This window comes from Bos taurus, chromosome Y, assembly GCF_002263795.3.
Source record: "Bos taurus isolate L1 Dominette 01449 registration number 42190680 breed Hereford chromosome Y, ARS-UCD2.0, whole genome shotgun sequence".
Lineage (NCBI taxonomy): Eukaryota > Metazoa > Chordata > Mammalia > Artiodactyla > Bovidae > Bos > Bos taurus.
Window position 1 is genome coordinate 45,540,270 of NC_082638.1, and position 72,089 is coordinate 45,612,358.

At 44.1% G+C, this 72,089-nt stretch overlaps 1 protein-coding gene across 1 annotated transcript; it reads left to right on the forward strand.

Annotated features, from left to right (window-relative positions):
- The first annotated feature begins 19,515 nt into the window (after positions 1-19,515).
- On the forward strand, positions 19,516-30,449 carry LOC132344700 (zinc finger protein 280B-like). Its single transcript, XM_059884342.1, has 2 exons — positions 19,516-19,641; positions 28,642-30,449. Exon 2 carries the CDS (start codon positions 28,713-28,715, stop codon positions 30,342-30,344), a length of 1,632 nt encoding a protein of 543 aa, XP_059740325.1. The 5' UTR covers positions 19,516-19,641; positions 28,642-28,712; the 3' UTR covers positions 30,345-30,449.
- The last annotated feature ends 41,640 nt before the right edge of the window (positions 30,450-72,089 follow it).

The following is a 72,089-nucleotide window of genomic DNA, read 5'->3' on the forward strand; positions in this document are numbered from 1 at the left end:
CAAAAAATAAAGTCTGACACTGTTTCCACTGTTTCACCATCTATTTCCCATGAAGTGATGGAACCAGATGCCATGATCTTCGTTTTCTTAATGTTGAGCTTTAAGCCAACTTTTTCACTCTCCTCTTTCACTTTCTTCTAGAGGCTTTTTAGTTCCTCTTCTCTCCCATAAGGGTGGTGTCATCTGTATATCTGAGGTTATTGATATTTCTCCCAGCAATCTTGATTCCAGCTTGCACTTCTTCCAGCCCACTGTTTCACATGATGCACTCTGCATGTAATTTAAATAAGCAGGGTGACAATATATAGGCTTGCGATCCTCCTTTTCCTAATTGGAACCAGTCTGTTGTTCCATGTCCAGTTCTACCTGTTTTTTCCTAACCTGCATATAGGTTGCATGTGTACAAATCTAGAAAAAGTTTCATATGTGAACAGTCGAGATTTCATATTTCATATGAGAACATTTCTCCCCAGATTGTTAAATGTGAAATACACAGAATTCCAAGTCTCATATCAGAAGACCTTCATTCAAGCTTTCTTGATGGAAATATACAGAATTTCAGAGCTCAAGCATGAAAATCTGTGGGAAAATTCTACATTTCTTGTAGGAGAATGAATGCACTTTTTTCAAATGTGAAATAGACAGTCTTCAATATTTCATGAAGTAAAGACAGCACAAAGATTTTCAAATGAGAAATATCAAAAAATTCCATATCTCATGTGAGAAATCCTGTGACCATATTTTGATATGTGAAATAGACATTTTCATATTTCCTTTCAAAGAATCTGCATCCTGATTTTCATACCTCTAATGTGAAAAATTCCACATTTTATGCAGAAAATATTGTATGTATACTTTCATGTGAGATGTACAGAGAATTCCACATTTCAAGTTGGAAAAATTGTCCCCAGATTTGTATATGTGACTAATAGAGAATTTTATATTTCACATTCTGGAATATACATCTAGATTTTCAAATGTGAAACTGAGAATTTCATCTTTTATGAAGGACTATGTCATTTCAGATGTCTGTACTTGAAACAGATAATACCTTCATCAAGAGGCGCCTTAATTCCTATTATTCTTCTGTCATTTGGGTGTTGTCATCTGGATAACTAAGTTATCATATCGCCCACATAAATTTTGTGTCTAGCTTGAGATTCATCTAGGATTTTATTTTTTCATGAGGTCCTCTGCACAGAAGCCAAATAACCAGGGCAACACTAGATAGCTTTCACTTATTCCTTTCCCGATTTTGAATTACTTCATTGTCCCGTGTCCAGGTCTAACTGTTGCAAATTTAATAGCGTACACATTTCCCAGGAGACAGGTAAGGAATTCTGATGTTCTTTTCTCTAAGGATTTTCCAAAATTACTTTTCTTTTTCAATGGTTTGTGTGTGATTCACAGTGTCCAAGTCATTAGCAGAAACAATTAAGTAGATATAGATGATTGTATAGTCTATACATCAATTTATGTGTACCTGTTATGACTGAATCACTAACTACACATTTCTGTGTTTTTTTTGTTTGTTTATTTTTTGGTCATTGTTGTTATTGTTGTTTTCTCTCTTTATCAAGTAGTCAAGTACCAAGTAGTCAAGTCAAGTATGAACTTGCCAACTTATTCTACAGGAATTAAATTATGCCCATGGCAGTCTCTGACCCTTGAGACTCACTGAATGGAATTAAGCTTTGAGATTTGAAATCAGACATCGGTACTCTGGGAAAATGTCAGGAACATTCAAAATATAGCTAGATATATTCAAGTGCTGACTTTTTGAGCCCAGTTATGCTATTATATTTTATGTGGAAAGTTCTGCATTTCTTCATGCTGATGACAATTCATCATTAAGAGAAATTTTCTAGGGGGAAAACAACAACAATAACAAATGTGCTTGATAGCATGTTGGAAGTCAAAGTAATACCAGTTACGTGTGTACGTAAGCAACGTCCCATCAAACAGAGTAATTCATGTCCACTAATGTTTCATGTTTTGCTGTCAAGGAAAAAGAGTAATAGAGCTTTCCAGGAAACACTGAGAAGTTCAAAGAAGGCAGAAATGTAGAAGGATATGAAATGCACCTCTCTCAATGTATAGATCAGAAGTAACACTTCTACATGGTCAATAGTTTTCCCAGAGCATCAGATAAATACTAGCAGAAGACCCTAGTCCCCAGAGTGTTCCATGTGGGTTTCAGATATACCTGGGTGGGAAGGAATTAAGATGGGAAAAGAAGTATAAGAGGAAGCAAAACAAAACCTGAGCCTTGTGGTGGGAGACAGAGAAGCAGGGAAGAGATTTCCAGAATGAGGCAAGCCCCTTCAGTAAAGGGTAAATTGCTTTGGACTGAAAGGAAGCAAGGTAAGACAGCTGATGAAATATCATTTATATAGAGCAAAAGTTACACAGATAATGTGTGTCGTGGCTCTATATGGCCCAAACTGCAATGCAGCTCAACCAGTGTGCATGGGGTCTGGAAGCTGGACACGGGATTTAGAGTGCCATCCTGGGAGAGGACTGTTGTTGGTTATGTGGAGATGGCCTGAAGGAGAAAGGGTGACAGAGAATGAGATGGCTGGATTGCATCACCAATGCAATGGACACGAACTTGGGCAAACTTCAGGAAATGGTGAGGGACAGGGAGGTCTGGCACACTGTGGTCCATGGGGTTGCAGATACAACTGGGCAAATGAACAACAACAATTTCTTGAGATAAAGCTGTTCCAGGGAGAGTAGAAGAGGAAAACGTTTGTGAGATCAATGGAAGCGCCAAGTTCTCCCCTAGAGACGGAGGAAGTGGGAAGAGTCTGGCCACCTGGATTAGTGCTCTCCTGAAAGGTGTGCCTTCTGGCCACCTTGTAGAGTCCACTTCTCACACAGCCCTGATCTGTAGTCAGCAGGCACCCGCATGTGTCCTGAGGGCCTGACCTCCTACTGGGTACCAGGTTCTCGGTTGGTGTGAGATGCCCAGCCCTGTTGGTGGACACTCAGGCTGACCCCATGTCACTCCACAGCCACAAGCCCAAGGGAGCTTCCTCCTTGACCACAGCAATGGACCTGAACTGGACTCAGCTGTGGGGTTGTCTATGGAAGGAAAGGTGGGAAAGGTCATGTCTGTCTTTTGTTTGTTTGTTTTTTGTTTGTTTTCTATTGTTGGCCAGCCAGTGCAGCTTGCAGGATCTTAGTTCCCCAACTATGTATAGAATCCCTGCCCTCAGCAGTGAAAGTGCAGAGTCCTAACCACTCCAGGACTACCAGAGAGTTCCTAGTAGGTCATTTCTTGAGCCTGGCAGATGGCCCAGAAGTCTGACGTTGGCTGCTGAGAGGCAGCCTTCTATGGGTCAGGCTTGGGTGAAGTCACAAAACATCCCTCTCTCCCTGATCTCTGGGAGCCCTATGACCATGGCCCATATCATAGAAACTTCTGGAGGTAGAGAGAACTGAAGGACGATATACCCCCTCCCCACTCATATTCCTTTCCTGGCTACAGACCCAAAGGCCTTCCAATAAATTCATCTGCTCTCAACCCATCTACAGAAAGCATGCTGTCCTCCTTCCTGGAAACCTTCCCTGAAGAAAAGGTTGAAATCATGTCCTCTGCTTCTTCCTAACATAACATGTGAAGGCTTTTCTGTACATCCAGTGTTAAGCTTATGCTAGACAGCTATGGGTTTTCTTCCTTTTTTTTTTAATTTTTTGTTAAAACACATACTCCCCTTCACAACCAGGATGGTTTGAGCACAGGCCTTGCTCTGTTTTCAAGGCTCTGTCCCTCACAGTCTAGGAGAGAAGTAAAGAAAGTTGGGGCCAGAACGAGAGTTGGGTGGGGACTTTTAGCAGCAGTGGTCTGCAAGAAGGGGTCCACAGGAGCAGGCTGTGTCCTGGAAAATCTGGGGGGTGGGGTGGGCATTTGTTGATGTTTAGAAGTCACCTGGGAGCTGAGTCATCACCTGCATACTCCCCACCTGTCCTTGAGGTGAGCCCTCTTCAGGGACTCCTGATCTAAAGAACGCATTAATGTACTAAGGTGGCCACAAGATATACAAGAGACCTAAACGACAGGAAATTGTTTTCTCCCAGTTCTGGAGGCTAGAAGTCCAGGATCAAGGTGTTGACAGTGTGGTTTCTCGGGAGATCTCTTTCCCTGATGCACAAACAGCTGCATTCTCGTGTCCTCCTGTCCCTTTATGTCCATGCATCCTTGATGTCTTGTGTGTCCTAATTTCCTCTTTTTTTTTTTTTTTTATGGCCATGCTGCTTCACTTCTGGGTCTTAGTTTCCAGTCCAGGGATTGAAATGGGGCCCTTGGCCGTGAAAATTCTGAGCCCTAACCACTGGCCTTGCAGGGAATTCTGCTCTCTCTTTTTATGTAGAGAACCATCAGATTGGACTAGGGCTTACCCTAGTGCCTTCGTTGAGTTTAACTACCTTGTTAAGAATATAATCTACAAATATAGTCACATTCCAAAGTGTAGGGGGATAGGACTTCTACAGATAATTTTTTTAAATGAATTAATTTATTTGATGGCACCGATTGTTAGTTGTGGCATGTGGGGTCTTTGGACTTCCTGGCAGCACGTGGGATCTAGTTCCCTGACCAGGGACCGAAATCCAGCCCCCTGCACTGGGAGTGGAGAGCTTTAGCCACTGGATCATTGGGAAAGTCCCCTCAACATATGGATTTTGTAGGACACAATGAAGCCCAAAACAGGGTTGATGGTAGGGTGATGTGCCTGGCTACACATTGTGGTGTAGCTTCACGTTGCACCCTACCTGCTCCTTTGAAATATCTGAGACGCTTAGTAACATTGACTCCCTGGTCCCATTCCTGGAGATACTTATTCTGTGGGTATGGAGTAAGATCGGCAAAATCAACCAGAACTTTTCAAAATCAATCAGTACTTTTCAAAACTCTCTAGTAGTCACTGTTTAATATGGACACCTTAAGCAGCCTGGGCAACACCTGGAGTTTGTGAGAAACTCAAGACTCTCAGGCCCCACTCACAACTGTTGGACGAGAATATGTTTTTACACAAGACACGTAGGGAAATCCTTAGATTCACTGAGGGTTACAAAGCACAGCCCAGGAGATTTGCAAGTGTGGCCCAAACTGAGAAGTTTGGATCCAGATCTCTGAGCTTTGCTTATACACTAACTTCCTTTAGTATGAAGGACATCCAGAAGCCCCAGGACAGAGTGTGGAGGTCCTAGAATCTCTGAAGAGTGGTGGGGAGGATGAAGCTCCCTGCTCAAGCTACAACATCTGATTGGTTTATTGAATTACCAATAACACGCTTCTCCCAAGGCAGGTGCTCAGTGTGTCACATGAAGAAAAAATTAATTCCTGACCCTCAACCCTCAGGGTCTCCTGAAGGAGTAGATTCTTGGATATTTTAAGCATGTTTTTACTGTTGTTTGGGTTCCCCTTGTGCCTCAGCTGGTAAAGAATCTGCCTGCAATGTGGGAGACCTGGGTTTGATCCCTGGGTTGGGAAAATCCCCTGGAGACAGGAAAGGCTACCCAGTCCAGTATTCTAGCCTGGACGATTCCATGGACTGTATATAGTCCATGGGGTCAGGAAGGGTCAGACACGACTGAGGGACTTTCACTTTCACTGTTGTGGTTTACTTGCTAAGTTGTGTCTGAGTCTTTTGTGACCCCATAGACTGTAGCCTGCCAGGCCCCTCTGTCCATGGTATTTCCCAGGCAAGAATACTGGACTGGGTTGCCATTTCTTCCTCCAGGAGATCTTTCCAACCCTTTCATTGAAACCAGGTCTCCTGCATTAACAGGTGGATTCTTAACTGCTGAACCACCAGAGATCAATCTTTCCCAAAGTATTGGATGATTTTACACCCTGGGACTCACGTCACATCAGAATCAAGTGAGGCAAACATTGAACTTTCAGATGCCCAGGCCCCCTCCTCAGGCAATTTTAGTTTCTTAGGTATGATATGCAGCCCTGGAATCTCTATGTTTAATAATGTCCCAGGTGACTCTGAGATTTGAACAATCTTTAGAAGCATATGAAAATGAAAGTGTTAGTCATCCAGTTGTGTTTGACTCTTTGCAAACCCATGGATAGTAGTTCCCCAGGCTCCTCTATCCATGGAATTCTCGAGGCAAGCATACTGAAGTGGATAGCCATTCCCTTCTCCAGGAGATCTTCCTGAACCAGGGATCAAACTCCGGTCTCCTCTACTGCAGGCAGACTTTTTACTGTCTGAGCCATTAGGGAAGCCTAGAAGCATAAATATGTAGTCAACATGTTCCTTCCTTTCCCCTAAGTTTTTGCAAACATTTTAAAATTGACATCCAAAATGTTTTTATTGTAAGTGTAAACACAGCAAAGGATGTACCTTTGGGCATACAATAAAAATAAACCCTTTAAGTAAATCAAACTAGGAATTCCCTGGCAAACCAGCGTTTACTGCTCAATGCTATCACTCTGGTGATCTGGGTTCAGTCCCCGGTCAGGAAACTAAGATCCTGCAGGAAGTCTCATGGTGTATCCATAAATAAACAAAACTGTTAATATCATGCTTACAAATACATCCAGAAGAATGTAAAGAGCATAGAGTTCAAAAATATGTATATTTTTATTCATTTATTTGGCTGCCTCGAGTCTTAGTCATGGCATGCAGGATCCTTTGTCCTTTCTACTGCCCTCTGGTATATGGGATCTTAACCACCATGTATTAAACGCACATTCCCTACATTGGAAGGCAGATTCTCAACCCATGGACCACGAGGGAAGTCCCTAGCCTTGGGTTTTGATACTCACCAACATTGCAGAAGGCCATGGCAAGGCAATCCAGCATTTTTGCCTGGAGAAGTCCATGGATAGAGGAGCCTGGCTGGCTACAGTCTATGGGGTCACAAGAAGTCAGACACAACTGAGCAACTAGGCACAGCACTCACCATCAACCGTCTTAAAAGAGTCTAAAACGAGCTCTTTCTAATGGTCAGTTCTGTATTTTTTTTTTCCCTGCTTCATTGAGATGTAATGGAAACATATTGTGTAAATTTAAGGTGAACACATGTTGATTTGATAAGAACAGTGTTTTTGATGTTATATCTGGTTACAACACTTGAGATCACGTTCATCAGTGAACTTCATTTTTGTTCTAATTCAGTGACTCTGTTACCTTATAAGGAATGGAAATACACATATTTCTACTCTTAAACCCTCCCTCCCTCTATGTATCTGTGTGCACAGGGTTGTAAAGGCAGTGGGAAGGAAAGCTTGAGATATAATCTTGGTGGTGCAAAGGGGAAGGAGAGAGAAGACAGGGAGTGAGTGAGGAAGGCAGAAGGATGGGGACCAGGGTGTGACCTGACACCCCTGACCTGGTTTAAGAAAGCATGAGCCCCTGCCTAGAAAAAGCTCCTGGGGTTCAGCATGAAGATCCACAGTGAGGACCCCTGAAATCCAGCGGGTGCTGAGTCTTCAAGTGCAGATCATTTGGGAGTAAGCTTGCTTTCTGCTCTCCTCACCATGCCCACCCGCCCCCAACCCACCACCCTTGCTCCCAGAAGAGGACAGGGGTTTGCTGTTTGCAGCTGGAGAATTTTCTGGTATTGGAGGAGAACCCCTGATTTTTCCATTCCTGATACCAGCCCGAGCTCTGCTGGAATAGCTATGTGGACCACCTTCCCCTGCCCTTAAGCTATTGAATCCCAAATAACTAAAGATGCAGATAAACTGGAGATAAGATGGTGGGCCTCTGGATGCCAGAGAGGGAAGTGGGGATTCTCACCACCCTGAGACCTGGAAAACAGCCCCTGGGTGGGGCCCTGCAGCTGCACCCACATTCTTTCCTCTCTTTAACAATTTGGTAGAAAGGTTTCTAGTTGAAAGATCCCATGGGGAAAAACTGGCTCAGAAACCTGATTGGAGCACCATTTGGATACTATGGATTGGATTAGAATGGGCTTTCAAAGGCTTGGAATCTCCTGATCCAGCCTCACTGAGAAAAGGCTTTTGGAGAGCCAGGTAGGAGTTTCATGGACACTGGACACAGGAAGCAGTGCTGATATTTCCAGAGAAATCTTTCTGGGGCGTGGAGACAGAGATACTCCAGCTTCATCCTCCAGTGGGACTCAGAATAGGAAGTGTTTAGCTGCACTGAGTCAACTGGACTTCAGGAGCTGGTGAGCCATGGGGTTTGGAATGCTTCATTTTGTTCTCTACAGCCATGAGTGTGCAAAATTGCTCTGTAAAGGCCTAGAGAGTAAACGGGCATTAAGCGCCAATGCAGTCTCTGCCATTAGCAGAGTGAAATAGCCTCGGGTACCCACTCCAGTGTTCTTGCCTGGAGAATCCCAGGGACAGGGGAACCTGGTGGGCTGCTGTCTATGGGGCCACACAGAGTCGGACACGACTGAAGTGACTTAGCAGCAGCAGCAGCAGCAAATGATCACGGCTGTGTTCCAATAAAACTTTATTTGTGACACTGAAATTTAGATATCCTATAATTTTCACATATCACAAAATATTCCTTTGTTTGCCCCCAAATTAAAAAAATGTAAAAATATTAAATAGATTTTTAAAAGTTAAAAAAAAAAAAAAAAAAAACTAAAACCTAAAAATCATTCTTAGCTTGATGGTTGGGAGAAAAAGCAAACAGGAAGGAAGCCAATTTGTAAATTCCTGTTTAAACCATTTGCCTATATAATGCAGCTAGCATCCCATTAGTGACTTGTGACATGAATTTAGTAGGCTGGATTCTGCTTATGAAAAACAGAAATTTCCATTAAATCTAAGATGACATCAGCTGTAAAATACAGCATTATTCCTTTTCTTTTTTTTTTTCCTGCCACACCCAGTGGCATGTGGAATCATAGGTCTCTGACAGGGATTGAAGCCATGACCCTGGCCTGGAAGTGAGGAGTCTTAAATACTGGATCACCAGGGAAGTCCCACAGAATTATTTTTCATACCACTATAAAATATACACATATATACATATGTATGTGTGTGTGTTCAGTTGCTTCAGTAATGTTTGACTCCTTGCAACACTATGGACTTGGAGAAGGCAATGGCACCCCACTCCAGTACTCTTGCCTGGAAAATCTCATGGACGGAGGACCCTGGTGGGCTGCAGTCCATGGGGTCGCTGGGAGTCGGGCACGACTGAGCGACTTCACTTTGACTTTTCACTTTCATGCATTGGAGAAGGAAATGGCAACCCACTCGTGTTCTTGCCTGGAGAATCCCAGGGACAGTGGAGCCTGGTGGGCTGCTGTCTCTGGGGTCACACAGAGTCGGACACGACTGAAGCCACTTAGTAGCAGCAGCAGCAGCAGCAACGCTATGGACTGTAGCCCACCCGGCTCCTCTGTCCATAGGATTCTTCAGGCAGGAATACTGCAGTGGGTTGCCATGCCCTCCTCCAGGGGGTCGTCCTGACCCAGAGATGGAACCTGCATCTCTTACATCTTTTGCATTGTCAGGAGAGACCTTTACCGCTAGGGCTATCATTTATACACAACCAAACAAACTATAATATGCTGCTGATGAAATGTGATCTGGTATCAGAAATGGTCAAATGTAAACTGTAGAATGTCCCTTAATGTCAATGAAACGTGTTAACAGCATGGAAGCTATCAACAAATGTATTATATGGAGAGAAATTGTGTTACAAACCTTTTATTTCAATGACCACTACTGCCCCTGTCAGCATCCAACTACATACTGGCTGACTTTCTCCCTTGCATGATACTTTTAATTCATTAAGATTTGGAATTCATTAAATGCTTGGAGAAATTGCTTGTCAGCTTCTTTGCTAAGATCAAGTGTAAGAACCTGGGGAGCCAGGAATTAGTGGGTCAAGCCTGTGGTACAGATAAAAGATTGTATTCATAACAGCTACTGTTTATTTATGCAGCAGACATGTAGCACTGACAGACACCAGAACTTGTTCTAGAAACAACAATACAGCAACCCAATAGCTCTGGAGTTGAATATGGCATGTGAGTTGGGGGAGGCTGTGATTTCTGACATCAGGGTCAGGGAAGCCTGGCAGAGAAACTGTGGACTGAAGCAGGTCAGGAGTTGGGTGACAGTACTTGAGACAGTGTCCAAGGCAGGGGGAGTAGCAGAAGTCCTGAGAAGGCCCTGTCCTCTCTCCTTGGTACCCTTGGGAGATTGGGTCTGGGAACCCTGCACCCACAGATACCAAAATCCATGGATGCTCAAGTTCCTTATATAAAATGGTATAGTCTTTGCACGTAACTTAAGGGGATGCTCCCACATGCTTTAAATCATCTCCACATTCCTTGTAATACCTAATACAATGCCAATGCTGTGTAAATAGTTTCATTTACAATGTACATGCTATATATATACACATATATATGCATATACATATATGTGTATATATGCACATGTATGTATTTTTGTATGTATGTGTGTGTGTATGTATATGTATATATAGTTGCCAGCATGAGGCAGGTTCAAGTTTTGCTATGAGAACTTTCTGGAATTTTTTTTTTTTTTTTTTTTAATTTTTGATCCATGTATAGAGTCTGGTGCCTTCTGGACTCAGAGAATGGAGGGAGTGAGGGGCACCCCCAAGGGACAGCTGGGGGCTCTTTTGGACATTTTATGTTGGTCAGCATTTCTGAGTGAGATTGGAGATCTATAAGCAAAGTGGTGCCTACCCGCTCTCCTGTAGAGTTTAACAGGAGCACTGGGGCCACTATGGGGAAACAAGGCAAAAGTAGGGTCTGGAGAAGGAAGTTTAAAATGATCATGTCACTTAACTGAGTTTGAGATGTTTCCTTATGTCTAAGGGTGTTAATAGTTATCTCAATGTTTCAGCTGATGATTAAACCAGGTACTAATTTTGTCTTTTGGAAGAAATATAATCATCACCACTTATCTGCAGAGAATAAGTTCCAAGACCCCCAGTGGACATCTGTAACCACACATAGTATCAAACCCTATATACACAATGGTTTTTCTATACAAACATACCTGTGATGCAGTTTATTTTATAAAAGAACAGTAAGAGATTGGCAACTTCCTAATAATAACAGGAAAGTGAAAGTGAAGTTGCTCAGTCGTGTCCAACTCTTTGCAACCTGATGGACTGCAGCTTACTATGCTCCTCTGTGATGGGATTTCCCAGGCAAGAATTCTGGATTGGGTTGCCATTTCCTTCTCCAGGGATGGAACCCAGGTCTCCTGAATAGTAGCAGACACTTTACCATCTGAGCCACCAGGGAAGGTGTAATAATAACATAGAACAATTATAACAACATATTTTTATAACAGTTTTGTGAATGTAGTCTCTATGTAAAATATATTACTGAACTAATTTCGTGATTTTTTTTTTTTCACCCTAACTATGCACTATGCTCTGTGGCCATACCTTTTGCAGTTTGCAGTTTGACAGCAAAACTAACCCAGATTTCTTTTCTCTGCTTCACATTCACCACAGATATTAGCAACCTCAGCATACTTTTTTTTCTTTTTATATCAAATTGAGAACTTTGATCTTTTCACTTAAAGGTAGCACTTAAAGGATTCTCTCTGGCATGTCTAAATAACCAACATCACTCCACTTATGGTTTGGGGCCATTATTGAGTAAAATAAGGGTGACTTGGTCACAAGCTCTGTGACATCTCAACAGTCATTGTGGTAACCGAGTGACAAATGGGTGAGATGTGCAGGACTAAGTTCGATTCACATTTCTGGGCAGGAGGAAGCAGGATGGTGTGAGATTCCAATCCTACTCCTCAGAATGACATGCAATTTAAAACTTATGAGTTATGTATTTCTGGAGTTTTCCATTTAATATTTTCAGTGAACAACTGAGGGTTAACTGAAACCACAGAAAGTGACACCTGAGATCAGACGGGATGACCTTGTTCTGTGGTTGCCTTTAGGTGGAAGGGACCACTTGAAGCCAAAAGTGATTGTAAAATGACCCATCTCTTCCTGTGTGAGGAAGCACAAGCACGACCACAACCCGAGACAAAGACCGCAGGGTCCAAACCCAGAGATGAGGATAATGATGATGCTGAGGTCATCTTTGTTGGAGTGCAGCATGTCAATGAGGATGCTGAAACTCTCTTTGTCAGAGTGATTTCAAGTTCAAAGCCAGTCATTTCTAACATTTTGAACAGAGTGACCAGGGATGCATCTTCAAGAAGAAAGAAGGGCCACGTGAGTCCAGATCCCTCCTGCACATTGCAACCTGCACATCTCAGGACCCCAGCATCAGAACCAGTGGCTGTATCATTAGCTTCTCAGTCTGAATGGGGAGGAAAAAACAGTCCTGTTATTTTCAAGCCTTCATCTAAACCTGATTATAAAACGAGCTCTCTGGAAGCTGTGCTTCACAATTCAGAATTGCTCTCTCTGCGGCCTCATTGTCTATCTGGAGCTAGTCTCTCAATAGCAGGCAAGGATGAAAGTCCTCTTAATTCAAAGCAATGTCCCACTTCAGATGTAAAATGTAACAGTGGGAATCCCAAAAGACCCAAACTCAGCAATGGAATCCCAGGGGGACCTGCCTCCACCATGGCCCCTGTAGGTATTTCTCCTACAAAGGACACGATTATGACCTTGGAAGGTCTCCTGACCTCACTGAGCCATGTTCACCGCGGGGCATCATTTTCACAGACTCACGCAAATGACCAGGCATGCTTCAGTCTTATGGATCCAGACAGAACATGTAGTTGAAGGGGCTGGAGAAAACGGACTTTTTGACTCTTGCAAGTCAGAGCAAGACTGTTGATCCCATGAAAGGAAATCTGATCATGTTACTTGATGACTTTTACTATGGACAGCATACAAGAGATGGGCAGTCAGAACAGAAGACTCACACAGTCTTTAAATGCCTCAGTTGCTTGAGAGTTCTAAAAAATGTCAAGTTTATGACCCATGTGAGGAACCATCTGGACCTGGAGAGGCAGAAGGATGACAGCTGGGAAATCCACACTACCTGCCAGCACTGCCACCACCAGTTTCCCACCCTGTTCCAGTTGCAGTGTCACATTGAAAGTATCCATGCTTCCCGGGAGCCCTCCATGGTCTGTTATATCTGTGAATTGTCCTTCAAAACAGATCAGGTTCTCTTATAGCACATGGAGGACAGTCACAAACCTGGCAAAATGCCCTATGTGTGCCGTGTTTGCAATTACAGACTGTCAGCCTTGGCCAATGTAGAGGTACGTTTTAGAATATGGCATGGAAACATGAACAATTTGCTTTGTCTGTTTTGCTTCGAAATTTTCAAACTGGTGACATCCTTCATAAATCACACTTGGAGGCACTGAAATAAGAGGGTCTTTCCATATTCCAAGTGCTGGCTACAGTGTTTGAAAATGAAGGAAAAGACAGAGCACCAAACAAAGAATCATCAGTCTTTCAAAAAGCCAGAGCAATTGTGAGGGTTGCCTCCTGAAACAGAGGTCATGATCCAAACTTCAGTTCAGCTGGGACTGAGAGAGACAGCATCCATCATTGTGAGGAACACTGACTCCCAAGTGTCACCCAGAAAAACTACAAAGAAGATTGACTACAAACACAAAATATTCCAGATGTGTTGCAGCAAGGGATCTGGCTAAAAATTAAGTTCTACCCACCTCCAGAAATTCAAAAAAGCCCTATTGAGGTTCAGCCAGCTGTACATAGAGACCCTGCCTGGCTTTTGTTGTTCAGTTTCTCAGTCGTGTCTGACTTCCTGTGACCCTATGAACTTCAGTATGCCAGGCTTCCCTGTCCATCACCATTTCCCGAAGCTTGCTCAAATTCGTTCCGTTGGGTTGCTGATGCCATCCAACCATCGTGTCCTCTGTCACACCTTCTGCTCCTGCCTTCAATAGTTCCCAGTATTAGGTTTGTTTGTTTTTTCCCCCAATGAGTTGACTCTTCCCATCAGGAGGCCAAAGTATTGGACATTCAGCATCAGTTCTTCCACTGAATATTCAGGGTTGATTTCCCTTAGGATTGACTGGTTGGATCTCCTTGCAGTCCAAGGGACTCTCAAGAGTCTTGTCCAACATCACAGTTCAAAAGTGTCCAGTCTTTGGTGCTCAGGCTTCTTTATGGTCCAACTCTCACATCCATACATGACTAGTGGAAGAACCATAGCCTTGACTCCACTGACCTTTGTTGGCAAAGTAATGTCTCTGCTTTTTAATATGCCATCTAGGTTTGTCACAGCTTTTATTCCAAGGAGCAAGCATCTTTTAAATTCGTGGCTGCAGTCACCATCTGCAGTGATTTTGGAGCTCAAGAAAATAAAGTCTGTCACTGATTCTTTGTTTCCTCGTCTATTTGCCATGAAGTGATGAGACCTTTGACTGTGTGGACCACAACAAACTCTGGAAAATTCTTAAAGAGATGGGAATACCAGACCATCTGACATGCCTTTTGAGAAATCTGTATGCAGGTCAAGAAGCAACAGTTAGAACTGGACATGGAACAAGAGACTGGTTCTGAATAGGGAAAGGAGTATGTCAAGATTGTGTACTGTTGCCCTACTTATTTAACTTATATGCAGAGTACATCATTAAAAATGCTGGGCTGGATGAAGCACAATCTGGAATCAAGATTTCTGGGAGAAATAGCGACAACCTCAGACATGCAGATGCTGCCACACTAATAACAGAAAATGAAGATCCTCTTGATGACAGGAAAGAGGAGAGTGAAAAGGCAGGCTTAAAACTCAATATTCAAAAAATGAACATTGTGACATCTGGTCCCATCACTTCATGGCAAACAAATGGAGAAAAAGTGAAAATAACAGCAGATCTTATTTTCTTGAACTCCAAAATCACTGTGGATGGTGAATGTAACCACAAAATTAAAAGTAGCTAGCTCCTTGGAAGAAAAGCTATGACAAACATAGATAGCATTAAAAAAAAATGCAAAGGCATCACTCTGCTGACCAAAGTTGTTATAGTCAAAGCCACAGTGGCTCAGACAGTAAGGAATTCACTTGTAATATGGGAGACCTGGGTTTGACCATGGGAAGGACATCTCTGTAGTCCAGTAGTAAGACTCAGTGCTCCCCAATTAGGGAGTCCAAATTCATTCCCTGGTCAGGGCGTTAGATCCCACATACTGCTGCTAAAAATACTGCATGTGAGAGTTAAAAATCCTGCCTCCCACATGCTACAGTGAAGACTGAAGAGTCCTTGTGCTGGAACTAAAACCAAGCACAGCCAAGTAAATGAATAAATATTTGAAAGAAAGAAAGAAAAAGATATGAGAATTCCCTGGTGGTTCAGTGGTTAGGACTTGATGCTTTCACTGCCAATGGCCAGGGTTCAACACCCTGGTTATGGAACTAAGATCCCACAGGTTCCGTGGCATGGCCAAACAAAAACCTAGAAAGATAAATACGGAGGAAATAACTCCCAAAGTTTGAAAATGAAGCAATATAACTTCACCCAGGCTGAGGATAGATTAAAGATTGCCAGGAACCCAAAGTGTGAAAGTGGCACCTCTGTAATTCACTACTGCTTCTAAGTCACTTCAGTCGTGTTTGACTCTGTGCAACCCCATAGGTCGCACAGCCCACCAGGTTCCCCCATCCCTGGGAACACTGGAGTGGGTTGCCATTTCCTTCTCCAATGCATGAAAGAGAAAAGTGAAAGTGAAGTCGCTCAGTCATGTCAGATTCTTAGGGATCCCATGGAGTGCAGCCTACCAGGCTCCTCTGTCCATGGGGTTTTCCAGGCAAGAGTACTGGAGTGGGGTGCCATTACCTTCTCCATCTGTAACTCACAAGCTTCTTTAATATTGTGGTTTAGGCTCCTCCTACTCCTGCTTCTGAACCTGAATAACTTACTGGTCCTGAGAGAAATTGTTATGGGAAAAATAAAATATTTAAGCTGAATGATATTGAAAACAGAAAATTTTTGAGATGGAGATAAAGCAGTTTCATGTGTTAATGTGCATTACATTTGAAAAGAAGAAAGGTTGGCAAAACAATGATCTAAGTCAGTGCTATTCCCAGAAGTTTCTGCAGCAATAGAAAACTTTTAAATAATTGTTACATGTATGCCCTAATAAGGACAACAAGCTTTTCACATACATAAATGCGTATGTTTCTCTTCTCTGAGGTTACCTGTTTATATCCTTTATCTGAATTTTCAGATGGAGTGTTCATCTGGTAGGATTTTTTTTTTTTTGGCTTTGCTGTGAGGATTAAGGGATTTAGATCTTCAACCAGGGATGGAATCTCTGCCCCCTGCAGTGGAAGCACAAAGCCCTAACAACCAGATCACTAGGGAATTCTCAATGAATATGTTTTCTATGTCCTTGTCTAATATGCCACTTTGGAGATGTTAAAATGTAGCTAGTGTGACTGAGGTATTAAATCTTTGTGTGTGTTCAGCAGCTTCAGTCCTGTCTGACTCTTTGTGACCTCATCAGTGTAGCCTGCCAGGCTCCTCTCTCCATGGGATTACCCAGGCAATAATACGGGCAGGGGTCGCCATTTCCCTTTCCAGGGGATCTTCCTGAACCTGGGTGTCTTTTACATCTCCTGCATTGGCAGGCAAGTTCTTTACCACTAGCACCACCTGGGAAACCTCTTAAATCTTTACTTTACTTTAATTAAATTAATTTAAAATGAAAAGATACGGCTAGAAGAACCAGATCTTCCTTATAAATGAGTTTCAATTAATTTGTATACTCAGGAACTTGTGTTTCTCTTAGATATTTTCCTCAAGATGAGAGTCCATGCCCCTCCCCAAGTGTAGGCTGGGTTTAGTGACTTGTTTCTAAAGAACAGAATATGTCAGAGGGAAGGAGATAACTTTATAGCAGAGGAACTAGTGGTAAGTCATATTGATAGTATGAATCCTTGATGGGAAGTGATAAGAAAGATATTTTGCCTTGGAGGTATAGTTCTAAAAATATATAAACCCCAGTGCAACCAGGAGAAACATATCAAACCCATATTGAGAGTCATTGTGCAAAATGCCTGTCCCTGAAGGACTCCTGAGAATTGTCAAAAGTCATGTAAAGCAAGGAAAGTTTAGGAAACTGCTATAGACCAGAGTAAACTAAGGGAGGTATCTGTAGCTTTTGGCTATATATCCTCATGCAGTTCAGTATCCTGTATGGGAATATGAAACTGGAAAAGAACATTTTTGGAAAAGCTGGTAAAATTTGCATAAAACCTGGAACTTAGTTAAAGGTACCCTACTGAAAGATGCTGGAATAATTGTGAGGCTTAATGGAGGTCATTTCACAGATATATATTTTAGACATTGCAAGTATTTTGTCTACATCACACCCTCTTCATTTTGACTTCACTGGAATGGAAATCTAAAGTATGGTACACTTAACTGAATTGAAATCTTCAAATACAAAGGATCAATAATATTTATATTGTGTGATCTGACCATATGCAATCATGAGAAATTGACAAAGAAACATCTTTTAAAATGCCATTCATTTGGGAAATATCACTAACTACATTAATCCATAATATATATCTCCATGGAATTTTCAGGCAAGACTACTGGAGCAGATTGCCATTATTTTCTCCAGGGGAATCTTCCTGACCCAGGATCGAACCCAGGCCTCTTGTGTCTCCTGCATTGGCTGGAAAGTTCTTTCCCAGTTGAGGTACCAGGGAAGCCCATACAATATATAATCTTTGTCTTAAGAAGAGAATATTAGGATATACTTGAAGTGAATGATAATGAACAAACTATGCAGCAAAAATTGTGAGACACAGTTAAAGTTGTATGGAGAAACGATGGAAACAGTGACAGACTTTATTTTCCTGGGGTCCAAAATGATTGTGGGTGGTGACTGCAGCCACAGAATTAAAAGATATTTGCTCCTTGGAAGAAAAGCTATGACAAACCTGGAGAGCATATTAAAACACAGAGACATTACTTTGCTGACAAAGTCCATCTGGTCACAGCTATGGTTTTTCCAGCAGTCATGTATGGATGTGACAGTTGGATCATAAAGAAGGCTGAGTGCCAAAGAATTGATGCTCTTGATCTGTGGTGTTGGCGAAGACTCTTGAGAGTCCCTTGGACAGCAAGATTCAGCAGTCAATCGTAAAGGAAATCAACTCTGAATATTCACTGGAAGGACTGATGCTGAAGCTGAAGATCCAATAGTTTGGCCACCTGATGTGAAAAGCCAACTCATTGGAAAAGACCTTGATGCTGGGAAAGACTGAGGGCAGGAAGAAGTGGGCAGCAAAGGATGAGATGGTTGGATAGTATCACCAACTAAATGGACATGAGTCTGAGCAAACTCCAGGAGATAGTGAAGGACAGCGAAGCCTGGTGTGCTGCGTGCAGTGCATGGGGTTGCAAAGAGTCCTACATGATTGACAGACTGAACAACAACAACAACAAATTAAAGTAAACTTATAGCATTACATATAAGAGAAATGAGAGTTACAAATAACTATCTCAAAAAGTTGTAAAGATGCGCAACAGAACAAACTTATAGCGATAAGAAGGAATGCAATTAATAAAGAATGAAAAATGAATATAATAGAGAAGAAAATATTGTAACAAAACCAAGACTTTATTCCCCCATATGACTACTAGGAGACTTCCAGCAGAACAGAGCATTTTAAAAAGACTCTGTAAAGGGCCCAAAAAGAACTATTTTAGGCTTTGCGAATATGATCTTTGACGATTGATCAAGTTTTCAGTCATAGACAATAACCAAAGGAACTGGCAAGTCCCTGTTTCAACTTTAAGGACACCAAAAATTGAACTTCACACAATTTTCACGTCAGAAAATAATATGCTTTCGGTTTTCCTCAGCCATTAAAAAGTGTAGGCTCTAAAATTAAAAAAAAAAGAAAAAGAAAAAGAAGTAAAGCTCATTCTCAGCTCACTAGGCTGCTGCTAAGTCGCTTCAGTCCCGTCTGACTCTGTGCGACCCCATAGACAGCAGCCCACTAGGCTCCTCTGTCCCTGGCATTCTCCAGGCAGGAATACTGGAGTGGGTTGCCCTTCCCTTCTCCAATGCATGAAAGTGAAAAGTGAAAGTGAAATCGCTCAGTCGTGCCCGACTCTTAGCGACCGCATGCGCTGCAGCCTACCAGGCTCCTCCGTCCATGGGATTTTCCAGGCAAGAGTACTGGAGTGGGTTGCCGTTGTCTTCTCGGCTCAGCTCACTCTAGCTGTGCAAAATCGGGGGCAGGCTGCCCTGCATTGAGCAAAATGGAATTCCAAGAGAAGGGGCTTCAAGATCCAGGTGTACGGTCAAGGTCAAGTTTCTTAAGCAAGGGGCAGGTCACCCCTGAGGGCTGTGAGTGCTAGACACCATCATTGAAGTCCCCTGGTAGACTCGGAGGTCGTTCTCAGCCCTGTGCCCTGGCGACTGTGCAATCTATTTTCTTTTTTCCCCTTTGGTGAGCTGCGCAATCTTGACAGACCCAAGACACTTCAGATTCAGGTTCAGCCTGACTACGCCCCCAGCAGTTGCCTCCAGAGGGGGCCACCGCGCGCGCATGCGCGGAACTCGGCCTAGCGGCCAATCCGATTGCAGGCGTCAACACCTGGCAACCAATCGTCCTTGGCAGCGGACACGCCGGCAGTTGAAGCGGCGTCCCAGGCCTGAGGAGGCATTGTTCCCTCGGGCCTGCCTCCTCAGACTTAACCCAGGGACTGTTTAGGTGCAGGTGAGCTGCCGGCAGTTCTGGCATCGCCGCCCACGGGGACCGGTAAGGACTGGGGCCTGGTGCGGCCAAAGCAGTGCCGGAGTGCCCAGCGAAGGGTTTCTCAGATCCCCAATCTGGCGGGGCCTTGCTCGGCGGGACGGCCTCTGAGGGCCAAGGGAGCTTGAGGCCGGGCCTACAGGCCTCAGGCCCCTTTCGCCCTCTCCCCTCTCTAGTCTGGGTGGGAGCAGCTCTCCAGCAGCCTTCCTGTCCTAGGGGTGGGACAAGCCAGCTCGCGGAAAGGGCCTGTCATGCCCCCAGCCCCCGCCCCTCCCAGGTCTCCTGTGGAACTTAATATATTTAAACACACACACATATACAAATCTTCACGCGGGTTTATGACTCGGGCCCAACCCGGTTCTGCAACCAGACACAGTCAGGCGGGCACAGCAAAAAAAAAAAAAAAATAATAATCAATCTAGTGGCCTCTCCACTGCCGCGGCGCTTTGGTCGTTTTCCTGTTTGCTCTGCCTCTCCTCGGACTCCAGGGCTGCCCCTGTCCCTGGGGGCCCCGAGATTCAGGCCTTTGGTTCGGAAAGGTGGCAGATGAGGTATTTGTTTGTTTGTTTGTTTGTTTGTTACTGAGAGAAGGGAGGTGGGAGGAAGAAGCTCAGGGAAGAGGAGTTCAATCACTTGCTCTGGTTGAGTGTGAGACACCTGGTCAGCATCTGTAGGGTAGGACCAGGTAGGGCCTGGGGGATAGAATGTTTCAGGAAGAGGTGACTCACCCTGACTTTCCCTCTGCCCGACCCCAGGATGTGACCTTCTCCTGCCTGGGAAGGGCACTCAGGTTTTCAATGTGCCCCTGAGGTAAGGTGACAGACATTTTTACAATAAGGAACAAAGTTGTGTCTTTCTTGCCTTCCGTTTTTCTCCTTTCATTCATGGGCTGACATGTTGCTGTGGAGAGAGAGTTCTCCTGGGGATTAGCTGACCCTGATTGCGGGTGGTGACTTCAGGGCAATCATGGTTTCAGGTCACTCTGAAGCTCTCTGAGTTGAAACATTAAAAGCAGGCAGGGAGGCTACTGGCTTGCTTTCTCCTGCATTCTTGAAAGAAAAAAAAAGTAAGAGCACCATGGGTTTTAAGCTGTGTAGAGCTGACTCCTACCACTTGGTGAGGCTAAAATGGGGCAATGCACATATCCTAAGGTTTTAGCTACAAAAGCAAAGTAATGAAGGTATGGGAGTTCCCTTGTGGCCTGGAGATTAGGATTCTTGGCTTTCACTGCAGTGGTCTGGATTTAACTTCTGGTCAGGGAACTGGGACCCCACAAGCCAAGCAGCACGGCCAAATGAATAAAGTGGTTCATTCAAAGAAAATGTGTTGTGATTTAACATGTTTACATGGGATTACTTGCTCATTTTTGCACCTGTAAGAGCTTTATTTCATTAAGTAATTGAACTCCACTGGATGGGGGTGGGGGAGCATCTGAGTTCATTTCATGCCAGTAAACAAGATGATAGGTAGCTTTATGCCCAGAAACTTGTGCCTACAGCTCTGTTGCATAGTTATCTATTGCTGGTACAGCTTTGAACTTGACAGCATGTTTGGTTTTGGTCACAACATGTGGCTTCATAGGATATTAGTTCCCCAACCAGGGATCGAACACAGGATCCTGGCAGTGAGAGGGCTGAGTCCTAATCAAACCACTGGACTGCCAGGCAACTCCTGTTTTTAGGTGTTTTGGTTTGTTTTGTGTTTTTTAAGTTTTACCATATTTATAGGAGAACTCTTCTGTGTGTAAGTATGATGTGAATGATATTATACCTCGAACTGTTTGTGTTGTACATATTATCTCAAAATTGAATAGTTTGAAAAAACTTACACTTGATATCTATTGGTCTAGAATCCAGTTGGGTAGTTTAGCCTCAGGGTCCCTCCTGAGGTGGTAGTCAAGCTTTTATCTGGTTTGGCAACCTCTGAAAACTTGGCTTATTGAATGTAAGTTCTCTTACTTGGCTGTACTCATGAGGCCTCAGTTCCTCCTTCTGTGGGCCTCTCCAAGGGGCTGCTCGTGTGGAGGCTGCTGTCTTTTCCCAGAATGAGTGATTCAGGAAAGAACTTGCATCCATGATAAAGTGCAGTCTTTTTCAGACGTTACACATCTTCACTTCTGTATTTGCTTAGTCTCACAGGTCAACCCTGTGATAGTTTGAGAGAGAACTACATAGGGGTGGGAATATCAGGACATGTGATTCACAGGGTCATCTTGAAGGCTGGTGACCATACCCATTAATCCACCATGACAGCCTTTCTCCATATGATCTCAGTCTTGTTACTGTGAGCAAATTATTTGGCTTGTGTTCACTTCTTGTGTGCTGCTGCTTCTGCTGCTAAGTCACTTCAGTCATGTCTGACTCTGTGCAATCCCATAGACAGCAGCCCACCAGGCTCCTCCGTCCATGGGATTTTCCAGGCAAGAGTACTGGTGTGGGTTGCCATTTTCTACTCAATTCTTGTTTATTCAGTGATATCCTAGCAAGTCTCTTCTTTGTCCTGGATTAAGTTTTCTGTTTCTCTGGACGGTTCCCATCAGCAAACAGACTGACTATAATGTCACCTCTCATTAAAAATTTGTCTTTTGTGACACATCCTGCTTCTGCTTTTTTTTATTTTATGTTTTCTTATTATGGACTTCTGCAGAGTTGTTTGTAGAATTTTTTATCTCCATTTCTCTCATTTTCCTTTAAATCCACTCTTGTCAAGGTCACCAGTGAATTCCAAATGTTTAACTCAGTGATCAATTTTTATTTTTTTTTATTTTTAAAAATTTTTATTATTATTATTATTATTTTAAATTTACAATATTGTATTGGTTTTGCCATATCAACATGAACCCATCATGGGTGTACACGTATTCCCCATCCTGAACCCTCCTCCCACCTCCCACCCCATACCATTCCTCTGGGTCATCCCAGTGCAGCAGCCCCAAGCCTCCTGTATCCTGCATTCAACCTGGACTGGTGATTCATTTCGAATATGATATTATACATGTTTTAATGCCATTCTCCCAAATCATTCTCCCCTCCCTCTCCCACACAGTCCAAAACACTATACATCTGTGTCTCTTTTGCTGTCTTGCATACAGTGTTGTTGTTACATCATTCTAAATTCCATATATATGTGTTAGTATACTGTATTGGTGTTTTTCTTTCTGGCTTACTTCAGTCTTTATAATAGGCTCCAGTTTAATTCACCTCATTAGAACTGATTCAAATGTATTCTTTTAAATGGCTGAGTAATACTCCATTGTTTATACGTACCATGGCTTTCTGATTCATTCATCTGCTGATGGTCATCTAGGCTGCTTCCATGTCCTGGCTATTAGAAACAGTGCTGCGATGAACATTGGGGTACACATGTCTCTTTCAATTCTGGTTTCCTCAGTGTGTGTGCCCAGCAGTGGGATAACTGGGTTGTATGGCAGTTCTATTTCCAGGTGTTTTTTTTTCTTATTTTTTTTAAGGAATCTCCACACTGTTCTCCATAGTGGCTGTATTAATTTGCATTCCCATCAATAGTGTAGGAGGGTTCCCTTTTCTCCACACCCTCTCCAGCATGTATTGCTTGTAGACTTTTGAATTGCAGTCATTCTGACTGGCATAACATGGTACCTCATTGTGGATTTTGATTTGCATTTCTCTGATAATGAGTGATTGTTGAGCATTTTTTCATGTGTTTGTTAGCCATCTGTATGTCTTCTTTGGAGAAATGTATATTTAGTTCTTTGGCCCATTTTTTGATTGGGATGTTTATTTTTCTGGAATTGAGCTGCAGGAGTTGCTTGTATATTTTTGAGATTAGCTGTTTGTCAGTTTCTTCATGTGCTATTATTTTCTCCCATTCTGAAGGCTGCCTTTTCACCTTGCTTATAGTTTCCTTTGTTGTGCTGAAGCTTTTAAGTTTAATTAGGTCCCATTTGTTTATTTTTGCTTTGACTTCCAATATTCTGGGATGTGGGTCATAGAGAATCCTGCTGTGATGTATGTCAGCGAGTGTTTTGCCTATGTTCTCCTCTAGGAGTTTTATAATTTCTGGTCTTATGTTTAGATCTTTAATCCATTTTGAGTTTATTTTTGTGTATGGTGTTAAAAAGTGTTCTGCTACTGCTGCTAAGTCACTTCAGTCATGTCCGACTCTGTGCGACCCCATAGACGGCAGCCCACCAAGCTCCACAGGCCCTGGGATTCTCCAGGCAAGAACACTGGAGTTGGTTGCCATTTTCTTCTCCAGTGCATGAAAGTGAAAAGTGAAAGTGAAATCACTCAGTCATGGCTGACCCTTAGCGACCCCATGAACTGCAGCCTTCCAGGCTCCTCTGTCCATGGTATTTTCCAGGCAAGAGTACTGGAGTCAGGTGCCATTGCCTTCTCCAAAAAGTGTTCTGCTTTCATTCTTTTACAAGTGATTGACAAGTTTTCCAGCACCACTTGTTAAAGAGATCGTCTTTTCTCCATTGTATATTCTTGCCTCCTTTGTCAAAGATAAGGTGTCCATAGGTGTGTGGGTTTACCTCTGGGCTTTCTGTTTTTTTTTCCATTGATCTATATTTCTGTCTCTGTGCCAGTACCATATTGTCTTGATGATTGTGGCTTTGTAGTAGAGCCTGAGGTTGTTATTTTATTTAATATATTGGCAGCCTTTATTAGAGCAGTTCATTTCCTCCTCCCTGGGAAAAAAAAAAATGTTTCATTTGGATTATAGAATGCTTGTCTTTCCTGCTTCTCTTCTATGTACAGTTCTTCCAGATACAATGTGTGACCTTTGTGTCTGGCTTTATTCAGATGCCATGTTTTCTTTTCAAATATTTATTTATCTAGCTATGTGGCATGTGGGATCTTAGTTCCTAGCCCAGGGATGGAACCTGTGCAGAGTCTTAAACACTGGATCTCCAGGAAAGTCCCCTAGTTTGTGTATTTTCAAGATTCATCCATTTCTTGGCTGTATAGCAGCACATTTTTTTTTATGGCTGAATATGGTATAACAATATGGTATGTGGCTTACCTGTAGTCCATTGTGAGCATATACCACCATTTATTTATCCATTCATCAACTAATGGATAATATTTGGATGGTGTATTCTTTGTGGCTATTGTGAATAATGTTGCTGTGAACACTGTTTTTGCATGGACTCAACATTTTCATTTTTTATGGATATATACAAAAGAGTGAAATTTCTGGATCATATGGCTACTCTATATTAATTTTTGAGGTACTGACAAACCACTTTTCCAAAGTGATTGTACTATTTTACAGCAATTACATCAACAATATATGAAGATTCCTTTTCTCCACATCCTCTGCAGCACTTGTTATTATTCCTCTTTTTGATTACAGCCAACCTAATGGTAGGAGAAGGCAATGGCACCCCACTCCAGTACTCTTGCCTGGAAAATCCCATGGATGGAGTAGCCTGGTGGGCTACAGTCCATGGGGTCACTAAGAGTCAGACATGGCTGAGCGACTTCACTTTCACTTTTCACTTTCATGCATTGGAGAAGGAAATGACAACCCACTCAAGTGTTCTTACCTGGAGAATCCCAGGGACAGGGGAGCCTGGTGGGCTGCCGTCTATGGGGTCGCACAGAGTCAGACAGGACTGAGGCGACTTAGCAGCAGCAGCAACCTAATAGGTGTGAAGTAGTATCTCACTGAGACTGATTTACATTTTGTTACGGGCTTCCTTGGTGGCTCAGAAGGTAAGATGTCTGCCTGCAATGCAGGAGACCTGGGTTCGATTCCTGGGTTGGGAAGATCCTCTGGAGAAGGAAATGACAATCCACTCCAGCATTCTTGCCTGGAAAATCCCATGGATGGAGGAGCGTTATAGGCTACCATCCATGGGGTCGCAAAGAGTCGGACATGACTGAGTGACTTCACTTTCTTTCACTTTCAATCATGTTAAGCAGTATTTTTTGTGATTGTTGGCCATTTGCATATCATATTTGGTGAAAAGTCCATTCAAATTATTTTCCTGGTTGTTAGATTTTTTTTTTAATTGTTGTAAAAAACCCAAACATCTAACTTAAATTTTTACCATTTTAACCATTTTTACGTGCTAAGTATTTCACACAATTTCATCAGCCTTTTTGGAGAAAGAAATGGCAGCCCACTCCAGTATTCTTGCCTGGAGAATCCCATCGACAAAGGAGCCTGGTGGGCTACAGTCCATGGGGACACAATGAGTCATACACGACTGAGCAACTCACACAAGTACACACACACACACACACACACACACACACACACAGAGTCACAGTGTTGTTTTGTTGTTGTTGTTGTCATTTTTTTAGCTGTTCTATGCAGCTTAAATGACAGTTTCCTGGTTGAGAATCATACCCAGCCCCTGATAGGAAAGTTTGGAGTCCTAACCTCTGAAATATCATGGAATTCCTTATCACATTGCTATGAAATAGATCTCTACACCTTTTCATCTTGCAAAATTGAAACTCTGTACCCATCACCTGTCCCATTAAACAACAACTCCTCTTTTCTTCCCTGTTTCCATGGACCCTGGACTCCATCATTCCACTTTGTTCCTTTCTATTGCTTGACTATATTAGATATTTCGTATAAGTGGAAACATACACTTTTGTCTTTTTTATGACTGGCTTATTTCCTTTGGCTTGATGTCTTAAGTGATCATGAAGTTGTAGCTTGGGGCAGAATTTCCTTTATATGGCTTAATAATGTTCCATTATATGTATGTATCACATTTGATAGATGTTTAGATGCTTCCACCTCTTAGTTGTTGTGATTAGTGCTGCTTTGAGCATGGCTATGCAAATATCTCAAGACCCCATGTTAACTTCTTTTGAATTTATATTCAGAAGTGGAATTGATGAATCATGTGGTAGTTCTATTTTTAATTTTTTGAGGAGGCTTTAGACTGTTTTCTGTAGCAGTTGCACCATTTTAAAATCTATCCATAACACACAAGGTCCAGTTTCTGTACATACTTGCCAAGAGTTTTCCTTTCCTTTCCTTCCTTTTACCTTTCCTTTCCTTCATATGTAAACACACACACATGCACGAACAATTTTTTTCATATCCTTTCCCATTACTGTTTATCACAAATTATGAATATAGTTCCTTGTGCTACACAGTAGGATCTTTTTTTATCTATTCTATATATTAACATTATAGTTTGCATCTGCTAGTCACCAGCTCCCAGTCTATGCCTCTCCCACCCTTCCTCTCTTGGTAATCACATAGTCTGCTCACTATGTCTGTGAGTCTGTTTCTGTTTCACAGATAAGTTCATTTGTGTTATAGTTTATAGTCCACATGTAAGTGATACCATATGATATTTGTCTTTCTCTTTCTGACATCCTAAGTATTATTTTTAATGCTAATGTAGAGTCAAGTGTTTACTTGACTTCATTTTCAGAACATTTGTTGCTACTGTATAGAAATGTGATTGACTTTTAAAATATTTATCTTATATTCTTCAAGCTTTTTATTAATTCTAATACCTGTGGTTTCTTTGGGATTTTCTATATATAAAAGTATGGTATCTCCAATATACTTTGACTTTTTCCTTTCCATTCTGAAGGCTGTTTTTTTGTTTGTTTGTTTGTTTTAAGCAACAACAACAATTCCTTTTTCTTACCTGATTGCTCTGGTTATAGAACTGCCAGTATAATATTGAACCAAAGTGTGGAATAGACTTCCTTATGTTGTTCCCAATCTTATAGGGAAAGCTTTCAGTGTTTCATTATTAAGTATGATTTAGCTGTGGGTCGTTTATAGGTACCCTTTGAGAAAGTTCTCTTCTGTTCTTAGTTATTAAGTGGTTTACTTTAACCCCTATTATGAAAAGGTGCTAGATTCAGGGAAATGCTTTTTCTGCAGGCAGATGTGTTTTTTGTCCTTTATTGTGTTAAAATGGCATAATGTCGATTGACTTTCATATAATGAACCAACTTTGCATACCTCCATAAATCCCACGTGATCATGGTATATAATCTTTTTTATATGTTGTTAGGTTTTGTTTGCAAGTATTTTGTTGAGGACTCTTGCATCTGTATTCATACAGAATATCCGTTGTGTGTGTGTGTGTGTGTGTGTGTGTGTGTGTGTGTGTGTTTGATGTCTCTGTCTGATATTGGTATTAGAGAAATACTGTCATGACTTTGCCTGATATGTGGGGAAGAGAAATGTGGAATGAAGGATGAAGCATTGTTGGATTTAAGTTTAGTCAGGATTAGAGGGAGAAATTTAGGATGTATAAGTGTGGCTTTGGGGGTGAGATTATCAAGAGAGTTCATTCTCAATTTTCTAGGCCTGTGTTAAGTGCTTGACATTGAATTATGCTGTTTGTTAACTGTGTATAGATACTTTATATTTGAATTTGCTACCTATTTTCTGTATTAACATTTATGAAATTAGCATGTGTGAATCAGTTGTAATGTGCATTTAAGATAACTTTTTTTCCAATTTTACTACAAAACAAGATGCCATTAAATAGCTGACGCTTTTTAAAAAGAGCTTAACCTTAAGTCTAAGAAATAAGCATGTTTGTCTTTAAGGTGCGGAAACACATTTAAAAGTTATAAATTTGCCCAAAAAGATGCAGCTGGTGTGTGATTAACTTAGAATTCCAGCTTAATCTTCTTTGACTCCAAAGTCCCTGTTTCTAAACACTGTACAATAGTGCAGTTGTAAAAATACTCGTGCTTTACATGTGATTTCTCCTAATGATCAGTGGTGGTATTCTGTTTTTTCTTTTTCTTTTTTTTTTTTTTAATTAGAAGAGATTAAAATCAACATGGAACAAAGCTATTATTCTTGAGTCATGTAGACTTGTAGTCATAGGTTATTCATCTTTCATTTAGTCTCTTTGATGCTCAGTATCTTTATTTGTAAGATAAGGGTGTTTATAACTACCATAGAGTTTTGGAGATAACCAAATAGCACATTTTTCTGTACTTAACTAATATGTAGTATATTTATACCTAGGTGGCAGTTTATTTAAAGGAAGCACTGGGACTTGTGGTCACACCCTCCAAGAACAAAAAAGTATTTAAAATATGGAACCACCATGGATGTCATGTGAAGAAGAACAAGAGCCAGAACCACAGAAAAGCGAGGGAGAAACCAAACTAGTAAATGATGAAGATGCTGAACTCATCTTGGTTGGAGTGGAACATGTACATGAGGATGATGATGTGATCTTTGTTGGGATGACCTCAAATTCAAAACCAGTCATTTCAAACATACTGAACAGAGTTACCCCAGGTTCTAGTTCAAGGAGAAATAGGTATGGTCACTTCAGGAAAGATAATGCTCAGAAATTACAGCCTGTTAGTCATGTGACTCCTACATCAGAAGCAAAGACTGTCTTGCCACTTTCTGTCTCTGAATCAAGATCAACAGATAGTCCTATTATTATTGAGCCTTTGTCCAAAGCGGATTCTAAAAATATTTCACCACAAATAATGCCTAATAGCTTTTCAGAGTTATGTTCTCCTTTGATTACCTTCACAAGTTCATTGCAGCATCCAGTAGAAACAGCAGTTTCTGCAGGAGATATGGATAAAAGTCCTCGTGTATCAAAGCGACTTTCCACTTCTGAAACAAATAGCACAAGTCCCAAAAGGCCTACACTCAGTGATGGAGTTATAGGAGAACATTCTTTAGCTTTGTCCCTTTCAGGTACTTTTCATACAGTGACTACTCAGCAAAGCACACCAGACAGTGTTCATAACTCATTAAGCCATGTTCAGAGTGGAGAACCTTGTCCAACAGCTTTTCCAAAGGACAATGTTCATTGCAAGCCTGTAAGTCCTTTAGGGGGAAATGTATTGACAAAAACTGACTTTCCAAGTGTATCAAGTCAAAATAAGTTTGCTGATCCCACAGAAGGCAATCTGATTGTGTTACTTCGTGACTTCTACTATGGACAGCATATAGGAGATGGGCAGCCAGAACCAAAAACTCACACAGCCTTTAAATGCCACAGCTGCTTGAAGGTTCTAAAAAATGTTGAGTTTATGAATCACATGAAGCACCATTTGGAACTTGAGAGGCTGAGAGGTGACAGCTGGAAATACCACACCACCTGCCAGCACTGCCACCGCCAGTTTCCTACGCCCTTCCAGCTGCAGTGTCACATTGAAAGTGTCCACACTTCCCAGGAGCCCTGCACAGTCTGTAAAATCTGTGAATTGTCCTTTGAGGCAGATCAGATTCTCTTACAGCACATGAAAGATAATCATAAGCCTGGTGAAATGCCCTATGTATGCCAGGTTTGCAGTTACAGATCATCATTCTTTGCAGATGTGGATGCACATTTCAGAGCATACCATGGTAACACTAAGAACTTACTTTGCCCCTTTTGTCTCCAAATTTTTAAAACTGAAGCACTATACATATGTCATTATAGACAGCACTGGGCAAAGCGTTTTCACCAGTGTTCCAAATGTCGGCTACAATTTTTAACTTGTAAAGAGAAAAGGGAGCACAAGACCCAGTGTCATCAAATGTTTAAGAAGCCTAAGCAGCTAGAAGGATTACCTCCTGAAACAAAAGTTGTTATTCAGGTATCACTGGAACCCCTTCAACCAGGATTGGTGGAAGTAGCATCCATTACTGTGAACGCATCTGATTCTGAACCATCACCCCCCAAATCTAAAAGTAGGAGGTCAAAAAAACCCGGTTAATTCTACTTTAAGTAAGTCTGAAGCAAGTATTTCAAAGTTATAAACTCCATTAAAAACAAAAAATTCAACTATAGCATTATTCAATAATAAATACAGAGAAACCAATGCGTAATTTATGTGTTTTTGTTTTAAATACATGAAGTATAGTTTTGTTTGAATATTGAGATGTTATTTAAAAATATGTTACCTCTTTTTCATACAGTTGTCTTAGCACTAAAAAGTATGTGTGCGTGTGTGTGTGAGAGAGAGAGAGAGAACGAGAGAGGTGGCGAAAGGAAAAGTAACAGCCTATTTTGGTATTTCATGTTATTTGTAAGTTTGAAAGCTCTGCTATACGTATAATCTGTAGAGTGTTTTAGCAACGTAATTTTCAACTGTTTTCATGCCTTGACTATCTCAATATTAACTATATAGCCAGATTGGAATGGCTTTGTTATTGTATGTTCCCTTGTGCTGCTGAACTCTCCGAAGTGCCTCTGTTGTGCTGATCTACGATAACCTGGCTCCAAAAGCCTGGTGTGGAGAAGTTGATGGAGAAGCTATGATGTGAGTTGGGACCAGACATGGGATTTAGTCAGTGGAGAGCTGTGGCTTCTTGTCCCATTGGAGGAAGAGGTATGCATTCCCTCCAGGCATGGAGCCAAGGCAGAAGGAACACTGTCTCAGAGTGTCTTTATCTAGCCCAGGGACATCTCAAGGAAGCCAACCATTTAAATGCCTGTGTTTGGTGAGAGGCCCCTGCAAGCATCAAGCAGCCCCTGTGTTATCATTGACTGCAGTTGGGGAAGCAGAGATAGTTAATAGAATGAGGCATGGTTCCTGTGGACCTCCTGTTGAGTGATCAAAAGGGGAATTTGATTCATTCCATCCCCTTTCCCATTTGGCTAGCCTTTAGTCACAGTGAAGTAGCCATATCTGTCTCAGTCACAAAAGTAAAGCAAGTTAAGATTCCCAAGTAAAAAAGCCTTGACATCCAGTTTGATTTGTACTGGACCCATAGTTTTAACTGAAAAGGATCAAACACAGGGAATCTGTTCAGTTTCTGAATTGGGCTAAATTTAGTTCTCTTACCCTTAAGCTACAATGGAGTTGTGTGAGAATAGTAAATGTAGTGGATACAGAGGGTCCAGGGTGATTAAACCCTCTATAGAACTTTTCCTTACCTTTTCCAGTTACATGTATCTTACCCTAGTTGAACATGTGAAGATTTCAGTTTTGTATCTTATCTTGCCTTGAACACGAATGTATTGCAGTTAACAGCTAATTCTTTGTGTGGGTAATTTCCCATTTTATCAAACTAATACTGATTTTCAGTCTTTCTTGACACCGTCTGATGTGCAGGAATTGTCTCATTTATTTGTGTAATTATCACGTCATAGAATTATTATCCTTCCTCTACTCTATCCAGCTATCTAGTCTGTGATTATACTTGTGGAAACCTTTTTTCTTGCGGTCTCCAAGAGCTCTTTCACAGACCTGCAGGGTACCCTCTAAATATTGGTTCCTGAACATCAGCACACTTGGCTTCCTCTGTGTGTTCCTGGAGTTGAGTCTCCTCCTGGAGTTGAATGCCATACTTTCTCCACTTCTGGCACAGTTACCTAGCAATCTCTGTGCACCATTCAAGGAAACTGGGATCCTGGCTGTATACCTATGCCAGGAGAAATCTCTCCATTTCCTCTTCCTTTCTCCTCCTCTTTGTCTCTCCCCACTATTTTTCCCCCTCCACAATTTATTTAAATGCTCTAAGCTTTCACAGAACCCTGGAAAGTGGTAATCACCAAGGTATTAGCATCCATCTCAGAACGGAAGAGGAAGGACTACAGATGACTAAACTAGAGTAAGCCTATTGTCTCCATTTTAGGTAATTTCTTGAGTGTAAATTCAAATACAAGTAGATTGTATTTATTTATTCAATGCTTCATTGATTGGTTTGCACTTTGAATATATTACTAGGCCTTTCCAGTTAATTTTCTTGGGCCAAAGCACTTTGCAAAGTGTCAGCTTAAACCACTTTTAGGTGTATAAAGTGTGTGTGTGTGTGTGTGTGTGTTCTGATCTTATGTGAGAACTCTATGTATAAATAAATGTACAGACTATTGCATTCTTATCTCCTTTATTCTATTTCTATAGTAAAAATATGAAATGTTTTCTTTATATGTTTTTATTGTTGCTTAGTATTTTGAACACAGTTACTGTTGTTTGCTCTGAAGTATGCTCCTAAGGAGTACAAGTTGTATTTATTGCCAAATAAAAAGGTCCCAGTGATATGGTCCCTGACTACTTCCTCTCTTCCATTCTCTGTCGTTTTACTCTACTATTTTCCCCACTGGTGCCCTGTTTTTGACAACACTGGCCTTGCTTTTCCTTAAGCAAATACATTTCTTCCCAATCCAAAAACTTTGCAACTGCTGTTCTTCTGGAAATGCTCTTCCCCTAGGCCTGCATGGCTTGCTACCTCCCTTGTTTGAGCTTCACCAGTGGTGTTCAAATCACACAATGAAATCCTCAACCCCCTCCATTTCCTCCTCCTCCTTAAAGGCACTTTAAGTCTCTACTCTCTGCTTACCTCTCCAGCCTAAATTTCCTACTTTACACACACACACACACACACACACACACACACACACAAACTGAGAAGAGATAATAACATCAGGGCTTTGCTTCTTAGAATTAGCTTGAGTCAGTTTCTGTGCCTGCAAATAAAATATAGTTAATAGTGAGTTGAGTTCTTTCAGGAGCTTCCTCTGTTTTTCTGTTGATACCTCTGTATTTTTTTCAGGCAATGACACTTTGTTTTGTTTACAAATGTATTGAATATCTGTCAAGATCACTATTTTGTTATTGCCGTTTGTGAATTCCTTGTCTACTTTGCTTGTTCTTTCAGGTAAAATTTATTGTTTTATTAATGTTGCCAAAACATTCTAAGTAAAATTACTATTTATAGAAATAAAATGTTTTTTACAAAAATATTTCTGCTGTCCATATTTTTACAAATAACATGGCATATTTCTATTTTTTTTCATAATCTTATTGTGTTTGCCACAAATTCTAAACACTGATGTGTAAATGGGTTTTCTTGTTCTTAGTACCATCAAGGGCAATGAGGATATGGCTTAATGAATTTCTATTTCTGTTTTTAGATTTTAAAGAGAATTGTTTTATTGGGAAGTTTACAATATCTGTTGAGACATTTCCTTTTCTATCTTTCTCCCTTCCTTTCCTTTTCTTCCTTTCTTCCCCTGACTCTCTTCCTCTTTCTTTCCTTCCTTTTCATTCCCCAGGGTTTTGCTTGACTGGATCTTTCCTGAAACAAAAGTAATTCCACTCAGATTTGAACATTATCGTTTCAGAACCACATTCCATTTCTCATTTCTAGTACTGGAATTAACCTCCTCTTCCCCTTATTAGATTGCCACAGTTGTATCAGTGTTTCTGATTTTGTTTTTCCAAGAAGCAGCTCTTGTTTTCTTAAATACATTAAAAAAAAAAAAAAAAAGTCGGATCTCAGGTTAGTGCAAATCACTCAGGAGGAGAAGGGCTTGCCTTCACGGCAAGGATAAGCTTCTTGTATGAGTGCTGGTGTCCAGACAGTGGCAAAGGGGAACAGCACCACTTAAAGAGACAGAGACTCATATACACCAGCCCTGGTACATACATAGAAGGATTGCCCAAAACAGTGCTATGCCAGAAGCAGAGATAAAGAAACACAGAGTGAGCTCTGTACCCTAAGGCTCTGGTGTCCCTGAACAATGGGGATCAACTGTTGCAAACCGTCGGGTTTTTCCCCACTCCGCTAGCATCTGGACAGCAACAGGTACTCTGTCCCATGGAGAAAAGTATCCAGCCACTTGGAGCCCCTGTGTACGATTTGGATACTCAGGGAGAGCTCTCGGTTATTGAAGGTCCTGTGGGACACAGGAGTGTGTTGTTCAGATTGCGGAGCAGGAATCCGTGGTTGAAATTTCCAAATGCAGGTCAATGACAGCACCTGGGGTAGCGGCAGATGCAAAATCTGCTATCTCCCTAAAGCAGAATCTGGCCACGTGGTGGAGCTGGAGCCCAGGAACCGCGGAAGATGTCCTCCGGTCTAGGGGCATGTCCATAAGGGTGCCGTCCAGTACCCTCTCAGCCATTGGTCTAGATTTGGGCCAGCAGCATGTGCGTGGCTCACAGCCTAGGGCAGTGCCTGTTTGGCTGATGTACCAGAGCCTGTTCACCCCGTTCTGGGCTGACCACCACCCCTTTCTTCAGCCTCAGTCCACCACAGACACACCAACCACTGCCTCCCGACCATGCCTCTCACTCCCCACCCCGAAAAAGCAAGTTGGCCCCACAGGTTTTTTGCAGCCTGGGCCGCCATTGCACACCACTTGCTTTGGTGCTCTTATGTCCCATCCTTTCATATCTGACCCAGCCTGGGTTCATGGTCAGGGCCAAGAAGAGCATGAGAGGTGGTCAGAGGAATGTCGGAGTGTCCTGGGACCCCAGACCTTCTTAATTGTGAGCCCGGGTGCTTATGGGGATGGGGCCCTGAAGCCTGCCCTTGTGATGCTGTGCATGGCTGCGACCTTGCAGCCACCAGTTGTCACACCAGGCGAAGATGCCACTCTCTTCAGTGTGGAGGCAGCAGGGGACCTGCTGGACAGGACCTCTGCCCTGGTGGACAGAGACATGGCGCAGATCAGGCGGATGTTCCAGCTGCTTGTGGAAGACATCATGGAGGAGGTGGAGGTTTTGGCTGATGAGAAGCAGCAACAGGGGTCCTCCCAAGACTTGGAGGAGAAGATATTAGAGGAACAAGGCCAGCAACGACCGGGAGGCCTGAATGAACTTCTGGCGCTAGATGCGCTTCGGGCTCTGGCCACCCTGCAAGTGGAACTGAGCTCTGACCATGAGAAAAACTGCAGGGCCTAAGTTTAGTTCATGTGCAAGAGCCATCAGAGGAGGAAGTGTGACTTGGCTCAGAGGAGTGCCATTATCCAGGGCATCCCTGGCTTCTGGGTCAAAGTGGTATCCTTTCTGCTGCTCCTTGGGGTCTGCTGCTCAGGAGGAGGAGGAGGTGCAGGGGCAGGAGCAGGAGGATGGGTGGGGGCGAGGGCGCAGGATGCGTGCTGGTGGACCCTGAAGGAAGTGTGGTACTGGGCAATTTGCAGGCTCCACAGGTACAGCTGAGTAGAGTTCAGGCAGGGCCTCACCTGTGAGTGTTGCAGTCATGACTTTGTGTGTCTACTTCAGGCCTGCATCTGAGGAGGAGCAGCTCCGAAGCCTCTAAGTCAGGAATGACCAGAGTCAGTACCCCAGAGCAGCCTCAGCAGACAGTTATTATAAATGTGGATGATCCCAAAAATAACTGACATGGGAGTCACACACACACACACACATAAACATACACAAACACACACCAACTCCTTTGCTTTCGGACATGATTTGTTACAACGACTACAAGTTGTTTGACCACGTAAGCAATGACATGCCACTACTCAGCATACACAAGTCTGGAGAAGAGTAGGGATCAGAAACAGCCCCTTCTTGGGGAATGCAGACCACCTCAGATACAGAACACCACAAGGAAAACAGAGCCATGAGCGTGCCTGATGGTATGGCAGGGCCTGAGGACAACCGTGGTGGCTGGGCAAGCAGAAGTGCCCAGAATCCTTGATGATGACTGTTCCAGTGTCCTTCCACCCCAGACTAGGGCTGATGTTCCTGGCTCTTCTTGGCCTAGTATGTGGCTAATATGGCTCCTTAACCTAAAGCAGATTATGAACCACCCTCAAGTTTCTGTCATCATCAGCGACCAAGATAAAGACTTTCTCAGCTACTTGATCAATTTGCAGGTCAGTGAGGGAGACTGAAGATGGGTGGGTATGGGACTTGGTGGGGAGTGGGAGGATCATGTTATCCATGTTCCTACACTGTGAGAGTTTGGAGAGGCTTCGTGGAAGCTGTTAATGGGAGGCAAGCTGAGGTCCCTAGAAGCTTGCACCTTTCTCTTCTCCCTATCCTAGCAGGTACAGGTGCGAGCCATCCCTGGTCCCACAGCAAGTTGATCTTTTCCTTTAGGTATAACCCCTACTTTTTGAACACAGTGATCATTAAGGAGTATTACCTTGACATCACTGATAAAACGTGGCTCCTGGGGTGATGAGTGTGGGTGTGCAAGGGTGTGCATGATTCACCTGCGGGATCCGCACCTGTCTCCCCTGTCTTTCTTCAGGGTAAAGGGCACATCATTCCACACCAGTCCATTGGTTCTGGTACTTTGAACAGGGAGGACCCAGCTGCAGGCTGGTCACCAGGAACCTTAATTTTCTCAACTGGTTGTCAGACCACAACTGCCCAGAATCAAACAGGGTTGTTGAGGTGGACTAGTTTTGGTCCTGCATACAGTTGATGCTTGATGTTGGAGTTCTTGGCTGCTCATGGGAAGGTTCGGGTCCTGGTCAGCCCAGAGGTGACATTCCTTGTGTTGCCACCAGATAATCAGCTAAGACGAGTAGGGTGATCCCCTGAAGTACTACCCCAGCAGGGAAGATTCTGCCGTGAGTGGTAACTGACAGAGACACATGTGGTAAAGGGTCTGGAGGTGGGCCGTGAAGGGACAGCCATGTTGGAGTCGTGACACTGTCCTTTCCCAAATGGGGATGCTCAGGCTCATGCAAGCTGGCTGAGGAGCATGAATTTGGGCCATGCATATAGCAGGTCGCCTGCTGAGGCTAGGGCCTGAGCATTCAGTGTGTCCGTGAGTGAAACAAGTCTCCCTCAAATCAGTTGTGGTTGTAGCATAAGACTCCTAGGTGATACTACTAGAGGCAGGGTGAAGTAAGTTTCTTTTTCAGAATCATCCTGTTGTGGGTCCTCCCATCTTCTGGCCTCCTGTTGCTCACTGAGTTTGACATTGCTTGGGCCCTTCATTCCTGTCCCTTAACCTGGGAAGGTCTATCATTGAAAGGGCATCCTGTCTGGGATCCCAGTGCACCTGTGTGCTGACTTTGGGTTCTTCTGTGAATTTCCACATGCACCGCTTGGTGGCTCACAAGCACCACACATGCTGCGCTGGAAGCAGCTTCAGGCTACCTTGGGAAAATATGAAAGAGCTCGTGGAGGAGGTGAACAGGAAAGAGCTCGTGGAGGACATGAACAGGGAGCCACAAGGGCAGGGCATGGTGCCCACCGACTACATCCCTGATATTGCAGAGACCACCCACCCTTAGACTGGGGACACCTCATGCCTCCACTTATGGTAACTAGGCTCCTCCTCTCCTGTCACCTTCATCTCTGTGTCTTCCCTGGGCTACACACACAAACACACACACTCACAAACACAGCCGACATAGGCACATGCGTGTATACACACACATGCTCGGCACGGAGACACAAACACAATCAGGGAACACGGGCTTCTGAAACACATGAGTTTCCTGTTTGCATTTGTGTTCCTGTGCCGAGCATTTGTGTGTATACATGTGTGTGCTTGTGTCGGCTGTGTTTATGTGTGTGTGTGTGTGTGTGTGTGTCTGGCCCAGGGCAGACACAGAGATGAAGGAGACAGGAGAGGAGGTGCCAAGCAACCAAAAGAGGAGGCACGAGGCGTCCCCAGTCTAAGGGTGGTCGGTCGCCGTATCTCTGCAGTACCCTGTACAGGATGGGAACGGGGAAAGGATGGCCAGTGATAACTCCAGACCGTGGCTCCAGAAATCTGCAATTAGACCAAATATAAGACAAGCTCACCATTTCTACTGTGTTGTTGTGTGTGTTTGGACCGGGAAGAGGGGATGCATGGCCTGAGGATTCACCCAGGACAAATCAGGTGGGGTAGGGCTTTGAGACCACTGGCTTTGGAGCCCTCAGCCTGTGGTCACATGGGCCGGCCTTTGGAAATGGTGGATGTGGCTATGGCAGGACTGGGATGGTGAGGAGGCTAAGGTCCTGCAGAAAAGGGCAGAGACCTGAAGGAGAAAGAGCCACAGATTGTCTGCTGCACTGGAGACTTGTTCCACACACGTAAGGAGAACTGGAAAAGTCCTGGGCTGTACTGCCCAGGATCAGCCCAAAAGCCAGCATGCTATGTCCATGAGAGTGGCACACACTGACACCATGTGACACAAAATGGAAGATAAGGTAAGGCAGGCTGTCTGTGCAAAATGACAGGCCTCCTAGGAGAGACAGAATGTGAGCGTGGCATGCCTCCAGGCATTTCCAGCCTCCCTGGCAGTGCAGGTAGGCAAAGAAAGTGCAGGGCCTAGTGTACGTGTGTGGCCCTCCGCTGGGTTGTGCCTGTGAGGGAGGGAACAGGGAGGAAGCAAGGGTGGTGGGCTTATTGCATGTCCCAAGGGAACTCGGGGGAGGGGAGATGGGGAAGCCCCTGGGGGTAATTTGAAGCCTGCTGGTTTTCAGGGTCCAGGGTCTAGGCAATAGCGGTCCTGCCAAAGATACCCCATGGTGTGTGCTGAAAGTCCTGACGTGAATTCCTTCTTTCCTCTGGGGTCATGCCCCTGGCTCTGGGGTCTAGAGGGGTAAAGGTGTGCATCTGCATCTGAGAGAGGATTGTGGCTCTCTCTCTCTGGAGCAGATTCTCTGATTTTGTCATAGGGGATTTGCACCAGGTGACACTCAGTGGGACCCTGCCTTCCAGGTGACTGTCTTGGATGTCTTTGGGCCCAACCAGGGACAGGCTTCTTTGGCACCTTGGCTGTTAGGAAAGCAGATATACCTGATTGTATGAAGACCTACCTGGGCCTAATGAGAGCAACTGAAAGGGAGTCTTGGCATTTAGTCAATCAGTGATGTCTGGGTGGTTCTAACACAGTTGGTGCTAAGTTACAGAGTCAGAAGTGCAACCTGAGATGAGCAAGTGAAAGAAAATAACCAGGACAAAGAAAGTTGGGTGCTTACCAAAGTTCATGTTCCTGGAGAAGAAAGCGTGTACTTCTGCATATGTGCAAATTTCCTCTCAGGGATGTTACTGTGTACATGCACATGCACACAAAGAACCACCTGCCAGTACGCTTATGAGTATGAGCTGTCGGAAGTGACCTAACCAGGTAATGGGAGTTGAATAGCAAAGCATGAACGTCATAGGGAAAGACTCCACCTAGACTCCAGCCAGCAGAAGCACTGAAGTCAGGGTACCAATCTCTGTTATCCCACCGAGCCAGCAAGTTCTAAGTGGAATCAGAATGGTGCACCAAGGATGCCTGGCAGAAAGGAGAGGCAGGAGGAAAGTGCCTGTGGGCGACCAGTGAGAGTTCAAAGATTCCAAGACACAGAACAATCAGCAACCTCAGACAAAGAAGCCAAAGTGGGTGACCACACAACCCCTTGACCACCCGGCTACAAGGGCCGTTCTGTCCTTCTGAAGTGCCAGGCATACTTTCCCTGACCTTGCCATGAGCATGAGTAAGGTTTGCCTTTTTTGTGTGCTTTCAGTGATGGACCAGAAGTGCAGCATCAGGACCTGCTACCTGCAGAGTCTTCCAGTTTGAAACATCACTAATTGAACTCTTTGCAGAACACATATATTGGTATCAGGATTACAGGATGGATGGCTTAGCTTGATCCTCTTACTGCTCCTGGCCCCACAGGCTTGGGCAACTAGGCAGGCTTGGGTGTGTTCTCACATGGAGAACAGAACCACATTTGCTGTGAACCACCTCAGGAGATCCCATGCATGCAAAGGTCATGCAGAGAAGACCTGACAGGCAAAGGTGGATCAGGACTCGAGGGATTACCTGGACCTGCTCAAGCATCTGCCCGAAACCAAAATCTGTCTCTACTGTTTACTATATTATGCCTTTCACCAATTATTTTGACATTAACAGGGGGCTCTCCCCGACCACCTTTCTCTGAAGAAAATCAACGTAAGGCTCTAGTTAATAAGTCTCCTGGGCTTGAAAGGAACATTTTAATTCTAACCCCTCTGTTACTATTTTGGCTTCCTTGGCAGGTTTATCTACACTCTTGTAACTAATGCACATGATTGTTCACAACACCCCAAGCATAATATTTGAGTAAAAAAAAAAAAAAACTTTATTAGAATAATACTGCATTGTTGAGCCAATGTTTCCTCCCGAATTTCCTTGTCCTTTACCCAATTTGCGCCTGGGAGGATATTAGCTAATATAGTTGGTATGCAAGAAAAACAAGCAGTAGCCTTGGTATTAGCAACATAAGACCCTTGAGTTAATAAGTACTTTCTTTGTTGTAACCCACTGCACCTTTGCTTCATAAGAATGTAACTCTGTTTCCTGAGGGGGACTACAGACTGGAAAGATAAAGGGAAAGTAGGTTTTCAGGTTGACCAACATTTATCAAGAAAGAGTCACAAAATGTTAACAGGCCATGGGGCCAGAAGATAATGTACATAACATAAGACCCTTGTTTGTGAAAGCTTTGCAAAAAATGTCCTGGTTTCGATAAAGGTAAAACTGATGGAATGTTGAGCTGATTCTGCATGACTTTGTATCTTTCACTTCTGGAAATATGTAACTCAGAGTATAAAAGCCCCTTTTGAAAATAAAGCTGCAAGACCCGTTTCACCTAAGCTGGGTCTCCCCTGTGTCATTCTGTCTCTCCTCTCTCTCTCTCTTTCTCTCTCTCTCTTTTTCTCAGCCAGATTCCCTAGAGCACAGAGGCTCTCTGAGTTCACTTTTTTGCCCAGGCTTCTAACACCCAATCGAGAAGGTGCTCTGCAACTTTGCTCCATCGAGAGGGTGCCTGTGACCTCCATGAACACAGCAAGTGCTGTGTCAAGGGCTTTATTGCCTTTCTGTGTAAACCAAGGAATATCAGCCTCTTTTTCTCTCCTTTACGTTCTCTCTTTTTGCCCGGGCTTCTAACACCCAATCGAGAAGGTGCTCTGCAACTTTGCTCCATCGAGAGGGTGCCTGTGACCTCCATGAACACAGCAAGTGCTGTGTCAGGGGCTTTATTGCCTTTCTGTGTAAACCAAGGAGTATCAGCCTCTTTTTCTCTCCTTTACTTTCTCTCTTGCTGAGGGTATCCCTGAATCCTGCTGGGGCTGGACCCCAGCAAGTGGTGCCCAGAACAGGAACCTGAAGTTAAGTCTCCCCATTGTCCAGTTTTGGGGACGGCTAGGACTCCACTTAGGGTGCTGCAAACCACTTTGCATAAGATAGGTAGGGTGAGGAAGAGTGGGTAGTGTTGAATCTTTCCTTGAAGCCAGAAATCACTGACACGGGTAACAACAAATCAAAAGAACAACAACCCTTTATAGGAGTAATCTTGCAATTGTTAAATAAAAGAGGAATTAAAGTTAAGAAGGCTAGTATTCAATCCTTTTTTACATTTGTACAAGAGCAATGTTTTTGATTTCCAGAAGAGGGCACTGATAACCTAGATACCTGGGAAAATGTAGGGAAACAGGTAAAAATTTATTACACTTTGCATTGCCCAGAAAAGGTAACCACTGACACCCTTTCTCTTTTTAATATGATTAAGGATGCTTTAGATCATGCTCATAAATCTGAAGAGTAAATAATTTGAGACCATAATGTGGGGCGGTTAGGATTGTACCTGCCTAACTGCCAGCAGGGTGAAGAGGGTACAGAATGAATAAGAATATTATCTAGAAAAATAGGTTTCTCTGCATCTAAGAATAGACAAATGTTTATTGAAGTATTACTTCACATGTTGGCCAATAGAGGCATTAAAAAAACCACAGGAAGACTGTCTAAATTTCTATGTTTGTTTTATACTTTGCATAGGCCAGAAAATATTCCTTTAGATGCGTTTGCTCTGTGAAACATGATTAGAAATGTCCTGGACCCTTGTCATGAGGCTGTTAGACAGCCCATATGGGAGGCTATAGCGGTCGGTGGTGGGTCTCCACTTTTGCGCAGATCATATTTTCTGCCATTGATGAACAGGAGGGGGCTTACAGGACCCTACGGTCAGGCGCCCTGGTGAGCCCCCTCCCCCTCTGCACAAACCTTTAAAGACTTATCTACCACTTTCTGATTTAAGGTGATCGCCGCCACCTTCCGTTTGCGCCTCCCAAAGCCTGCAAAGGTCTTGTCTAAAGCTGAAGAAGATAAAAAGTGTTTTGCACAACAGAACTATTAAAGCATACGCATACACAATATGCAGAGCATACTCCTTGGAGAAAACCCCTCAGGGGGGCCTCACCCAGGCTAGGAGAGAAGCGGAATGGTAAGGGGTTTTAACAACAATATTAACCCCGGACATGCTGGTTACTCCAATTGCAACGGGAGTGGCTGGCCCCCTACCTGAGGGTATTGTACGATTTGTGCTTGGGCGTAGCTCGCTGTCTTTTCAAGGAATTTCACTGGTGCCTGTTGTAGTAGGTTCTGATTATATTGGGGAAATTAAAGTTTTGATCTTGCCACTTACCAAAACTGTGCAAATTAATAAAGGTCAAAGAATAACACAGCTTTTGCTTTTAAGTTATTATCAGAAAGGTAAAAAACTTGACTTCTCAAGCTAGAGGCCACAGAGTATTTGGATCTAGTGATCTAGCTTTTTGGGTTCAGGAAATTATAGCTTCTAGGCCTTCAAAAGACCTTTTAATTCAAGGAAATGAAATAGGGTTGTTAGATACTGGAGCAGACGTCTCTACCATTGCTGGACTTTAACCTTTAGAAGGGACAATTTTAGTTTTCACAGATGATTCCTCTAACGTTAAAGCAGACACAATTATTGATAAAATATCCCATGTTCAGGTAACTGAAGAGACATCTGTCCAGAGAGCTGAGTTATGAACAGTTATTTGGGCTCTTCAACATTTAAGAGACCACACCTTCAATTTTTTGACTGACTGCCAATATATTGTAGGGTTGTTTCCTCATATAGGGACTGTTAATATTCCAAAAAAAAAAAAACTACTATATTCTCCTTGTTATCTGATTTACAGAAATAGATTAAACACAGAGATAACAAATATTTTGTGGGACATATTAGAGCCCATTCTGGCTTGTCTGGCCCTTTACATGAAGGAAATGCTTTGGCAGATGCATTGACTAAATTAATTGCTTTAAACTTACAGAAAAAGATGGACAAAGCCAAAAATTCTCACAAAATTCACCATCAAAATACAGCTGGTTTAAGGTATGAATTTCATATCCCTAAAAGAAACAGCTAGACAAAGAGTTAAGTTATGTTCAAATTGCCCACTATTTAATCCATATCCACCGTTAGGAGTAAATCTCCGAGGCCTTAAGCCTAATGCTCTCTGGCAAATTGATGTAACCCTATCCCGACCAAAAAATGAGTCTACTTATTTTATTTTAGCTTGCCTACCCTCTCCCTATGTTTTTCTCTTCACTAATGACTCCAAAGGACTTAATATACAAATAAATTATTCAGGTGGACCTAACATAGTATCTTGTGAACAATGTATGCTCTCATCTTGTTTGAACCCTCAATATAATGTTTGCTCCTTTGCAGTGTTGCAAAGTCCACCCTATCTTATAGTGCCGGTGACTGTAATCACTTATTGGTATGATAACTGCAGTCTTGCTGTGTTGCAACGATTACAAGATTTGATGTGATCGTGAAGGTTTGTGAGCTTGCTTTTCTTGAGAATATCAGCTTTAATAACTGCAATTACCTCTGTCACTGTGGCGTCAATATCATTGACTCAAAAAGTGCATACTGCTCAATATGTTAATATTATGTCTAAAATTGCCTGGAAAAATCCCATGGACAGAGGAGCCTGGTAGGCTACAGTCCATGGCATCACAAAGAGTCGGACACGACTGAGCGACTTCACGTTCACATTCACATTCATGTCTAAAAATGGCTCTTTAGCTTTGTCAGGAAGTTATAGATAGGAAACTAGAAATGGAGGTAGATGCCCTGAAGTTGTAATGCATATTGGGACTGAATTACAGGCATTAAAGAAAAATTGTCATTGTCCTATCATGCCAACTACCTGTGGATTTTTGTAACACCCCTGAAAGTAAACGAGACAGATTATAACTGGGAGAAAATTAGAAATCATATTTCGGGGGTATGGAATAGCTCCAGCATTAGTGTAGATTTAGGAAAACTTCACACTAAGATAAAGACCATGGAACATTCCCGATTGGATTTTACTGCCACAGGAGCAGCAAATGACCATTTTTCATACATTTTCAAACCTTATTTCAGGAAAACAACATTCTGTCTACGATTTTTAGCTATGCCACTGTGGCCACTCTAATTCTGCTTCTCATAATTATTCTTCCTTGTATTGTCAGAACTCTTTGTCAGAGTACTCAGAAGCTCGCGACTGAGTTCATCTGGCTGTTTTAAAAAATACAAAAAGGAGAGATGTCAGGAGCCACAACGGGAGATCCCACCCATGACAAAGGTCATGCGGAGAAGATCTGACAGGCAAAGGCAGATCAGGACTCGAGGGATTCCCTGGACCTGCTAAACCATCTGTCCCGAAACCAAAATCTGTCTGTCTACTGTTTATTATATCATGCCTTTCACCAATTCTTTTGACATTAACAGGGGGCTCTCCCCGACCACCTTTCTCTGAAGAAAATCAATTTAAGGCTCTAGTTAATAGTTCTCCTGGGCTTGAAAGGAACATTTTAATTCTAACCCCTCTGTTACTATTTAAGCTTGCTTGGCAGTTTTATCCACACTCTTGTAACTAACGTACATGATTGTTCACAACACCCCAAGCCTAACCTTCGAGTTATTAAAAAAAAAAAGCTTTATTAGAATAATACTGCATTGTTGAGCCAATGTTTGTTGCCAAGTTTCCTTGTCCTTTACCCAGTGTGCAGCCGGAAGTGCATTAGCTAGTATAGTTGGTATGCAAGAAAAACAAGCAGTAGCCTTGGTATTAGCAACATAAAACCCTTGAGTTAATAAGTACTTTCTTTGTTGTAACCCACTGCACCTTTGCTTCATGAGAATGTAACTCTGTTTCCTGAGGGGGACTGCAAACTGGAAAGATAAAGGGAAATCAGGTTTTCTGGTTGACCAAACTTTATCAAGAAAGAGTCACAAAATGTTAACAGGCCACAGGGCCAGAAGATAATGTACATAACATAAGACCCTTTTTGGGGGAAAGTTATGCAGAAAATGTCCTGGTTTCGTTAAAGGTAAAACTGATGGAATGTTGAGCTGATTCTGCATGACTTTGTATCTTTCACTCCTGGAAATGTGTAACTCGGGGTATAAAAGCCCCTTTTGAAAATAAAGCTGCAGACCCATTTCACCTAAGCTGAGTCTCCCCGAGACATTCTTTCTTTCTCTTTCTCTCTTTTTCTCAGGCAGATTCCCGTGAGCACAGAGGCTCTCTGAGTTCACTTTTTTGCCTGGGCATCTAAAACCCAATAGAAAAGGCGCTCTGCATCTTCTCTCCATTTAGAGGGCGCCTGTGGCCTCTGTGAACACAGCAAGTCCTGTGTAAGGGGTTTATTGGCTTTCTGTGTAAACCAGGGAATATCAGCCTCTTTTTCTCTCCTTTACTTTTCTCTCTTGCTGACACCATTTTTCCTGAGGGTATCCCTGAATGGTGCTGGGGCTGGACACCGGCACAAGTTGAAAGGGCCTCGATAGTGTAAATGGGTAGCCATGCATGTCTCTGGCACCGGTGGGTCGTGGAACTTAAAGGGGAGCTGTCCTTACCGTCTGCCTGGCAGGTTTTCAAGTGATGTTCATGGAGTTCCCTTATGCCAGGAGAGCATGCCCCATTTCTCAATCTGTGCCAAGAGTGGCCAAGCCACCTCAGGCCTGTGCAGCATTCACATCTGTCCAGCAAAGGAAGGAAGGTCCAAGCCCCTTCTGCAGTTCAGCATTGACCACCGACTGTTGGCTTTCAAGTTTGAGAAAGAACTATCTGAACGCGTGGACTAAAAAAATTGGATCTCCCATTGGTGCAACTCACTAAGAAGGAGAAGAGCTTGCCTTCACGCCATGGATTAGCTTCTCATATGAGCGCTGGTGTCCAGAGAGTGCCAGACAGCAACAGCACAACATGGAGAGACGGAGACACACAGACACCAGCCCTTGGTACACACATAGAAAGATTGCCCAAAACAGTGCTGTACCAGAAGCAGAGATAAAGAGACACAGATTGAGCTCTGTACCCTAAGACTCTGGTGTCCCTGAACAGTGAAAATCAACTGTAGCAAACAGTGGGGTTTTTTCCCTACTTCTCTAGCATCCGGACAGCAACAGGTTCTCTATCCCATGGAGAAAAGTATCCAGGCACGTGGCGCCCCTGCTTAACCTTTGGATACTCAGGGAGAGTTCCCAGTTATTAACGGGCCCGAGGGACACGGGAGTGTGTTGTTTGGACTGTGGAGCAGGAACCTGTGGTTGGAATTTCCAGAGCCTGATCAATGACTGCGCCTGGGCTAGTGGCAGATGCAAAAGCCACTACCCGCCTGGAGCAGAATATTTCACATCGGTGGGCTGGAGCCCAGGGACCGTCGAAGATGCCGTCTGGTCTAGGAACATGTCCATAAGGGTGCCGCCCACCACACTCTCAGCCTTTGCACTAATTTGGGCCAGCAGCCAGAAAATGGCTCATAGCCTTGTGCCCCGCCTATTTGGCTGATCTCCCCAGGGCCCTTTCACTATGTCCTGTGCTGTCTGCCAACCCATTCTTCAGCCTCAGTCCACCCTACACACACCAGCCCCACCTCCCTACCATCCCCCTCACTCCGTGCGCCCAAAGAGCTAGTGGGTCCCACAGGATTACTGCAGCCTGATCCGCATTTGTGCACCACTTGTTGTGCTATTATGACCCATCCCTTTGTATCTGCCCCAGCCTGGGTTCGCGACCAGGGCCAAGAGGAGCGTCAGAGGCGTTCAGAGGAATGCAGGAGTGTCCTGGGGCCCCAGGCCATCTTAGTTGTAAGCCCTGGTGTTCAGGGTGCTGGGGCCCATGGCCTGCCTTCCTGATGCTTTTCGTGGCTGGGACCTTGGAGCTACCAGTTGTACTGCCAGGCAAAGAGGCCACCCTCTTCAGGTTGGAGGCGGTGGAAGACACTGAGCCCCTGGTGGATGGAGATGCAGCGGGTATTGGGCAGGGGGTCCAGCTGCCTGCAGAATACATCACGTAGGAGGTGGAAATTCTGGCAGATGAAGAGCAGCAATAGGGGTCCTCCCAGGAGCTGAAGAGAAGATGGTGGAGGAACAGGGCCAGGAAAGGCCTGGGAGATCGACTGAGCTTCCGGGGCAAGATGCATTGCAGGCACTGGCCACCCTGAAGGTGGAACTGAGGTCTGAGCATGAGAAAAACTGTGGGGCCTACTTTCGGTGCATGAGCAAGAACCATCAGAGGAGGAAGCCTGACTTGGCTCGGAGGAGCGCCATTTTGCAGGGCATCCCTTGCTTCTGGGCCATAGCTGTATCCTTTCTGCTGCTCCTTGGAGTCCACTGCTCAGGAGGAGGAGGAGGAGGAGCAGGAAACTTTTCCCTCCTCCCTACCCTGGCAGGTGCAGTTGCAGAGCCATCCATGGTCCCACTGCAAGGTGATCTTCTCCTTTCAGGACCACCCCTACTTCTTGAGCACGGTGATCACTACGTATGGTTACCTTGACATTGTTTGTAAAACATGGCTCCCGGGGTGAAGAGTGTGGGTGTGCAAGGGTGTGGATGATCCACCTGTGGGATCCGCACCCATCTCCCCTGTCTTCTGCAGGGTATAGGGCAGGTCATTCAACTCCTGTCGACTGATTCTGGGGCTTCAAACGGGGAGAACCCTGCCACAGGCTGGACACTAGGAGCCTTAACTTTCTCAGCTGATTGTCAGGCCAAAACTGCCCAGAATCGAACAGGATTGTTGAGGAGTGGTGGTTTGAGACCTGCACAGTTAATGATTGATTATGGAATTCTTGGTTGCTGGTTCACCTTACTCTTTGTGCCAGCAGATCATCAGCAAAGATGTGTGGAATGATCCCCTGAAATAGTACCCTGGGGAGGAAGGTTCTTCCATGAGCGTAACTGACGGAAACATATGTGGAGAGGAGGTGTGGAGGTGGGCCCTGAAGGGAGAGTCGTGTAGTATCTAGGACACTGTCCTTTCCCATGGGGATGCTCAGACTCATGCAAGCTGGCTGTGGAGCCTGAATTTGGGTCGGACATGTGCAGGTGACCTCCTGAGACTGTGGATTTGGGGATTCGGTGTGTCCATGAGTGAAGCAAGTGTACCTCAAATTAGCTGTGGTTGCAGTGCCAAAGTCCAGGTGATACAATTAGAGGGAGGGTGAATTAAGTATCTTTTTTCAGAATCATTGTTCCATGGGTCCTGCCATCCCCTGGCTCCTGTTACTCACTGAGTTTGAGATTGCTTGGGCACTTCACTCCTTCCCCTTACCCTGGGAAGGCATATCATTGAAAGGGTGTCCACTCCAGGCTCCCAGTGCACCTCTGTGCTGACTTTGGGATCTTCTGTGAATTTCCACAGTCACCACTCGGCATCTCTCCACCACCATACACGCTGCACTGGAAGCAGCTTCAAGCTGCCTTGGGAAAATATGGAAGAGTTCGTATAGCCAGATTAGAATGGCTTTGTTATGGTATGGTCCCTTGTGGTGCTGAACTCTCTGAAGTGTCTCTGTTTTGCTGATCTAGGGCCCTGGCTCCAAAAGCCTGGTGTGGAGAAGTTGATGGAGAAGCTATGATGTGAGTTTGGACCAGACATGGGATTTAGTCAATGCAGAGCTGTGGCTCCTTGTCCCTTTGGAGGAAGAGGTATGCATTCACTCCAGCCATGGAGCCAAGGCAGAAGGAACACTGTCTCAGAGTGTCTTTACCTAGCCCAGGGACATCTCAAGGAAGCCAACCATTTAAATGCCTGTGTTTGGTGAGAGGCCCCTGCAAGCATCAAGCAGGCCCTGTGTTATCATTGACTGCAGTTGGAGAAGCAGAGATAGTTAAGAGAATGGGACCTGGTGCCTGTGGACCTCCTGTTGAGTGATCAAAAGGGGAATTGGATTCATTCCATCCCCTTTCCCATTTGGCTAGCCTTTAGTCACAGTGAAGTAGCCATATCTGTCTCAGTCACTGTAATAAAGCCAGTTAAGATTCCCAAGTAAAAAAGCCTTGACATCCAGTTTGATTTGCACTGGACCCATAGTTTTAACTGAAAAGGATCAAACACAGGGAATCTGTTCAGTTTATGAATTGGGCTAAATTTAGTTCTCTTATCCTTAGGCTACAATGGAGTTGTCTGAGAATAGTAAATGTAGTGGATACAAAGGGTCCAGGGTGATTAAACCCTCTATAGAACCTTTCCTTACCTTTCCCAGTTACATGTATCTTACCCTAGTTGAACATGTGAAGATTTCAGTTTTGTATCTTATCTTGCCTTGAACACGAATGTATTGCAGTTAACAGCTAATTCTTTGTGTGTGTAATTTACCATTTTATCAAACTAATACTGATTTTCAGTCTTACTTGACACAGTCTGATGTGCAGGAATTTTCTCGTTTATTTCAGTAATTATCAGGTGATAGAGTTATTATCCTTCCTCTACTCTATCCAACTATCTAGTCTGTGATTATACTTGTGGAAACCTTTTTTCTGGGGGTCTCCAAGAGCTCTTTCACAGACCTGTGGTGTACCCTCTAAGTACTGGTTCCTGAACAACAGCACACTTGTCTTCCTCTGTGGGTTCCTGGAGTTGAGTCTCCTCCTCGAGTTGAATACCATACCTTCTCCACTTTTGGCACAGGTACCTAGCAATCTCTGTGCACCATTCAAGGAAACTGGGATCCTGGCTGTATATCTATGCCAGGAGAAATCTCTCCGTTTCCTCTTCCTTTCTCCTCCTCTTTGTCTCTCCCCACTCTTTTGTTTTCCCCCTCCGCAATTTATTTAAATGCTCTAAGCTTTCACAAAATGCTGGAAAGTGGTAATCACCAAGGTGTTAGCATCCGTCTCAGACATGAAGTGGATGGACTACAGATGACTAAGCTGTAGTAAGTCTATTGTCTCCATTTTAGGTAATTTCCTGAGTGTAAATTCAAATACAAGTAGATTGTATTTATTTATTCAATGCTTCATTGAATTATTTGCACTTTGAATATATTACTAAGCCTTTCCAGTTAATTTGCTTGGGCCCACGCACTTTGCTAAATGTCAGCTTAAACCACTTTTAGGTGTATAAAGTGTGTGTGTGTGTGTGTGTGTGTGTTTGTGTCCTGGTCTCAGGTGAAAACTCTATGTATAAATAAATGTACAGACTATTGCATTCTTATCTCCTTTATTCTATTTCTATAGTAAAAATATGAAATGTTTTCTTTATATGTTTTTATTGTTGCTTAGTATTTTGAATACAGTTACTGTTGTTTGCTCTGAAGTATGCTCCTAAGGAGTACAAGTTGTATTTATTGCCAAATAAAAAGGTCCCAGTGATATGGTCCCTGACTACTTCCTCTCTTCCATTCTCTGTCGTTCTACTCTACTATTTTCCCCACTGGTGCCCTGTTTTTGACAACACTGGCCTTGCTTTTCCTTAAGCAAATACATTTCTTCCCAATCCAAAAACTTTGCAACTGCTGTTCTTCTGGAAATGCTCTTCCCCTAGGCCTGCATGGCTTGCTACCTCCCTTGTTTGAGCTTCACCAGTGGTGTTCAAATCACACAATGAAATCCTCAACCCCCTCCATTTCCTCCTCCTCCTTAAAGGCACTTTAAGTCTCTACCCTCTTCTTACCTCTCCAGCCTAAATTTCCTACTTTACACACACACACACACACACACACACACACACACACACACACACACACATACACACACACAAACTGAGAAGAGATAATAACATCAGGGCTTTGCTTCTTAGAATTAACTTGAGTCAGTTTCTGTGCCTGCAAATAAAATATGGTTAATAGCGAGTTGAGTTCTTTCAGGAGCTTCCTCTGTTTTTCTGTTGATACCTCTGTATTTTTTTCAGGCAATGACACTTTGTTTTGTTTACAAATGTTTGAATATCTGTCAAGATCACTATTTTGTAATTGCTTTTGGGAATTTCCATGGTCTACTTTGCTTGTTCTTTCAGGTAAAATTTATTGTTTTATTAATGTTGCCAAAACATTCTAAGTAAAATTACTATTTATAGAAATAAAATGTTTTTTACAAAAATATTTCTGCTGTCCATATTTTTACAAATAACATGGCATATTTCTATTTCTATTTTTTTAAATAATCATATTGTGTTTGCCAGAAATTCTAAACAGTGATGTGTAAATGGGTTTTTTTCTTCTTAGTACCATCAAGTGCAATGAGGCTACGGCTTAATGAATTTCTATTTCTGTTTTTAGATTTTAAAGAGAATTGTTTTATTGGAGAGTTTACAACATCTGTTGAGACATTTCCTTTTCTTTCTTTTCCCTTCCTTTCCTTTTCTTCCTTTCTTCCCCTGACTCTCTTCCTCTTTCTTTCTTTCCCTTTCTTTCCCCAGGTTTTTGCTTTACTGGATCTTTCCTGAAACAAAAGTAATTCCATTCAGACTTGAACATTATCCTTTGAACATTATCCTTTCAGAACCACATTCCGTTTCTCATTTCTAGTATTGGAATTAACCTCCTCTTCCCCTTATTAGATTGCCACAGTTGTATCAGTGTTTCTGATTTTGTTTTTCCAAGAAGCAGCTCTTGTTTTATTATCCCAACAAGATTCATTTTTGTTGTTTTCTATTTTTGTTTCAATTCATATATACCTTCTACTTTCTTTAGATTTTTTCCTTATAACCTTGTATTTTAAAAGCTTTCTTTACAAATTTTCATGGAAATATATTTGATTTACAATGTTGTGTTTCAGATGTATATCACAGTGATTTAATTATACAGATACATATCTATTCTTTTTTAGGTTCTTTTCCAATGTAGGTTATTACATGATGCAGAGTCTTTCTTTCTTTTTTTTAAATAGATGGTTTAGGGCTTGACCTAACTTTATTTAAATAGCAAATTTTATCTAAATCCCAAATATTTTTATGTATACATTTTTTAAACTAATATTTCATTCTCTACGATTTTTTGGCAAGTTAATTCCAAAGATTTCACTCTTTGCAGGCTGAATGTTTTAATTTACAGTTTACTGAGAATTAAGTTTTCCTTGGAGCTCTGAGGGTATATGTGTATATACACTGACATGTCTATATACACATCCTTTTCAGATTACTAAATTTTTTTTAGAATATATAAATGTATTTTAAAAGCTATTTTCTGTTTGTATGGTAAAAACATGAAATGCTTTAATTCTAAAAATTTGTTTCCCAAATGAATATAGTATAAAAAGTAAAGGTATAAAAGTGTTCCTTTGAGAATAATCCGTACTAACAGAACTTGGAAATGTTAAAAAATTATTCATAACACTTACTAAAAGTGGTAAGAAAAACTTTATTCAAAGTAAGAGTACTACAGCTGGGTCTTATAATACGGGAGAGACATTGAGCTTAAGTCTGACTCCAGTAGGGACACAACTAGGATTTATAGCTACGGAACAGGGTGGGTCCATGGGATTGCAAACAGAGACTGGGAGACTGCAATGAACAACAACAACAGAGTGGGTGTCAGTGAATGGAAACTTATTAAGAGGGCCATAAGGGTGAGGGTGGATTCTGGTTCAACTGAGAAGATCATTGCTGAGGCTAGGCAAGGCTGATAAGATATTGAGGTGAGTGATAAGGAATTTGATCTGATACTGAGGGTGGTCAGATCAAGGGTGAGGTATGTTTTCTAAACTGAACTAGCAGATTCTGACGTAGATTGGACTAAATGGGCAGGCACCCCGGGATAAATACATGGCCCAAGGTTGGCAGTGCATTAATGAACTACTGCTACATAACAAATTACCCCAAACTAACAGCTTAAAACAATATTATCTCATACTGCTGCTGAAAGGAATCCAGGAGTAATTCAGTTGAGTGTTCTGGCTCAGGGTTTCATGAGATTGTCATTATCTGAAGCCTTGACATGGGCTGGTGGATTTCCTTCCAAGATGGCTTCCTCACATAGCTGTTGAAACCAGTTTCCATGCTGGCTATTGGGAGAAAGCCTCAGTTCTTTCACATGGGCCTCTCTACTGGGTTACATGAGTGTTGTCAAGATACTACTAAACTGGCTTCTAGAGTGATCCAAGAGGATGAGCAAGGAGGCTGCAGTGTCTTTTATGACCTAGTCTCAGACACTTCATTTTCATTTCTACAATATTCTAACATTAGAAGTGAGCCACTAAGTCCAGCCCACATGTGAAGGGGAGTATAAAGATCCACCCTTGAAAGAAAGGACTTGTGGACATCCTTTAAAACCACGTGGTACCCACATGGCCACAAAATTGTTTACATACTTGTATGTCCAAAATGCTTTTTCTTGCCAATGCTTTCAAATAATTTATGCATTGTAACATTAAGTTGTAGTTCAGGACCTTGTCATCTAAGTCAGTTTCACATATGGATCAGGGTCTACTTGTGCAATATCTCACGTGTTCAGTCGCTCAGTTGTGTTCTACTCTTTGTGACCCGATAGACTGCAGCACGCTAGGCTTCTTTGTCCACCATCAACTCCAGGAGCTTGCTCAAACTCAAGTCCATTGAGTAGGTGATGCCATCCAACCATTTCATCCTCTGCTGTCCCCTTCTCCTGCCTTCAATATTTCCCCCATTAGGCTCTTTTCCAATGGGTCAGTTCTTCACATCAGGTAGCCAAATTATTGGAACTGCAGCTTCAGCATCAGTCCTTCCAATGAATATGCAGGACTGATTTACTTTAGGATTGCCTGGTTTGATCTCCTTGTAGTTCACTAGACTCTCAAGTCTTCTCAAACACATCAGATCAAATTATACAAGTGTAATTCCTCTAGATCTGATGATCTGTGAACAAAAGAGTTGAGTTAATCTGCTCACTTTCACAACCAACATACAGTGCTGGGTCAGGCATAGATAACCTTTATAGACACTCCAGTTCCAGAAAGGGCAGGGGAGTGGGAGTCAATAGTAGCAGTTCTGAAATCCCACGGGTTCTTATTGGCAGTCCTTTGATTAGGATTTAAGGCCTGGAAACTTCCTAGGCTTCAGTCTCTGAATTTTTAATTCTGCCCTCTGATATGATTCCATTGCATGAAAGGTGGCTAGTATATGGTTACAGTGAAACAGTCTCCCTAGCCTGCTTCCTGCTTGTCGAAGGTAGAAGTCCAGAGCTCTCTTATTTTGTACTATTTCTAGTCCTTTCAGTCCAAGCTGAACATATATATATGTTATCTTAAAATCTTGGTGTGCCTCCTGATAATCTTACTGGTGTTCATGGCAAAGCACCCACTCTAAAGCCACAATCACACGTTTTCATAAAAAGTCCTCCTCTGTCTTGGTTTTCTACTGAGATAGCTGAGAGATAACACCCTGAAACTTGGTAGAAGTCTTATTGTATGACTGAAATGATCTCTGAGTGACACCCCTAAACTCTTTGGAGGGCATTGGCCTGCCTAAATAATGTCATGAAGCATCCCCTTCCAGCTTTCTGAGGCTTAACAAAGAATTTTACTGTCACACTCATCTTTAGACAACGTTTATTTAAAAAAAAAAATAATAAGAATGACCTATAGGTGATGTAAAATGTTATATTTAGACCATCTTATCTCAGTGCCCTGGAAATGACCTTGCTTGAGAGCCATTTATTTTAGCATCTTCTGTCATCTTAAAAGACTGGAATATTTCCAAATCAGCAAGTTCTGTCTTATTTTTTAAATAGTCCTTCTCTTATTTATTTATTTTTTTAATTTCCCTTCATATTTTACTATAGGCAGCAAGAAGAAACCAGGAAGCACTTTTGGCTGTTTGGCTGGAATTCTCCTTGGCTAGATATCTCAATAAATAAGATACAGTTTCTCCTTCCAGGTCATTAGGTACATTTTCTACTTTTCATAAACTGCAGGTGTAGTGGCCTTTCCTCGGCCCACTCTCTAGGCTCTTTCCCCCTGCCTCTCCTTTCTGCCAGGCATCCAGGGTGCACCACTGTGATTCCATTTAGAGTGTGTTTGCTCAGTGAGATAATGGGAATCGATTCCCTGGCTTCAGTCCTTCTGCTGGCCAGAGTCTATGTACCTTTCCCTAAGACCTTCATGTTTTCATTATCCAACTTCCATCACCTGGCCATGTCATTTCTGACAGCTCATACTCACAAGCGTACTGGCAGGGACCTCTATGTGCACACATGCGTGTGTACACAGTAACATCCCTGAGAGGAAACTTGCACATATGCAGAAATACAAGCTTTCTTCTCCAGGAACATGAATTTTGGTAAGCACCCAACTTTCTTTGTCCTGGTTGTTTTCTTTCACTTGCTCATTAATCATGTCACGTTGCACTTCCAACTCTGTGCTGCTACTGCTGCTAAGTCACTTCAGTCATGTCCAACTCTGTGTGACCCCATAGATGGCAGCCCACCAGGCTCCTCAGTTCCTGGAATTCTCCAGGCAAGAACACTGGAGTGGGTTGCCATTTCCTTCTCCAATGCATGTCTTATGTTGCTAATACCAAGGCTACTGCTTGTTTTTCTTACATACCAACTATATTAGCTAATGCACTTCCAGGTGCAAATTGGGTAAAGGACAAGGAAACTCGGAAGGAAACATTGGCTCAACAATGCAGTATTATTCTAATAACACTGTTTTATCACTCGAAGGTTATGCTTGGGGTGTTGTGAACAATCATGTGCATTAGATAAAAGAGTGTGGATAAAACTGCCAAGAAAGCTAAAACAGGAACAGAGGGGTTAGAATTAAAATGCTCCTTTCAAGCCCAGGAGACTTATTAACTAGAGCTTTAAGTTGATTTTCTTCAGAGAATGATGGTCTCGGAGAGCACCCTGTTAATGTCAGAAGAACTGATGAAAGGCATAATATAGTAAACAGCAGACACACAGATTTTGGTTTCGGGTGGATGCTTGAGCAGGTCCAGGGAGTCCCTCGAGTCCTGATCCACCTTTGCCTGTCAGGTATTCTTTGCATGACCTTTGTCATGCATGGGGTCTCCCGTATTGGCTCCTGGCAAATGTGATTCTGTTCTCCATGTGCGAACACACCAAAGCCTGCCTTGTCGCCCAAGCCTGTGGGGCCGGAAGCAGTAAAAGGATCAAGCTAAGCCAACCATCCTATAATCCTGATACCAATATATGTGTTCTGCAAAGAGTACAATTAGTAATGTTTCAAACTGGAAGACTCTGCAGGTAGCAGGTCCTGATGCTGCACTTCTGGTCCATCACTGAAAGCAAAGGAAAAAGGAAAGCCTAGTATGCCTGGCACTTCAGAAGGACAGAACGGCCCTTGTAGCCGGGTGGTCAAGGGGTTGTGTGGTCACCCACTTTGGCTTCTTTGTCTGAGGTTGCTGTCTGTTCTGTGTCTTGGAATCTTTGAACTCTCACTGGTCGCCCACAGGCACTTTCCTCCTGCCTCTCCTTTCTGCCAGGCATCCTTGGTGCACCATTCTGATTCCACTTAGAACTTGCTGGCTCGGTGAGATAACAGAGATTGGTACACTGGCTTCAGTGCTTCTGCTGGCTGGAGTCTAGGTGGAGTCTTTCCCTATGACGTTCATGCTTTGCTATTCAACTCCCATTACCTGGTTAGGTCACTTCCGACAGCTCATACTCATAAGCGTACTGGCAGGTGGTTCTTTGTGTGCATGTGCATGTACACAGTAACATCCCTGAGAGGAAATTTGCACATATGCAGAAGTACACGCTTTCTTCTCCAGGAACATGAACTTTGGTAAGCACCCAACTTTCTTTGTCCTGATTATTTTCTTTCACTTGCTCATCTCAGGTTGCACTTCTGACTCTGTACCTTAGCACCAAGAGTGTTAGAACCACCCAGACTTCACTGATTGACTAAATGCCAAGACTCCCTTTCAGTTGCTCTCATTAGGCCCAGGTAGGTCTTCATACAATCAGGTATACATGCTTGCCTACACAGCCGAAGTGCCAATGAAGCCTGTCCCTGGTTGGGCCCAAAGACATCCAAGACAGTCACCTGGAAGGCAGGATCCCTCTGAGTGTCACCTGGTGCAAATCCCCTATGACAAAATCAGAGAATCTGCTCCAGGGAGAGAGCCAGAATCCTCCCTCAGAGGCAGACGCACACCTTTGCCCCTCTAAACCCCACAGTCAGGGGCATGACCCCAGAAGAAAGAAGGAATTCACGTCAGGACTTTCAGCACACACCATGGGGTATCTTTGGCAGGACCGCTATTGCCTAGATCCTGGACCTTGAAAACCAGCAGGCTTCAAATTGCCCCCAGGGTTTCCCCCTCTCCCACTCCCCCGAGTTCCCTTGGGACATGCAATAAGCCCACCACCCTTGCTTCCTCCCTGTTCCCTCCCTCACAGGCACATCCCGGCAGAGGGCCACACACGTACACTCACCCCTGCACTTTCTTTGCCTACCTGCACTGCCAGGGAGGCTGGAAGTGTCTGGAGGCATGCCACACTCACACCCTGTCTCTCCTAGGATGCCTGTCGTTTTGCACGGATAGCCTAGCTTAGCATATCTTGCATTTTGTGTCATATCGTGTCAGTGTGTGCCACCCTCATGGAGACAGCGTGCTGGCTTTTGGGCTGATCCTGGGCAGCACAGGCCCAGGACCTTTTCGGTTCTACTTACGTGTGTGGAACAAGTCTCCAGTGCAGCAGACAATCTGTGGCTCTTTCTCCTTCAGGTCTCTGCCCTTTTCTGCAGGACCTTAGCCTCCTCACCATCCCAGTCCTGCAGTAGCCACATCCACCATTTCCAAAGGCCTGCCCCATGTGACCGCGGACTGAGGGCTCTATAGCCAGTGGTCTCAAAGCCCTACCCCACCTGATTTGTCCTGGGTGAATCCTCAGACCATGCACCCCCTCTTCCCGGTCCAAACACACACAGCAACATGGTAGAAATGATGAGCTTGTTTTTGTGTTTCGTTTAATTGCAGATTTCTGGAGCCATGGTCTGGCGTTATCACTGGCGATCCTTTCCTCGTTCCCATCCTGTACAGGGTACTGCAGAGATACGGTGACCAACCACCCTTAGACTGGGGACGCCTCGTGCCTCCTCTTATGGTTGCTCAGCACCTCCTCTCCTGTCGCCTTCATCTCTGTGTCTGCCCTGGGCCAGACACACACACACACACACACACACACACACACACACACACACACATAAACACAGCCGACACAAGCACATACATGTATACACACAGATGCTCGGCACAGGAACACAAATGCAATCAGGAAACACAGGTGTTTCAGAAGCCCGTGTTCCTGATTGTGTTTGTGTCTCCATGCCAAGCATGTGTGTGTATACACGCATGTGCTTATGTCGGCTGTGTTTGTGAGTGTGTGTATGTGTTTGTGTGTGTGGCCCAGGGAAGACACACAGATAAAGGTGACAGGAGAGGAGGTGCCAAGTTACCATACGTGGAGGAATGAGGCGTCCCCAGTCTAAGGGTGGGTTGTCTCTGCAATGTCAGAGATGTAGTCGGTAGGCACCATGCCCTGCTCTTGTGGTTCCCTGTTCACCTCCTCCACGAGCTCTTTCATATTTTCCCAAGGTAGCTTGAAGCCTCTTCCAGCGCAGCATGTGTGGTGCTTGTGAGCCACCAAGTGGTGCATGTGGAAATTCACAGATCCCAAAGTCAGCACGCAGGTGCACTGGGATCCCAGAGAGAATACCCTTTCAATGATAGATCTTCCCAGGTTAAGGGGCGGGAATGAAGGGCCCAGGCAATGTCAAACTCAGTGAGCAACAGGAGGCCGGGTGATGGCAGGACCCACAGCAGGATGATTCTGAAAAAGATACTTACTTCACCCTGCCTCTAGTAGTATCACCTAGGAGTCTCATGCTGCAACCATAGCTGATTTGAGGGAGACTCGTTTCACTCACGGACACACTGAATGCCCAGGCCCCAGTCTCAGCAGGCCACCTCCTACATGCATGGCCCAAATCCATGCTCCTCAGTCAGCTTGCATGAGCCTGAGCATCCACATTTGGGGAAGGACAGTGTCACGGCTCCAACATGGCTGTCCCTTCACGGCCCACCTCCAGACCCTTTACCACATGTGTCTCTGTCAGTTAGCACTCATGGAAGAATCTTCCCTGCTGGGGCAGTACTTCAGGGGATCGTCCCACTCGTCTTAGCTGATGATCTGGTGGCAACACGAGGAATGTCACCTCTGGGCTGACCAGGACCCGAACCTTCCCATGAGCAGCCAAGAACTCCAACATCAATCATCAACTGTATGCAGGACCAAAACTAGTCCACCTCAACAATCCTGTTTGATTCTGGGCAGTTGTGGCCTGACAACCAGTTGAGAAAATTAAGGCTCCTGGTGACCAGCCTGTGGCTGAGTCCTCCCTGTGCAAAGTCCCAGAACCAATGGACTGGTGTGGAATGATGTGCCCTTTACCCTGAAGAAAGACAGGGGAGACGGGTGTGGTGGACCCCCACAGGTGAATCATGCACACCCTTGCACACCCACACTCATCACCCCAGGAGCCACGTTTTACCAGTGATGTCAAGGTAATACTTCTTAATGATCACTGTGTTCAAGAAGTAGGGTTGGTACCGAAAGGAAAAGATCAGATTGCTGTGGGACCGGGGATGGCTCGCACCTGTACATGCTAGGATAGGCAGAAGAGAAAGGTGCAAGCTTCTAGGGACCTCAGCTTGCCTCCCATTAACAGCTTCCACGAAGCCTCTGCAAACATTCACATTGTAGGAACATGGATAACATGATCCTCTCACTCCACACCAAGTCCCATACCCACCCACCTTCAGTCTCCCTCACTGAACTTCAAGTCGATCATGTAGCTGAGAAAGTCTTTATCTTAGTCGCTGATCATGACAGAAACTTAAGGGTGGTTCATAATCTGCTTTAGGTCAAGGAGCCATATCGGCCACATGCTAAGCCAAGGAGAGCCAGGAACATCAGCCCTAGTCTGGGGTGGAAGGACACTGGAACAGGCATCATCAAGGATTCTGGGCACTTCTGCTTGCCCAGCCACCACGGTTGTCCTCAGGCCCTGCCATACCATCAGGCACGCTCATGGCTCTGGGTTCCTTGTGGTGTTCTGTATCTGAGGTGGTCTGCATTCCCCAAGAAGGGGCTGTTTCTGATCCCTACTCTTCTTCAGACCTGTGTATGCTGAGTAGTGGCATGTCATTGCTTACATGGTCAGACTTGCAGTCATTGAAACAAATCGTGTCCAAAAGCAAAGGAGTTAGTGTGTGTTTGTGTATGTGTATGTGTGTCTGTGTGTACGTGTGTGTGACTCCCAAATCTCAGTTATTTTCGGGATCATCCACATTTACAATAACTGTCTGCCAAGGCTGCTCTGGTGTACTGTCTCTGGTCATTCCTGACTTAGAGGCCTTGGAGCTGCTCCTCCTCAATTGCAGGCCTGAAGTAGACACACAAATTCATGGCAGCGACACTCAGGGGTGTGGCCCTGCCTGGACTCTACTCAGCTGTGCCTTTGGAGCCTGCCAATTGCCCAGTACCACACTTCCTACAGGGTCCATCAGCACCCATCCTGCGCCCTCGTCCCCACCATCCTCCTGCTCCTGCTTCTGCACCTCCTCCTCCTCCTGAGCAGCAGACCCCAAGAAGCAGCAGAAAGGATACCACTTTGGCCCAGAAACCAGAGATGCCCTGGATAATGGCACTCCTCTGAGCCAAGTCACACTTCCTCCTCTGATGGCTCTTGCACATGAACGAAACATAGCCCCTGCAGTTTTTCTCATGGTCAGAGCTCAGTTCCACTTGCAGGGTGGCCAGCGCCTGCAGCGCATCTAGTGCCAGAAGTTCATTGGGGCTCCCGGCAATTCCTTGCCCTGATCCTCTAACACCTTCTCCTTCAGGTCTTGCGAGGACCCCCGTTGCTGCTCCTCATCAGCCAAAACCTCCACCTCCTCCATGATGTCTTCCACAAGCAGCTGGAACACCCGCCTGATCCCCGCCACGTCTCTGTCCACCAGGGCCCCGCCATCCCCTGCCACCTCCACGCTGACGTGGGTCGCATTGTCGCCTGCTGTTGCAACTGGTGGCTGCAGGGTCGCAGCCGTGCACAGCATCACAAGGGCAGGCTGCAGGGCCCCATCTCCCTGAGCATCTGGGCTCACAACTAAGTAGGTCCGGGGTCCCAAGACTCTCCCGCATTCCTCTGACCACCTCTCGTGCTATTCTTGGTCCTGGCCATGACCCCAGACTGGGTCAGATGTGAAAGGATGGGACATAAGAGCACCAAAGCAAGTGGTGTGCAATGGCGGCCCAGGCTGCAATAAACCTGTGGGACCCACTTGTTTTTTCGGGGTGGGGAGTGAGAGGTATGATCGGGAGGCAGTGGCTGGTGTGTCTGGGGTGGCCTGAGGCTGAAGAAAGGGGTGGTGGTGAGCCCAGGACCGGGTGAATAAGCTCTGGTACATCAGCCAAACAGGCAGGCCCTAGGCTGTGAGCAGCGCACATGCTGCTGGCCGAAATCTAGACCAATGGCTGAGAGGGTACAGGACGGCACCCTTATGGACACACCCCTAGACCGGAGGACATCTTCCGCGGTTCCTGGGCTCCAGCTGCACCATATGGCCAGATTCTGCTCTAGGGAGCTAGCAGGTTTTGCATCTGCCACTACCCCAGGCGCTGTCATTGACCTGGATCTGGAAATTCCAACCACGGGTTCCTGCTCCACAATCTGAACAACACACTCCTGTGTCCCACAGGACCTTCAATAACTGGGAGCTCTCCATGAGTATCCAAATGATAGACAGGGGCTCCAAGTGGCTGGATACTTTTCTCCATGGGATAGAGTACCTGATGCTGTCCAGATGCTAGGGGAGAAGGGAAAAACCCCACCGTTTGCAGCAGTTGATCTCTATTGTTCAGGGACACCAGAGCCTTAGGGTACAGAGCTCACTTTGTGTCTCTTTATCTCTGCTTCTGGCACAGCACTGTTTGGGGCAATCCTTTTGTGTATGTACCAGGGCTGGTGTCTATGTGTCTCATGGCAATGTCAGGGAAAGAAATCCCAGAGTTTGATAAGGATAGAAAGGCCCTTGTTGCTGCATGTCCAAGGGGCTGTGGGATCACCCACCATGGCTTCTGTGTCTTGGGATTGCAGCCTGTTCTGTGTCTCAGATCCTCGGCACTCTCACTGATCACCCCCAGGCACTTTCTTTCTGCCTCTCCTTTCTGCCAGGCATCCTGGGTGCACCACTGTAATTCCACTTAGAAATTGCTCACTCAGTGAGATAACAGGGATTGGTACCCTGGCTCCAGTGCTTCTGATGGCCAGAGTATGTACTTTCCCTATGACCTTCACGGTTTCGCTATCCAACTTCCATCACCTGGTTAGGTCAGTTTCTACACCTCATACTCACAAACATACCGTCAGGTGCTTTTCATGCACATATGCACACACATGCTTGTGTACACACCAACATCCCTGAGAGGAATTGCACATATGTAGAAGTACAAACTTTCTTGTCCAGAAGCATCAATTTTGGTAAGCACCCTATTTTTTTGTCCTGGTTATTTTCTTCCACTTTCTCATTGAACATGTGAGGTTGCACTTCCAGCTCTGTGACTTAGCCTCAAAGGTTACAAAATTTTGGCATTTGCTCCTGACAGGGACCGATCTGCAAAGCATCAGGCAGGGTTGGAAATGCTCGCCCTGGAGAGCTGAATGAGCTGTGCCTGCGTTCTGCATTCTCCCATCACCTTGGACAGCTTCACAGTACCAGTCACGCTGGCCTGATCCATTGCCTGTGCATTCTTTCAGGAGACCAGAAAACAAGGACGTCTGGGCTCAGCTGACTTGGAGAACTGCTTTCTCAGTGTGTTCCTATCTAGGTCATTCCTGGTCAATGTTGTGCTCCTATTGCTAGCCTACCACCCCCAACAGTCTGAGTGAGGCCCACTGTTCTTTCTACCTGTGTAGCTTTCTGTGTTCACCTGTCTAACTGTGCCTCCAAGAGCTACCTCCCTTTAGCAGGAAAAGGCCAAAGAGATGCCCGAGCCTCCAAGGGCCCCCAGAGTCTTTGACAGGCCTGGGTTTGATCCAATGTTGTGAAGAAGGTGCACATAGATAGATGGTCTCTTCTGATACAAGGCATGAAACCCGAGCCATAATGGTAAGGTGGCATTCCTACAGGTGGTCCCTTCTGTTTATTCCTACCCGACCCATGGAGTCCCCAAACAGATGATGATCTGGGAATCCTGCACTTTCTGGGCCCACAGCTCATCCCTCCCTTGGGCAGAAAGCAGCTTTTCTATCTCAAAAACACCAAGAGGGCTTGATTCCACCCAGGCCTCATTGATTTGCTAAATGCAAATACTCTCTTTCATTGGGTTCATTAAGCCCCGGTAGGACTCCCTACAGCCAGGCATCCCTGCTTACCTATAGAGCCCACGTGCCAAGGAAGCCAGTCCTTGGTTGGGCACACGGACATCCAAGACTGTCACCTGGAATGCAGCTTCCCTCTGAGTGTCACCTGGTGCAGATTGCCTACAACAAAATCAGAGATTGTGATCCAGAGAGACTGCCAAAATCGTCCCCCAGGTGCAGACACTCACCTTTGCCCCTTAGGCGCCCAAAGCCAAGGGAAAGACCCAGAAGAAAGAGGGAATTTATATCAGGGCTTTCTGCACGAGCCATGGGGTATCTTTGGCAGGACTGCTATTGCCTTTCCCCTGGACCCTGAAAACCAGCAGGCCCCGAACTGCCCCAGGGGCTTCCCTGTATCCCACTCTCTCGAGTTCCTATGAGACATGCAATAAGCCCACCATCCTTGCTTCCTCCCTTTTCCCTCCCTCATTGGCATACCCCAGCAGAGGAGCACACACGTACATCAACACCTGCACTTTCTTCGCCGTTCTGCACAGCCAGGGAGGCTAGAAGTGACTGAAGGCATGCCACGCTCTCGCCTTGTCTCTCCTAGGATGCCTGTGGTGTTGCACGGACAGCCTACATTAGCATGTCTCGCATTTTGTGTTACATTGTGCCAGTGTGTGCCACCCTCATGGAGAGAGGGTGCTGGCTGATGGGCTGATCCTGGCAAGCACTCGCCCAGGACCTTCCTGGGTCTCCTTCTCACATGTGCGGAACAAGTCTCCAGTACATCAATCTGTGCCTCTTTCTCCTTCGAGTCTCTGTCCTTCTCAGCAAGACCTTAGCCTCCTCAACATCCCAGGTCCTCTGTATCCACATCCACCATTTCCACAGGACGGCCTATGTCCCCACAAACTGTGGGCTCCACAGGCAGTGGTTTTAAAGGCCCACCCTACCTGATATGCCCTGGGTGAATCCACAGACCATGCACCCGCTCTTCCTGGTCCAAACACATACAAGAACACGGAGAAATAGTGAGCGTGTTTTTGCATTTTGTCTCATTGCGCACTTCTGGAGCCAAGGTCCTGAGTTATCTCTGACCATCCTTTCCTCATTCCCATCCTGGACAGGGTCCTGCGGAGATAGGGCGATCAATCACCCTCAGACTGGGGACGCCTTGTGCCTCCTCTTCTGATTGCTTGGCATTTCCTCTCCTGTCGCGTTTATCTCTGTTTTTACCCTGGGCTGGAGACACACACACACACACACACACACACACACAGGCGACACAAGCACACATGTGTATACACACACAGGCTCAATATGGGGACACAAACACAAACAGGGAACATAGGTGTTTCAGGAGCTGAAGATGCCCATGTCCAGCAATGTCTGAGATGGCATCAGTAGGCACCACGTCCTGCACTTGGAGCTCTCTGTCCACCTCCTCCCCGAACACTTCCCTATTTTCTGAAGGCAGCCTGAAGCCTCTTCCAGTGCAGCAAGTGTGGTCATGGTGAGACACTGATTGGTGGATGTGCAAAATCACAGAAGATCCCAAAGTCAGCACAGAGGTGCACTGGGACCCTGGAGAGGATGCCCTTGCAATGACAGGCCTTCCCAGGGTAAGGTGCAGGAGTGTAGGCCCAGGCAATCTTAAACTCGGTGAGCAACAGGAGGCTGGGGGATGGCAGCACCCACGGAAGGATGATTCTGACAAATATACTTAATTCACCCTGCCTCTAGTAGTATCACCTAGGCCTCTTGCACTGCAACCACAGTTAAATTGAAGGAGACTTGATTCACTCACGGACACACCGAGTCCCCAAGCCCCCAGTCTCAGCAGGTCATCTGCCACATGCATGGCCCAGAATCTGGCTCCACAGACAGCTTGCATGTGCCTGAGTCATCCCCATTTGGGAAAGGACAGTGTCCCGGCCACTACATGGCTGTCACTACAGGGCCCACCTCCAGACCCCTTCACCACATGTGTTTCTGCCAGTTACTCCTCATGGCAGAAACTTCCTTCCTAGGGTAATACTTCACAGGGTGGTCCACACGTCTTTGTCAATGATCTGCTGGAGGCACAAGCAAGATCAGTCCAGGGCTGACCAGGCCCGCAACCCACCCGTGAGCATCCAAGAACTCCAACATCAATCGTCACCTGTATGCAAGCCCAAAGCAACCGCACCTCAGCAATCCTGTTCGATTCTGGGCAGTAGTCGCCTGACAACCAGCTGAGAAATTTAAGGCTCCTGATTTCTAGCCTGTGGCTTGTGCTCCTCATTCACAGTCCCAGTACCAGTGGACTGGAGTGGAATATCGTGCCCTATAACCTCCAGAAAGCGAACACAAGGGTGGATTCTGCAGGTGGATCATTCACCTCCTTACACACCTACACTCACCACCCTGGAGCCACGTTTTACCAATGATGTCAAGGTAATACTCCTTAACGATCATCGTGTTCCAGAAGTAGGATTTGTCCCCAAATGAAAAGATCAGCATGCAGCGGGATTTTGGATGGTTCTGCATCTGCACCTGCCAGGATAGGGACGAGGGTAAAGGTGCAAGCTGCTAGGTGCATCAGCTTGTCACCCAGGTAGGCATTAACAGCTTCCACGATGCCTCTGCAAAGTCTCACAGTGCAGGAACATGGCTAACACGATCCTCCTACTCCCCGCCAGGTCCCATACCCACCCATCCTCAGTCCCCCTCACTGACCTTCAATCTTGTAGCTAAGAAAGTCTTTATCTTGGTTGCTGATCATGACAGAAACTTGAGGGTGGTTCATAATCTGCTTTAGGTCAAAGAGCCATTCAGGCCACATGCTGGGCCAGAAGATCCAATAGCAACAGTCCTAGTCTTGGGTAGAAGAAGCACACTGGAACAGGAGTTTCCAGCGATGCTGGGTTCTTCCACTTGCCCAGCCAACACTGATGCCTCCGGCCCTGCCATACCATCAGACACATTCATTGCTCCGTGTCCCCTCTGGTGTTTTGCATCTGAGGTGGTCTGCATCCACCAACCAGGGGCTGTTTCTCACACCTACTGTCCTCCTCCTGACTTGTGTGTGCTTGGTAGTGTCATGTCACTGCTTACCTGGTCAGGATTTGCAGTCCCTGTTGCACACTGTGTCCTCAAGCAAGGGGGTAATGTGCCTGTGTGTGTGTGTGCCTTCAACAAGAAAGCCCTGAGTGTTTGACCTGTGTCCTGTCTTCACAACGGATGGTAGGTGTGTGTCTGAATTGGTCTGGCACTCTCAGCAGATGAGAACAGCAGCCCCTTCCAGTTCCACCTTGTGCCTTTTCACTGCACTAGTGAGTGCAAACACAGGGATTCTGACTGACGGGCATGGGTAGTGGGACTCCCGCTCTCTCAGATATTTCCCGGGATCATCCACATTTACAACAATAACTGTCTGCCGAGGCTGCTCTGGTGTACTGTCTCTGGTCATTTCTGGACTCGGGTGCTGCTCCTCCTCAGATGCAGGCCTGAGGGACACACCCAAAGTCATGGCTGTGGCACTTACAGGTGTGGCCCTGCCGGACTCTTCTCAGCTGTGCCTTTGGAGCCTGCCTCTTCCCCAGACCACACTTCATTCAAGGGTCACCCATACCTTCCCTCTTCCCTTGCCCTGTGGCCACACCTGTTTTAGCAGGATCTTTAGCACAACCATCTTGAAGGTTAAATTCTTAATTTGGCTATAAAGCTCACAAATTTTAACAGCACAGTAACACAATTTTTCTAATTTGCACTGTTAGAGTTTGGTGAGGTCTTGGTGAGTTTCTTGGTTTCAGTTAGAAAGCCCTGCATTACACTTAGGGATGTAGAGTTTTCTGAAACTGAAGGAAAGACTACAAATATTCCGACTAATTTGATTATGATACAATTTTCTAAAGACTTAAACAGTTTCTGCTTCCCTGCTGCCCAAAAAATTACCCCTAACTCCTGAAGATCTTCATGATTCTATTGTGGGAATCTGGTAGAATTGAGATTCCTCAGTGCTTAGTAATTTCATCAGTAAGCTTTTCTGAGGTGAAAAACACATTGGAATTAGTTTTTAAATTAGTCCTAGACATAACAATCAGGCGAAAAGCAAATAAAAGGAACACAGATTGAACACAAACAAACTATTACTGTTAGAAGATGGCATGATCCTCCACACAGTGAACACTAAGGATGCCAGCAGAAAATTACTCGAGCTAATCAATGAATAGAGTTAGCTGAAGAATACAAAATATATACTCAGGAATCGCTTTCATTCTGATACACCAGCAATGAAAAAGGAGAAAGAGAACTTAAGGAAAAGTATCTCATTCACGATCCAATGAAGAGACTCAAATATTTAGGAATATATTCCTCCAAAGAAAGCAAGGACCTGGTACATAAAACTCTAAAACCATGTTGAAAGAAATCAAAGATAGCACAAGTAGATGAAGAAGTATACCATGTTCTTGTATTAGAAGAATCAATATAGTGACCATCAGTAAGTATACAACTCAATGCAATCTATTGGTACATTCATTCACCATTGATATTCTTGGATTCAACTATGGAATCCCTATAAAAACACCAATGGTGTTTTTCAATGAATTAGAACAAATAATTTCACAATTTGTGTGGAAACACAAAAGACCTCCAATGAGTTAATAACTCTTGAGAAACAATGGAAACGGAGGAATCAGACTTCCTGACTTCAGACTATACTACACATCTACAGTCATCAAAATAGTAAGATACTGGGCCAAAGACAGAAATACAGATCAACAGAACAAAACAGGAAGTCCAGAGATGAAGCCACACACCCACGGCCACCTTGTCTTTGACAGAGGGGCCATAAATATGCAATGGGAAAAAGACAACCTCGTGAACAAGCAGTTCTGGGAAAACAGGTCAACCACATTAAAAGAATGAAATGTTTTTCAATGGCACACACAAAAATAAATGCAAAATGGATTAAAAACCTAAGTGGAAGACCAGAAACTATAAAGTTCTTAGAGAAAAACATGGGCAGAAAACTCTCTGACAGAAATCACAGCAAGATCTTCTCCTCTATGTTCCACCTCCAAGAGTAATAGAAATAAAAACAGAAGGAAATAAAAGTGACTGACTGAAACTTCTAAGCTTCTGCAGAATGAAGGAAATTATAAGCAAGGTGAAAAGACAGGCTTCAGAACTGGAGCATATTACAACAAATCAAACAACTGCCCAAGAGTTAATCTCCCACATATGCAAGCAGCTCATGCAACTCAATACCAGAAAAACAAACAACCCGATCAAAAAGTGGGCAGAAGAATTAAATAGACATTTCTCAAGAGAAGACATCACTTTGCCAACAAAGGTTCGTCTAGTCAAGGCTATGGTTTTTCCTGTGGTCATGTATGGATGTGAGATTTGGACTGTGAACAAGGCTGAGTGCCGAAGAATTGATGCTTTTGAACTGTGGTGTTGGAGAAGACTCTTGAGAGTCCCTTGGACTGCAAAGAGATCCAACCAGTCCATTCTGAAGGAAATCAGCCCTGGGATTTCTTTGGAAGGAATGATGCTAAAGCTGAAACTCCAGTACTTTGGCCACCTCATGCGAAGAGTTGACTCATTGGAAAAGACTCTGATGCTGGTAGGGATTGGGGGCAGGAGGAGAAGGTGATGACAGAGGATGAGATGCCTGGATGGCACCACTTACTTGATGCATGTGAGTCTCAGTGAACTCCGGGAGTTGGTGATGGACAGGGGAGGCCTGGCGTGCTGTGATTCATGGCGTCGCAGAGAGTCAGACTCGACTGAGCGACTGATCTGATCTGATCTGAATGAACACAGGACAGATGGTCAACATCTCTCATTATCAGAGAGATGAAAGTCAATACCAGAATGAGATGTCATCTCACACTGGTCACAATGACCATCACCCAAACTTTCAAACAAGAAACACTGGAGAGGGAGTGGTAAACTGACCAGCTTGCACTGTTGGTAGGAATGAAAATTGGTATAGCCACAATAAACCGTATGATTTCTTAAAAACCTGGAAATAGAACCATCATATGACCCAGCAATCCCACTGCTTGCATACACCCCAAGGAAAGCAGAACTGAAAGAGATATGTGTACACCAATATTCATCCCACAACTATTTACAGTAGCTAAGACATGGAAGCAATCTAGATATCCACTGCAGATGAATGGATAAGAAAGTGGTGGTATATATACACGATGGACTATTACTCAGCTGTGAAAAAGAATGCATTTTAGTCCATTCTAGAGAGGTGAGTGAAACAGGAGCCTGTTCTACAGAATGAAGTAAAGTCAGAAAGAGAGATACAAATACTGTGTAGGAATGCACATGTATGCAATTTGGAGAGATCGTCACGATGATCCTACATGCAGGGCAGAAAAAGAGGCAGAGATGGAAAGAACAGACTTTTGGACTCTGTGGAGAGGGCAATGGTGGGATGATTTGAGAGAATAGCACTGAGACATGTACATGACCATACGTAAACAGATAACTGGTGCAAGTTCAGTGCATGATGCAGGGCACCCAAAGCCAGTGCTCTGGAACAACAAAGAACAATAGTCTGGGGAGTGAGGTGGGAGGAAGGTTCTGGATGCGGGAACACGTATGTACCGGTGACTGACTCTTGTTGATGTAAGGCAAAAACTAACCCAATATTGTAAATTGAGTATCTTCCGATTAAAATAATTTAAAAAAATGAAAGGGTTGCTTTCTGAAATTTCAGTGTTGGGAGTCCATGGTACAGCATATCTTCTGAACGTATGTAACAATGTCTGATTTGAATGAGGGCAGTGTCAAATTTTGATGCCAAGGGCCGTGTTCCAATATTCTAACATCCTACGAAACAGAACTGCTAAGTTTCCTTTAAAATATTACTTTGTACTCTCCTCCAGGGCATCTTACAGAATGTTTCAAGTGACTGGAGAGGAAACAAAAGACATCACTCACTTTTTAGCACCAATTAAAGTGGGGCAATCAATTCTGAATAAAGTTTCTAGGCCTGACAAAAATGTACCTATACCATTTCTACATGACATGCATCAAAATAATTGTTCCATGGAAAATTGCACATAAGCAACTCAAGATGAAACACTATGCCTCACAGGTACTAAACAGTGAGAATAAAATGTGTTGTCACCAGTGTGTCACTTCATTCAAGTTCTTACGTCAAAATACTACAAACTGGCTTCTCAACAATGGAAAGTTTCACTTCCAGTTGTGGTAAGTCTAGGATCAGTGTGCTGGTAGGGTCAGGGTTCTGGTGTAGATCCTCCTCTGATTTGCAAACTGCTGGGTTCTTGCTGCCTGTGTTCATGGCGAGCCCTCTGAGGTCTCCTTCATACACGGAGAGATTCCTTTCCCAACAGTTCCTCTATGGTGGCAAAAGGACATCCCAGAGGGCCTGCTTCCCAATACTATCATCTTCTGGGGTTAGGGCATCAGTATACAATTTTTAGGAAGATACAAACAACAACAACAAAACAAGTGTACAACAGTCGGACCATGACAACTAACGAACACAATTTAAGTGCAGATTAAATCTTTGGACAAACCTGTATGTGTTTGTCCACAGAGAAAGTTTTTCATGTTGTCATGTGTGCAGATTCTGAAATTTTTGGCAAAGGGTTGAAGAAAGATATGTCAAAAGATTAACTATCCAGGAAGTTTTGTTTATCCATGAAGTCAACTTCTCAAGATTTTTCTTCAGCATACTAAAACTAATCCTCCATCTCAAATACATTCAGCATATAAGGGTTGAGGACCTCCACAGATGAAACACCACAGACCACATCGGTGAAGTTTTTCTTGGATTTATTTATGTATACACTCAGCTTATAAACTTGGGAAAGAAAACTCTAGCAAAGTGAAATGAAACCCTCTGAGGGTTTACTCCCCTGTTTTTATTTTAGAGAAACCAGCTAAATGTGTATTCCGTATAAATTCTCAGAAGAAATGTGTTTCAGAAATTACTTGATGAATGGTCTCTCACTACAAACGAGTATAATTGTATTGACTTTAATGAACTAGCCCTGAACTTCATTTCGTCTTACTACAGAGGATATATTCAAAGCACATTGTTAAAAAGCAAGGGTAGTATCTAAATTTGCAGGAAAATACACACACACAAATATGCACCAGTGACAAAGAGTAAGGACAAAATACACTGCGTGCAACACTTTCTCGAATTTTTCAGTGGCTCTTCCTTCCTTTCCCTTATGTCAGCTAAGGGATACATTTATGAAGGTCTTAGTTTATAGAATTTAGTTATGAAATTAGATTTTCACTCAAACAACATAATTATATGATTTATCAAATTCAGCACTATTTGGTTACAACACATATAACTTTAGAGAATGAAATGACATAAAAACTATTTTATCTGTAAAGGATCATCTAGTTATTTTATCCTTAATGGTTGTTGTACTTGAGAAATATTTAAAATGCTAAGTA

Excerpts from the sequence above, each read along its gene's own strand:
- LOC132344700 (XM_059884342.1), top strand. The coding sequence starts at position 28,713 with ATGGAACCACCATGGATGTCATGTGAAGAAGAACAAGAGCCAGAACCA.